The sequence below is a fragment of the Trichoplusia ni genome, chromosome 4 (genome assembly GCF_003590095.1).
Source record: "Trichoplusia ni isolate ovarian cell line Hi5 chromosome 4, tn1, whole genome shotgun sequence".
NCBI lineage: Eukaryota > Metazoa > Arthropoda > Insecta > Lepidoptera > Noctuidae > Trichoplusia > Trichoplusia ni.
The window spans coordinates 261514-333126 of record NC_039481.1 but is presented as its reverse complement, the minus strand read 5'-3'; the positions used below and the strand labels follow the sequence as shown (position 1 = coordinate 333126).

Genomic DNA, 71613 nt, shown 5'->3' with positions numbered 1-71613 from the left:
ATGGAAGCCTTCGACCAGTACCAGATAAACTTATTATCTGACTTACTGGTTGAGCACTTCATTAAACAAATTCCTTCGTTCCCATGCTTCTGGTTTTTATAACTAAACATTTTTATTACATACGGTACCTATATATAATTAGTGATTTAAAAGAAGGTTTTTGATGACAACAGTAAAGTGCTATCTATTATAGTGAACAAGTTCAGTATGACCAGGTTCCAGCCCGCTCCCAGTCTCTTGACTTGGACACAATGTACCGGACTCATTATGTTTCTCTTTGCATTTCATTACCGTGACTTATGAAGCAAGTTAGTTATAAACTACAACAACTAGGCGACTCCACGATGTCCCCAACAAGAAGTCAGGCTTTCTATTTATCACAAACTTTAAGTTTATTATTTTTGTTCGCTATTAAACCAGTATAAAGTATGGTGTATTTTGGTGTAGCGTTTAATAATAAATAAGCTGCAACATGTTTACTGTAGATATTCTGTTTTGAATAACGTTTTTTGTTGTCTACACTATGGGTCCATGTTAAAAAGGCCAAGTGAATGACCAATTCGTTAAATCCTCTATGAAACAGCCAGGTGTACCGTATTGACAAGGACTTGATTTATAAACGCAAAAAGATAATAAAAATGATAAACGCAGAAACATAAATCCGTCAAACAATAAATCATCAGACACTCCAGCTTGTCAAGCGAGCAGCTGACACGGAATGTGGCGAGATACTGAGAGCCGAACATATTAATTACAAACATTGTAATCTAAGGGCAGGGTCAATGTCACACGGTGATAAAAAACGTGACGCATGTGCGTGTGTGATGCGGAGCGCGCAGCGGCGGACCTCGCGCTGCATGCAGAGCACATTCCCAATACATCCAACAGATTATTAAGTAGAAAGCAAACGTGACTTGAAGATGTCAAAACGAACTTTTATCATATTTCGTTATAAATGTCACCATACATCTATATTGAAAGCAGTTACAGAATCTAGTTACTCATTGTTTAAAACAACCAACAATTCATAAACAACTGTATTTATGATAAGCCGCAGTGTTCATAATTAAAATAATTATCTTCAACACTCGTTTATGTTTTTAGTTTTGGTATGAAAACATTGTTTTTTAAGAAACTAATTCGTTTTATGGACCCACTTTCAATTGTTTTTTTTTATTGAAAACTTTTACCAACAGATAAACCGTAACATCGGTGTGTAGTGAAACTTTTCCGTTACTGCTGTACAGTTTAGATTATCTCCACCCGCTGCACCCATGCAGGCCCTAAATCTGAGTAATATAATTATGTTACCAGTGGCCGCCACTTTTCCACATGGTGGTGTGCGTCCTAGGTGTCGGCAATGCGTGCCTCACTTGAATCTAACGATTTTCTGAAACGCTAATAGTTAGTACTCTGCTTAACTTAACAAACATTTGCATCTATTTCTAACATGAACGTTAATGTATGCTGCCTGAATCGTTCGTTGGAATGTGTACATCATCGTAATGTTTCGTAAACAGATGGTTTATGTAGTTAATATGGAAACATTAAAGTCGTAATGTACGGAATTCATATTGCTCCCGAAAATTTGATTTGACTAGAACTTGACATTCAGTGTTATGAACTGATAGATAAATTAACAAACGTTTTTATAAAAATGCTAATTACGATTACATAATATATTTAATTGATAGGAAATCTTTAAAAACAAAAGATAACCTACAATAATATTTTTAATTTAGTTTATCGCAATGTTAACAAAACACCGACGAATTGATATATTTAGCTATTCACCAGTCATCATCCGACGTAGCCATGGGTCGCCTCACTCAAGAACAAAAACATTTCTACAAGGAGAATGGTTACATAATTCTAAAGAACGTTTTGTGCGAAGCAGATTTGGCTGCTATCACGGAAGAATATGACAAGCTGTTCGCCAGGAAGAACCAGGAGAAGATGGAGAGCTCTTGGGTGGGCACTGACGCGGACGACAGGAAGAACTCGTCCGAGTTTACGGTTAGTACCTAACACTAGTCATTTGCATGTAGGAAATTAAAATAACTCAGTGACTGGCATAATGTAGGTGTGCAACACAAGTGCAAATACGATGTGTTTCTGGCGCACAAAACGGTAATAAAACTAACCATTATGTGCAATAAATATTATAGAAGACAAATAAAGCTAGGTCCACATTACGCGGCGGCCGAGCAGCGAGCAGTGTATTCGGCCTCGGCAAACTGTTGTAGAGATGTCACTCGGCCCAATTTATGGAGGTTTCATCGGGCGCGCGCTTCTGCGAATGTTACAACGAATGATTCACTTGTGGGGCTCCCGCCTATTGCATTGCCATCATTACTGACCTATTGTACTAACTTATTCTCGAATTTTATCCCTTTATGTGTGTAGTATGAATTAATGGCATGCTTTGCAAAGTTTTGTAACTTAAAAGAAAAAAGTCTTAGCTACGTATACATCATACATCCATCTGACTCCACGGCCACTCTTTCCAGGTTAAAGGCATCCACAACCTGCAGTACCATCACGCGGTGTTCAGTTCGTTCCTCTTCAACAAGAACCTTCTCGACGCGCTGGAGGACGTAATGGAGACTAAGAACATTATTCTGCATCACACCAAGGCTCACTATAAACCTCCGGAAAAGGGAGCCGCGTATCCCATGCATCAGGTAAAATCAGAAAGATTCTCAATTACATAATAACCTGTACAACGCCACCGTATGTTAGCGGTGCGACCTCGAACCAACTTTTCAACGGCAGAGTCCCCAGAGGAATACCTTCAGTCGTACCGTAACCCATTCGGACGCAAATCGAGCGTTACATCTCATCAAAGAATCCCTTTAACGAATGCATTCAGATACAGGACTTCAATCAGTACTTTGATCCTACTACTATTATAAAGGCGAAAGTTTGTAAGTATGGATGTATGGATGTTTGTTACTCTTTCACGTAAAAACTACTGAATGGATTTGAATGAAACTTTACCACAATATAGCTTATACATCAGAATAACACATAGGCTACAATTTTTTGAATTGAAGTCCACGCGAACGAAGTCGCGGGCAAAAGCTAGTTATTCATAAAGGGGGAAAACCCAAAAGCTCTTTTAAGAACAAATTTTGTGTCAGTACTCAAAATGTCATGAAGACTAATAGAAACAACGCCCTTTATCTATATTTTGAACAGCCAGCCAAACAGAGATTGTTATGAAACATTCCCGCCCGGTCGCGCCCTCTACCTCCTAGAGATATATCCACAATACGTTTCTTCGTTCCATTGAATGCGGGCCGTCAATTACGTGGAATGCCGTCAATCTATCCTTAACAACAGTTACGCTTTCGCCACTGATTATTGCGTCCATTTTTCGACCTCCAAAGGAAAAACTACTCCCACGTCCATCCGGCGGTTGGAGCTCACATGGATTATATATATTTTTATCTGAGCGGAAGATTAGTGGATTGTTTATACCGGTTTTTACCAAAAACTTGTGGATTCTAATTCAGTATTACAAAGTATGTACTTTTTGAGCTAAATGCCTTGATAACAATTCAATTCCATATTTCTCCTGATTCTCTCTAACCTGAATATTAAGTTAGAAACTAAAGCACTTTAAGCTGAGGTTACAGTCAAACTTAAGTACTTTCTGTAATCTTGCTAAGTAATGCGAATGGTAAATATATACCTACACATTTATTTTTGTATAACCAGGACTACCACTACTTCCCCTATGAGAAGGACTCCATGGTGGCGGCCTTCCTGCATCTGGACGCCGCGGGTCCTGAAAACGGAGGCCTGTTCGTGTACCCCGGCTCCCATAAACTAGGTCCCCAACATGACGTGGGCGCTATTGAGTCAAACTTCCATTACGTTGATCAGGTACACCACTACTTTTATTGAACACGAACCAGTTTTTGCTTCTACCTAGCTTTTAGTTCAGTACCTACGCTTTGGGAGAATTTAAAAGCCTTACATCCTTTACCTTCTTTTCTCATTTTTTAAACGCTCTATAAAAATATAATCATAGTGTAACGGTGGCTGTTTCTTGCCAAAATTATAGCGTCCTGATCTCAGCTGGTTTGTGGAGAAAAGTGTGAACGATAACATAACGCAACCTAATTCGACGCCAACGCCATCTATCATAGTTGACGAAAGGCTTTTAAAAATATTTTGCTATTATTCGTTCACCCACTGGAGGCTGCAAAAACCCTCAAGCCAAATAAGCTGAAAACAAGGATTCGTAGATCACACAAATACTTATCCTAATCAATCGATCAATCGCTTGGAGCTTAAATACTGTAAAAAAATACAAATATTATACTTAGCTAGCTTAAATTCTGATGATTGAATGACATTTCAGGCAGAATTCTCCCTAGACAAGGCCACTCCAGTGATCGCGGGCCGTGGTGACGTCGTGGTGTTCTCGTACCTGCTGGTGCACGGCAGCCCCGCCAACACGTCCAGCCGGCCGCGCCGCATGCTGCTGCTGCAGGCGGCCTCCGCGGACGACACGCCGCTGGGCGAGCAGCCCCTCAGGCCCGGCCAGGGCTGGCTGCTCAGAGGCGTCAATGTCAACAGGGATGCAAGCATTTCTAAGAGATTCGAAGGTCATTAAACCATTGCTATGGTTTAATGACCTTTTACGTGCTCGTAATGACCGTTTCGTGACTTAAAAAATCATTCACCCCCATATCAAATAAAGTTATAGTAATATACTTTTATTATTCTTGCTATTAATTTTCCTGCACGTATTGAAGGTACTACTCAACGTGAAAAAAAACTCAAAACTCTGATTTAAAAACACGTGTTTCCTAATAAACCAACAGTTCTAGCAGTCGCTTCTGAAAACAATAGTATGATACATATGGTTCAGTTATCATTGCCCTGAATTAAGGTTGTAAGGTTTTCCAAGACATAACTAGATGCAAAAAAATCATCTGAACTGAAACACTTGATATTTTTTCGTTTAATAAATATTTGATTGGATTTCAAGTAAATGGAAGCCGGCCAGATTCTTTTTCGGGCTCCATCTTGATTTTCATACGCTATTATATCCCAAATTCACTGGAATTCAGTTAAGAGCTGATGCCTTTTTGTTACCAATAAGTTCATCCTTTCAGTATTCACATAAATACTTATGAAAACATTACGTAAGCTCCGCGTCGAAGCAAAAAATAACGTCGGCACACCGAACAATATATTTGAAATACTCCAAAATGAACACGAAATATTCTGACAGGATCCGAGCCAGTACAATCAGAATCCGTTAGTTACGCATTCTTATCCTTACCATGGCGGGGACGTGACTGAAGGCTGGCCGTTTAATGTTGAGTGTTCGCAATTCGCTCACACAAAAAACACACGAAACGGATGGTTCTTCTAGGTTAGTAATCAGTATTCTATCAACGGAGGTCGGTAGCCCGTTGTTTTTGTTCATCCCTGGCTAATGAGCATTATAAACGTGATAAAAGGCCCACGTCTGTCATGTCGCACCTCCGACAATGGAGGCGGTGAGTGCGAGATAAGCAGAGAACGATGAATGTCGGCCGGCAGGCGCGCGGGCCCCAGCCACGGGCCATGCACTCCGCACAGGATTTGTTAGCTTAAGCCGCAAATTCGTTACCTTATGGAAGAGGTAGTATATCTTTTATATCCATGGATTTTTACTGTACTTCCTTATTTTTGTACATTAGTCAACTACTTGGCAAATGTTACAATCTTAGCTAAAAATAGCAAGTATTGTAATTGAATAATACAAGACTTAAATCAATTTATACGCAACAGATACAGCTTTACAATATTATTTTTATATAATTTTAAATATTGCTGTTATTTTTTATAATCGGTAAATGTATCGCGTAGATAGTGGTGCCGGTGATAATAAATAAATAAAAAATGAATTCTGACAATTCTGAATAGTTTTTTTTTAACATTTTAATTAAAGTCTAGGGCCAACATTTTGAATGAAAGCGTGCCGTCCTAAGCTGGAAAAGTTGGATATCAGAAAAAGTATAGAGTGTAGGCCAGGCCGGGGCCCGCAGTGGAGGACCCTCGATCACAGAGCGCGCGCCCGCAGATAAAGCTCTAATGTATGACCAGCCATTACTCGGCGCTTATAACAAAAACCCCGACAACTATTTCGTTGGCCGACAAGAATAAAATAATGTTACTTTTCCTCAACTGTTGATCACAGGCTCTTGTTAGTACGTTTATGATGTTGAGCTATAGAACTTACGATTTTGTAAATATGACATTCCATTTTTATTGGTGAACTTGGTGAATGGTATACTATATATTAAAAACGAATTCTTTAATCATTCATTTTCATTGGTTTTTGCTTAAATTATGGAAGAATGCAATGTAATAGTTCAATGTAAAGTCGCAAGACCAAGGCGGAGGCGATATGAACCCATTTGTCCCGGTCAGCTTGCAAACATACGTAATGCCTTAAATTGCACCACGCCGTTTGTTTGCGCAGACGGTGCCGATGTAGACGCTATAACTCACGTGGGGCCCAAGATGGCTCCCGTGGGGACACCATTAATATTCGTCACGCCGCCGCCACCGCGCGGACCACCGACTGCAAACAGCCTATCGTGTATACAGCCTAAGCACTTTGTTGATATGAAAAAGTTTTCATGTGTAAATACTTGTGACACTTTTAAATATAAGTGATGTTAATAAAAGTAAAGGTGAACGTATCAAAAACAATTAACAATTAAACAAATATTTTTGGATCAACAAAATATTATCACACAGTCAATTTGTTTTTTCAAACGGTACCCGGGATGATTCGTAGTTAATGTTTATTGCCTACAATATCGATAGCGTCAAGAATAAATAGAGTCGAAAACCTTAGTGCCTGGGCACAGATATAGATATACTATAGATGGCGCAAATGCATGTACATTGTGTGTCCAAACCCCGACCAAGCGTCAAGGTTGGCGCCGCTGCTCGTAGTTTGCGCGCGTCTGTTGTTGTATACGGACGTCAGCGTAGACTAAAAAAATGCTGCGTTGCGTGATAATTAACTGCAATAGCCCAAAAATTTCGAGTACCCAAAGGTAAGAACATATTTCCTATCACAGGTATGTAGTATTAAAAATATTTTATGCGTAAATTCTGTGGTTAAAAAGTCGGCCCGCTTCAACACAAATCGGGATACTTGTGTCATCTATTGTATATCTATGCCTGTGTGCCTGCATCTTGTAAAATACTTTCGAAAATATCATTCTAATCTTTATCTATTCCTTTTTAGTTGTGCTGGGTGAAGCCTGCGTGATTGTCGTAAATTTCTCAGTCTTCGGATGTCTAGAATAGAACTCGGTGAGGTACTTTTTCATCCTTTCAATTGGTTGTTTGTCTCCCCACAAAGGTAGGAACATACTGTCCTGTTTTTGACACTTTCCAGCATAGACCAAAACCCAACCTGGAATAAAAAAATAAAAAAAATGAATGCGGACAACATCACATACATTGTTCTGAACCCAAAGTAAGTTGCTAAAGCACTTGTGTTATGGAATTCAGATATAACGAAGGTACCACAAACACCCAGACCCGAGACAAGGTAGAAATAAGAATTTTTACATTAACCCGACCGGGGATCGAACCCGGGACCTCAGAGCTAGCGACACCTTGAAACCGGTGCGTACGCCACTCGACCACGGCTGTCATCATTCTAGCCTCAACTAGACAATGTTGACAATGACAATAGAGAACTAATGAAAAACTTCAAGTGTCAAGTGTCTAGACAGTGCATCACTTCGTCTTTTCAATATGTGTATTGCATGCAATCAGTGTGAACGTATTGTACATTTGAAAATATGTACATTTTACATATCTACAAACCATACCGCTGAATGCGATCTACAGACGCAAGAAGATTTAGTCCTCTGAGCGTTTTATTATAAAGCCAAAAACTTTTATGACGCATTAGCTAATAATTTAGAAATATAACTAGTTTCTTTTAATTTACGTACTTGTTAAAGGCTCGCTGTTTCAAATACTGAGCTTTGGGTTATGGTTAATAATCATAATTAGTATCCACTGTTTGGGCTTGTTGTTTTACTAACTATTATTTTGGAGGTAAAATTGGGACCCTATTACTGAAGTTCCATTGTCGGTACGTCCGTCCGTCAAAATTTCATCTGTCTCTAGCTGTAAAAATTTCAACCGTCCATTTGTTGTCTGTTAACACTGACAACAAATACTAAAAATAAAGTTCGAGGTTCAGATGAATTTTAGGATGGATACCCACAATGCTATTTATCTAATATCCGTTTAGGTTTTCTTCTGCCCATTTGTACAGAACCCTCAGTATCTCTTGTCCAACTCGCACTTGGCGACTTGCAGTCTTAAAATAAGCGACGCAGTAGTTACGTACGGCCCTCAGTGAAGTCGTTTTGGCACGCGGCGTCCAGGTACTCGCAGTAAGTGTTGAAGGTTTTGAACCCAACGTCTATATTCTCTCCTGGCTTGCCTGAACACTCTTCGCCTGTGCAGCCATTGACAGCATTATAGTCGGTCTTATGAGCACACACGTGCTTTATTCTAAAACAAGTAACGACTGTGCTATACGGGATTATCTGTTGTGTAAGTGACTTTAAATAAACACGTTACTACACATATTTCAAAATGTGTAGCCGTCAAGGATGTTTTCGGGACCCCACTAAATGACTTACCAATCATTCACTCTATACTAAAAGGTAGAGTGAATACAAGGCGCAAAAGATTGCTATTAAGCGTGATGTATGTGAAGGGTATATTATACTTCTGCAGTATATAGTTGCACTCCTCGCCGCAGACCATGGGTGCCTTGGTAGTGGTGATATTCTTGCTGGGGTCCTCCTTGAAGGTTGAGAGCATGTCTTCACCGCCCGCCCAATACGGCTGCATGCCCCAGCTCGGGTTGTACTCGTACTTGTACTTTTCCTCCTTTTTATTCTTTTCCTGCTCCAAGAACTGTTGTAAGCTCATCGTGCTTGGTGTGGACTTTGTTCTGTAATGCAAACATTTGTTCGATACATATCAAACAAAATCAAACCTTAAAGACTAGGATGACTGAAGACTCTACGGAATGGTATAGGGAATTGTAGCTATATTATCGATTTATGTGGCGTGCAGGTTCATCATCGTCTAGAGAGGTGACGACTGCGTGCCATCAGTGCGGTGATCAAGATGACACCGCACTGCATACACTAGCCTTTGTCGCCTCGCTGTCGGCTGTAGTCGCTGCTGCCCTCAGCAGGCGCACAGCGTGGGATGCGCTGTCCTTCTTCTGCGGGACCATTATATCCCAGAAGGAGGCAGCGGAGCGCGCGCAGGAGAACGACTCGAACACTCCACAAATACGAAGATGTCGGATGGGGCGGCACAGAGCAGTACATGAGCGCGCTCTCCCACCCTAACTAAGGCCCTAGGCGACATGCACGGGGGTGTTTGTCGTCTGTTTATAGGACCCCAACGGAGGAGCACATTTTGTGCAGTGGATGTGGTCCTAGTACCAGGTGGAGAGGCCGACGCTCTCTACACGTCGGCCTCCGAGACGAAGGAAGCCGTCGGCGTCTATTAGCCGACGGTGCCCCGCAGTCGGTGCGTGTTGAAATGCTATGCATGCCCGCGCACCTACTAAATACGGGGACGCTGTACGGCGGTTCAGGTTTAGTCAGTAAAAGTCTGACACTACCCACTTCGTCCCCCGAGGAGGCGGGTCCATGAGGATTCCCCGCCTAACCAAAAAAAAAAGTTTATCATCGTCGTCTCGATTAGTGACTGTTCTAAGTCTTAGTCAGTTTAGTTTTTAGAATTTTAATGTCTGTGCGATTACTGCAAAACAAGAGCTAATGATTTTTGTGCGAGAGTTGATTTAAAAAGTAAATAAAATACTGCTAGACGAACAACACTAATTAGACAAAACTGCAACAGTACGCAGACAGATGTCACAAGGACAGTATTGATAAGACAGGACACGACAACGCCTTACCTTGGTGGTTTTGTAGTCTTCTTTGTTTTTACTGGAAATTGAGCGTCAATCATGGTTATCCTGATATTATCTGAAAGGCAAATTGTTTTAGAAGCTTTAATTAAATATATATTATATAAATATAAAAATGCATTAGAATTGTGGCAGCATTAATTTCAATTTGAGGCTACGCCCTTGGCTCTCCCAAGGGCGTAGCCACAATCCTTCTTTTCTAAATTTGAATCTTCTTTCTTAAATATTATTTATTAACATTTCCTACTGATTGATGAAATAAAATTAAATAATTTATTTTGAAAAAAGTATCTAAAGGACGACAAAACTTTTTATTTACATGTTATTTATAAGCTAGTTGGAGTCGACATTTCAAGAACAACTATATTATATAAACATGGCTCAGGATTGAGATAGGCCTGTAGTTATCCAGAAGGCTTTTATAACCTTTCCTGAAAAACAAGACCATGCTGTCGGTGTAATGCCCTGAAGAAGATTTAATAGGTTATCCACTTTGAGGCTTAGAGTCCCACCAGCTTTAAGCATTACTGCTGGCAGTATTGCTTACTGGCCGTACTGGTGGGGTATAACTGCTCGGCTTGTCGTTTGCGCTCAGCACTATTTTCCGTATAAGCTTTCATTGAGTGTCTCGATTTCAGAGGAGATAATAATTCTCTCATCCGTTGTTTTAAGTTTCATCAGACGTTTTTCCACATAGGAACTGGATTTGAAGGTAGTGGTCCTCTGACCAGCGAGTTTCAAGTTGCAGTTGGAACTTTTCGGTACGTAAGACGGTCTGAGGCAGGACAGGGCAGGATAGTTGACTCTATCAAGCGTGATCTTTCAGATTTTACGTTAATATTTAGAGTGTCTCGGACAAGTCAGTGATCGATTGTAAGAAAGATTCTGGTCGCTAGCCAACCGGTGAGGATAACACAGGCCCGTGATCAGTAATCTAGCGCTGAACATAAGTAGCGTCTCAATGAAACCCGGTGATCTAGCCGAATCCGAGGCCGAATGCACATAGGTACATTCGCGTTTTATTGTTATTTCTCCGATTCAAGTCGTCTCATATGTCATATAGGAACTACAAAATTCTGTACTGGTAAATTTACCAGTAGCCGCTCTTCTAGGGAGGGGCAACTGCCCTGTTATTTTGCCACATTACTATGTTTTAGGTAAATCGCTAAACCACATGGGAAACATGTATGTTTCAGTAAGAGATTTTAATATGGCGGCGATAGCGACGACGGCAATCAACCGTCGATTCGATAAAAGGTGTTTCACTGGAACAGCTCAGCGAGCTGGTCGTTGTTCTGTTTCAAGTACATGCTTTTGTCTATATTGAACATTTAAAAAATCACATTTCTCCTAGCGTTAACGGAAAGGTGTAGCTTAAAGGAATCGAAGTACTTTAGGCAAATATCATTTTTTTTCATACCACTATTTTCAACATTAATTCAATTCAATTTAAATCAGTTTATTTAATTGTCGGATTACAAATAATCCGAAATATTGGTTAGTAACAATAGGAGCTTATAAACTACATATGTTAGTAGGTACAGACTTTATTATTAATTAATTTAAATAAAAATTAACCCTCATAGAAATGTCATTCGTCTGAGGTACATAATATATCACTTACACAGCCAATACAACAACAAAAATGTACGCATGTTGAACACCGCCCAACCGCAGCACCGCTCCGTAATGACGCTCGATAAAAAAAACATTTCATTAGTACAAAGTTACAATGCAAATCCAATAGCCTTGACTACACATTGTACGAAAATTGAAATTATACTCAAAAATTAATAATTGGGTGTTAACTAGTAATCAAAATGTTCAGGATGTATTGTGGTTCAAAAATGATTTTATTAATTCAAAATCACAGAATATTCCTAGGTTAACATATCATTAATACTCACTTTTTCGCTTTTTCGTGGGCCAGATAAAGTGGTACTTCTTTGTGAGTTTAGCTGCTGTGTACAGTTGCAGCAGCTGGTATCGCGTCAGCTAGCACACGACAGTAGAGTCAATACTTAGTGTCCAGCCAGGTTTAGCCATCACGCAATCAAGTGTAATGCGCATCGGATAACAAGGAGCATAACTTTTAAATGTGACGTTTAAGTTCTGCCAAATTCTGAAAGAAAGTGGTATGAAATCCAATAGGTGGAATAAAATTATTCCAAGAAGTAACACTCGCAGTTACAGAATAGTCTTACTTTACTAAATATAGTTTTAGATAATATGTTTTAGTCAACAACTAATCATTTATTTATTTATTATTTAATTATCACACTAATCTACCATTACAGGTTACTTTACCTAATGCGGTAGCTAGGACTTAACAAAGGTCTAACTATTTATGTGGACTAGGGTTTCAAAGATTGAATTATTATGCACATAGTTGCAGGTCTAAATTCCAGCAACTGTTTTAATATGTTAATATGTAATTTTCTGATAATTCTGATATGCATAGGCAATAAGTTAGCCTGATACACATGCCCATTATTGCTCCTCCTGGAATTGCTTGTTGCTTCATCCACTTTTCTCCTAGATATGAAATCCTTACTATTTACGATTCCCATGTTTCAAATTTCTGTCATTCCGCGATTTCTTGGAGTTCTCTGAATAAATTGGTTTCCAAGACTTTCTATCTTCGTATCTTCTATAACTTTAAGTCCATTGAATTAGATGCATTTTGTACTTTTATTTTTATTATTTACATTGATCATTTACTACTAATATTTTTATTTTGCTAGTATTCTATGTTTGGCTGTTATTATTCTCGTTTAATTAACATAATCCGTTTGAGGCTTTCAGATTTACAGTTAAAGTTTTTGAATTGTCCTGTAGTAATGAGCCAGCAATGTTCAGCTCCATAAGCCAGGCTTGCCGTCCCCCGCGTAGCCCACGTACTCGCGCGTTGTGTTCTCGTACTTGGAGAAGTACTTCGACATCAGCATCCTCATCCGCGGCCGCTGCCAGCGCCAGTAGGTCTCGATGTCTCGCTCGATGCAATTCCCACGGTACAGGACCATCCAGCCTGCAACGGTCAATCCGAGTACAGAACAACCATAGCAGAAAGGGTATATTTTTTAGAGAATTGCTTTAAACTCTCAGCCACACCACAGAAGACATTTTCGACGATTCATTAATCAAACTCGATATTAACTATTGAACCAACTATTGAACTGTTTGTTTTATTTTATTTTTTGTGTTCAAGGTTTTAAAGTTATGCTTCATTTTGTTTTGTTTAACTATAGAGCTAGTTGCTTAAATTGTTTTATTACCTCTAGTTCTAATATATTTTTTTATTTGTATAAGTAAATTTTAATCTATATCTATACATCTATACTAATACATAAAGCTGAAAAGTTTGTTTGTTTGTTTGAACGCGCTAATCTCAGGAACTACTGGTTCAAATTGAAAAAATCGTATTTTGTGTTCAATAGATCATACATCGAGGAAGGTATTAGGCTATAAACCGTCACGCTGCGACTAATAGTTAAAACAGGGTAGATATAAATCATAACTTATATCTTCTAACCACGTGGACGAAGTCGCGGGCAACAGCTAGTTTAATATAAATACATATAAAAAAACCTTAGTAAGTACACCTATAATATAAATGCTGTGTGTACCTATAATAGGCATGCATACGAGACACTATGTTACTAAATTTCTAATTTGTTAAAAATGTATGTTATGCTGTTGGTATACCTAATAAATAAAAAAAAAAAAAAAAAAAAGAACCAAGAATAGCAAGTACTTTTAAAATAGTGTCGCGTGTTATTTAAAACTAACAAGTATATGTATGTATATATGTAATGATTACGGAGTACGCCGTTGCAGTCATTTGATTTCATGGCGCAGTAGTTGTCGAATGTTTCGTATCGGAAATTTTTATTCCTCGCACACACTTTGCCGTATCTGAAACAATCCTATCATTATTAAATTTATACATTTGCAATATAAGGGTTGTACATGTTTTTGATAAAATGTTAATTAATAACTTAATATGTAGTTATAACATGGATTGTCCTACCGCACCACAAGATGACTCACTCTGTGTACATCCTGGAGCACTTGACACCGCACATCTTGATTCCGGCGTAGTTTTCCTCCTCGTTGTCGGAGGGCTGCTTGTCGAACACCCAGTCGCCGTCCGCCCAGTACGGCTCGTAGCCATACGTGGGCACGTAAGAGCCGTTCTTCTCAGGTCCACCCTCTGCGCTCGGGAAGTCGTCCGGATGCAACTCCTCCGTCTCGGAGCTCGGCTCCTCTCCACCATCCCTAATGGAAGTCCCGCATCATGAAACTTGTTAACATTCTGGTGAATCACAAAAATGCTCGTGACATTATGACGACATTATGGACATTGTCTTGGTAACCTATTTAAGCACCACTAGGGTATCTGGATGATACGATGATATATTATGATGACGTTATATCAAAAGTCTCATTCTTATTAGAAATTAGACTTTTTATCTGTTACATCCCTTTATTCTACTTATCGAAGAAGCGGTTGGTTTGAAAGCTGAGTACCTCCGATCTGCGCAGGACTCTCTCTGCCAGAACCTGAAGCTCCCAAGGCGGAACCACTTGCCCCCCACGCACATGTCCTTGAGCGGCTGATAATGTTTTTTGTGTGACTTTTCCTTAATTTTTGCTCTTCTGTAGCGTTTGGAGGGATGGCCGCACACCGATGTCGTCAAAACTTCTACTGAAAAATACCCTAATGTCATGCCAATTTCATTATAGTCCGAAACTGACTTGATTTAACTTAATCAGACTTATTCAAACTACCCAAAAATATATTCTGTTACTAATTCCTGCTAAAGTAACACAAGTTATCAGTTTCTTGTTATTAGGAGTTCTATGGTTGTGAAATTTATAAGTATTGTTTAATTTGTGTTACCTGTTCCACATTTTGCCAAAGTCATGTTTAACTAGTAAAAAACCATAAACCTTCTTAATTTGAAAAAAATAAATATATCAAAACACTTACATAAAACCATTACTACAGCCAATGACTGCAACGAAAGTAAATTCAAATTCATGATAAACATGAAATCCATTCAAGCATCAGTTGCGGTGCGTCACCAGCACTACATGTGCGGCCTTGTTAAACAAGTACTTTCAATTTAAACCAAGAACGCGTGTCATAATGTCTAAAAAACGTTTGTTTGTTAATTGAGTGAAGTTTATGACCAGAAACAGAATAGTTCTCTGCAGTATATCGAACAATTAATCAAAATCTTTTTCCTATTATATTTTATGTCTACCTTTATGAGGTGACATTCAATAGATACATTTTAACAATGCAGTTGGTTAGGTACTACTCCATTTCTAGTTGTATATAAACTTCTCATTAATATGAATGAAAAATACTCTTTTGAAAAAAAAAGTATGAAATCTTGGTTGTAGAGTTATGAAGTCTCTCATCACACGAGTGACAGTCGGTTCATTAACGTCATACGTCATAAGTAAACGTTTTTCTCGAGGCTATTTTAGGTTTGTTAGAAATAAAAATCTTTGGTTTTAAATATGAATGGCACCGGTACCCTTGGGTCCCTTTACGCCCTGCATACTGCCGCGGCGTTGCCGGCGGGCGGCAGCTATACCTGAGCAACATCTGAATACGAAATTATATTTCTTAGATAATGCGTAATTTTCGCGTTGAATAAATAATGAGCGACATTCTTTTGTTCTCAAAAAAAGGTAACGAAACCTTTTAAAAGAACTCTCAAATCCCGGAGCGAGCCTCCGTATAATTCAATTATATAAATTCAGGACTGACGACTGAATCCTGAATAGAAATTATTGAAATGGCAACAGGTAACTTGATTTACAGAAGTCCTGGCTGGGAGAGGACTTATTTTTAGTTTAAGCGTCCGCCAGCCGAAACTGATCAGAAAGGTCCACTTCATAAAAAACTTTTTGGAATCACTTAGCAGATAACTAAAACCTACCTTTTTACTCGTAACTTGTTTATTTGAAAAATAATATAATTTAGTTTATTCTAAATACTCTGATTCTGATTTTTCATGCGCCGTAGGATCACAATACTTCAAGAAGGTACAGATATCAATAATTTTGATTTTTTAACAACGGTTTAGTCACGCGTATTTATCGGTTTTTGTCCGACTAGTATAGTAAAGACATGCCCTTGAGTAAGTCATAATCAAATAAATAATCATAAGTCCGCGAGTCCGAGTCACGGAACGCGTGTAAAAAGAATAAAAGTACCAGTCATTACGTTATTTTTAAATAGTTTCAGATTCCTGGCGTTACTTTCACTTCAAGAGCAACGTCGGAAACAATTCAAGTACAAGAGTCAGGTTGGATTGTTGACCGTTGATTGGTTGGATGTGGTATTAATTAAAACCATCCGCCTTACTTCTTATTAGATAGCTTGACGTCTGTTACGAACACTGCAACGCAAGCACAAGGATAACAACAGTACTAGTATTTTAGACCCATACATCTTCAGGGTCCAACTTTAAGGTGCCAACTCGAAGAAGAGTTCAGCGCCCGCGGCGTTCACAACAAATAATTTATTTCAATTCCGCACAATGAGTTATATTCTGAAGCGATTGTAAATTTTCTTGAGCTTAGTCGAGAATCGGGCTTATTTCGTCCCGGTAAATACTTAACTAGGTAAGCAGGTAAGCGTCACGTAAGTATTTGATTTGCGTAACAACATGAACGCCCCGGGATCCCGCGCATCACGGAATAATTATTATTTGCCTCAGGAACAAGCCTATTTGCTTAAGACCCGCGCAAGCCTTATGTAAATACATTTCACCGTGTAATGTCTCCATTATAAATAAGTAATTAGAAATTATTACATCCATAATACTCGCGCACCTATCGCGCCCTCGCAATTTATCTTAAGATATAATCGGGAACTATATACATGTTACATGTTAACAAAGAAAGTTCTCGCTGAGCAGAGCATATGGTGTTCGGTTGGAGGCAGCCGCGGCGACTCATCGGCTCACTCATGTGTTGGCATGTCACAGAAAATTGCGCGAGCTTGTGTCAACAGGCGACCTCCGTATGAAAGCAATATCATAGTGATATCCGCGCACTCCGCACTCCTCAGGATAATTTATCTTTTGTTTAATTTGTATCAACATCGGAGCGGTTCTTCTAGCTAATTAGCTATGATATCCACATGTTGTGCAGTTTGTATGATTTCTTCGTTCATAAACAAACCGGCTCCAGGGCTGCTCCATTGTATCGGGAGGTACAATAACAACCGGTACGTTACGGTCTTCCCTTGCCTTTAACTGCACAGCGGAGGAAATCAACCAATTAAACAGCTACTTTTTGAACCAGCTTTATAGAAAAAAAATACAAAACATGCTTAGTGTTTATATACTTTCATTGAAACTTAAGTAGGATATATTAACCAGAGTATAATTATGTAAGGTACCCAGACGAATCATACTACCTAACTATTACATCAGTCATTGCCAATTTATTTTCTTTAAGCATAATTTATTTATTTGTCGTTTAAAAGGTACGTACAGAAAGTTGGTATAATTTCTAACAAAAATGACACTAGTTTTTTTTTATTAACAAAGTCATAAAATCTATACTGCACTTAAATTACCTGTTGTAAGATGAAATGTCAACTCGCAAATTACAATATAAACAAGTCGGCGTTTATTTATCACAGAATCTTGCAATCAAGTCTGGAAGTCAAGCAGGTGCACGAGCCGCGCCGCCTCGCGCTCGACGTAAAGGTCATTAAATTAGAACGACAAAGATGAACATAACTCAGAGAACTCATATCATAATTCTTAACAAAGTCGCTGGCTTGTAATTCGCCTGCACGTGTCCCGTTCTCGGTGATATATGGCTCGTGATTCTACGCCGGAATAATTTTTCCCTCGCCTTTTCAAATTCACCCCGCTCGGCTCTGTTCACACATGACAAATTGCATTCACTTATATATCCACACACTTAGTGATGCAAATTATCTTTATTGACTCACTGACACATAAATTTCAGCGAGTTTGCCTACGTATATATCATGCCGGTGTTTTTTGTTTGCGCCCTCTTTGTGGTGAATTAATGAATAACCTATCTCCTATTACTTTTCGCTGCTGTCACATTAAATATAGCAAACGATGTAAAAATACCAGTCCCTTGTAGTCAGCACATGAATAATAACTTTATTTTTGTCATGATCAAAATTTTGAGTCGCTTACGAGGCAGGACGGTAACAAACGGTAACAAGACGGTAACACACCCTAACAAGCTGTCCACAGCAACGAAAAACTTATGACTACAACAGTCATAACTTTCAAGACTTCTATAAGTTTCTTTTGTAAATAATATGAAAGTAATGAAAAAATATTTTATTAGCAGAGGCGCCGCGCTCGCACCTTCACACTTGCTTAGTAAAATGGACACGCTTGCATATTTAGGACAGAAGCTTCTAATCTCTGAAATAACCTCTCACTAATAATGTTGTTATAAAATTACTACTTAGGTATATGTCAGACTACTAATGTAGTAATGTTATGCTTCTTCTTCGATATAAGAAGACTAAGATGTAATAAATTAAATCCATTACTATTATTGCTTTACCACAACCAAACGAACAACCAGAGCGGCAGATATACAAAAGGCAGGCAAACATGACTTGTCCATTAGTGCCTACTGGCTACCTTTCTTTTAACCAAATTTATAAGCGAAGAGGAGAAGTTTTCAATTTGATAGTGTTTTATTCGTATCTCATCGCAAAATTTCCGAGCACTGATCGACCTGAAATATTAAATAGTCATTCCATTTCTTTCCTCAGCATTTAGGGCCAGCGATATTTGACTTCCGTTTCATTATTTCTTTAACTTTCCTTCATAGTGCACTAGCAAAGTTCTCTACCGGCATCACCATTTCAGTTCCCGTTATGTGTGCCTGCGACACCGGGTCTCGTGAAACCCTCTCCAACGAAACCTCTAAGGAAAATCTTCAAGAACAAAATACACAAACAACATTAAACAAAAAGGTTTGCACACTCAATACAATCCGGACGCGATGACACAGTCGACGACATCTTACGCCAAAACTTGAAAACTTGTGAAGCAGCGCAATGCTCCTTTGAGTCCACGCTACGTTATGTACTTTATATGCCGGGGAACGCAGGATGACGTCACAGACTTATTCAAGAAACTCCTTAAATGTTAAGTATTGTGATATTTTATAACTTCTTGCTGTGAAGCCATGACTCGAGGATACGGTAACTGGTACTCATTATGTTACAAGTACACTGAATCGTTCTCGCCCTAGACACTTTGCAACCCTACAAGGGTACAATAAAGGCAAGGATCAAAGAACAAACTCAAAGATCGAGTTTCGATGAGTATAATTTTTTAAAGGCAACTTTTAGTGAAGGTATCAAAACCCTTATAAAAATCCCCTATCAAAAACATCTAGGGTAGGTATTTCAATACACATTCGCACAGAGCGGCAGACGAGGGCAATTGTCAAGCCAATAAATCACTCGCCATAATACTCCGGCCGAAATTATACTAACGTAAATCATAAAAAATGTCTGGAGCGGTCATCAGGCAAAGATAGTCGAGTACAAGGCCGCATCAATCAAACTTAGTGTCCGCGTGAAGGCGCGGCTGATACCCGGCGAGCCGCCCGACCTGGCACTCTTGAAAAACGGGGCTTTTAAAGGGTCTTGAATAACTTCAGACTAAGCAGTTTCTTGCTTGAGTTCAAGAGAGATTAAACTTATTATTTACCCAAGGGCTGTTTTTGTGAAGACATAATGATAATATTGAATTAATAAATCAGTGTTTTAGTTAGAAATGGGATTTTCGTGCTTGGAAAAAATTACCTGCACGATCATTAGGTTGTATAAAGTTTAAGTTTGTCCACAAATAAAAGCTGCAGCAAAATGGAAATGGACTGAGTAATCTGTTTCAATTCTGTATCGATCTGATATAGTAGGTAGAGTAAACAGTCACACTGTACGGCGGCCTTAAGCTCACAATAAATTTGATTACGTCACCTAGAATTTGGCAAATTTTTATCGCGTCAAAGATCCAGCCGGAGCCGGTCCCGGGTCCCGAGCGTCCCGACAGACCGCCAGCTCGACACAACCACTCATTTTATCCTCCTCACGGTTTCTGATCGTTCCAAGATATATTCATGTCGTGTATTGTGGACGTAGCTACACGCAGACCCTTTAAAAAAAGGATCATATATATTGCTGAGCGGGACTGAAAATGAAAACCTTATTTGTACCTAATACTTACCCGTGTAAATTGCCCGACGGGTATCGTAACTGCGCAGTTATGTTTGGATATTATGCTGCTCAGTTGATGTCAAGTCTAAGTCTTTTATTAAGTGGTATTAGTAGTGACGGATTACCAGGCATATTAATCGCTGAGTAAATGTTTTAGCAATGAATCTAATATTTATTTACCCACACATGCGTGCCCAAAGAACAGTCAGGTTTACAAACATTATGCAAAACGTGCATTTATGGTCAGCACAACAATGTTTAAGTTATCCGGGGATCGAAACTGCGTTTACTGGTAAAATAATTTACTTGGCGTTGGCTGCTGTCGAAGCAATGAACAATCAGAAAAATAATCTAATACTGAATCAGGTTGTTAATGGGTATTTCATAGAATGCAGACCTTTTCGAAAGTGTACCTACCGGAAAAAGGAACTCACAAACCACAGCTAAAGCTAGCACACAGCTAAAGCATTTCGTGTCGGTATCTACTACCTATTCTATAGTGCAATAAACAGATGCAAATCGATGCCCTAATAGCGCAGCAATCGTATTGGAATTCCGCCGAGGATCCAACAGCTAATTAAACCCGAAGATGTAGCTTATACGTTCTGTCGAAGGCCATAACCTTTTGTAACACTAATGGGCGAGAACTGTTCCCGCAGCTGTAGGTGTTCGTGCAATGTTACTATTGCTCGTTGTCGTACAGCAAACAATATCCCGTCCCGAATTAATTGAATCTCATCGGTAACAGTAAATTGTGAACTCCAGATGTACTTTGTTTACAACACTAATCAGAAGTTTTTGATATTCAGCGCGAGCACCGCGCCGCAGACAGCGCTGCGACAAGCTTAATAAGTATTCATCTGCGGAGTTCAGCGAGTCGCGAGCGCCGCCGCGCGACCCGCGGGACGAGGAACTATCTTTTGAATAAACGTTTAACTTAGAGATTGGAGCTGTTATTCCGTTAGACAGAGCGCTCGATCCGCTATGAATTCTTACAACGCTAATGTTCAGCGAAGCAGTTTTATTGCACTACCAATAAAATATAATATAGTTGCGTCGCGCCGCGTCCACGGCACACGATCAATTCCAGATATTAAAGCCGCGGCTTCGAATGGTAAAACTTTTATTTCCCGCGAGGTGGAGGCCGCCTGCCGACCTCCTGCGAATGTTTATAGTGCACACGTAATGGAATTCCTGCCGACGATCAATGCCTTTCAGAGTTGCACTGCTATTGGTATTCTCTAGACGGACCTCCATCATACCTAGCTATAAATAATGTCAGCTGCGATGAGCTCGTGATGCGTATTTACATAATATGCTTGTGTAGAGCATTTACGGCGCATAGCAAAGTTCACGCTCGTATGTATCACAATTCCTTGCAAAGACCTGGATAAACGCATTACTTTGGCATTCAACTGTCGTGTGGGGTACCTATCTACTCTTTACCTGTTCGACATTGAACTTAAAATATTCATCACAAGATGTTTTATTTTCTCAGATTAGATACTATATTTACATAAATGGTTTAGTTAAGCTCTTAACAAACTACAATGATGATCTAAACGTCCCTTTTGAATGTAGGTATCTATAGGGTTCTTAAGGCTAGGAACTAGAAACTTAGGTACCAATAAACATCTACAACTATATAAATTGATTATAAAAGTCATCAACACATCTATATGTACAGCGAGGTATATAGTGTTAAGTATATACGGCTATAATAAAACAAGCGACGTGGCTATCTGTGCAGGCCGTCGTAAACAGTCGCGGCGAAAGCCACCGCACCGCACAGCTGGCGCGATGGCGCCTTGCCTACATTACCCGTCACCCTGTAATGAACTGATCATTACGACCCTATGTAAAACCTTCTTCTATACAAAGCTGTTTATAATAATTACAACCAGCTGTATTTTAAACAAATATTTTCATGTGAATAATTCTCGACCCTTAACAGATGATGTAGTAGGTACACTGCGGCGGGCGGGCTACCCAAATAATGAGTTTGAACCTGACCCATAACTCAGCGTGGTCGGCATGTTATAGTTAAGTAATGTGTGCGCTCAACTGTTTTTAATATCGTAAACTGACCTTTCTTTTATAGTTCACACATTATATATTTTTAACACACAGTTTAATTATATTCTTAAACTAGCAATTTCCCGCGAGCCGGCACCTCACACGATTCAAATTGAAAATGATCCCACGGAACTATAAAATCGGGATGAAAACAATCCTCTGTGTTAATCATGGCTATTAACTGTGTTCCAAGTTTCGTCTACATCCGTTCGGTGGTATTTGCGTGAAAGAGGAATAAACACTCTTACATCATAACTATATACTACATAACAGAAGTAGGTACAGTCACCATCAGATATATCGTAGCAGGCAAGGTGACCAAATACTTCTGAACAATTTCAAATGTCAATAAGTTCCATTCGCTACAAGTTACCATTAATAACTAAACATTCATTAACTCAAAGTGGTTTCTTAGGTTTACGCGAATGTTAGACATTGAAATGAAACTACTTTTACGGATTTTTTCGCGGTTTAATTTTAGATTTTAGTTCCCGATGTTTCGAAACCATTGCAGGTATCATGGTCACGGGCAGTCTGCCCGTGACCGTTTCATTTCAATTCATTAACTCGTTTATATCTGAGCAGATAACAGCAACAAGCTGCTAATACTGGGAATTTGAAGGAACTTTACAGCGCAACAAAGTCCTTGGCTGGGAACAATAGGGCTAGGAAGAGGAAACCCATAAAATCCAAAGATGGTCAGCTTGTTGTGACATCAGAAGGGCAGCTGCTGCGTTGGCGTGAACACTTTGAGGAAGTCTTCCGCTTATCTGCAACATCGACACCTGACGCGATAAATGTTAGTTCCCCACAACCTCAACTACTCGACATTGATACGGAACCACCATCACCATCAGAGGTGGCAAAAGCAGTCCTCTCTCTGAAGACCGGCAAGGCGCCAGGGCTTGACTTGATCACAGCGGAAATGCTACAAGCAGACTTGTCCTCCGCAGTCAATGTTCTGACGCCTCTAATCGAGAGGATTTGGACTTCAGAAGAGCTCCCGGATGATTGGAACAAAGGTGTTATTATAACAGTACCAAAGAAAGGAGATCTTAGTGAGTGTGACAACTGGAGAGGTATTACATTGCTCTCAATCCCCGCCAAAGTTTTCTGCAAGATCATCCTGGGCAGGTTGCTAAAGGCTGTAGATCCTCTCCTCCGCAGGGAGCAGGCTGGTTTCCGGTCAAATCGCTCTTGTACAGACCAGATCAACACTCTGCGTATCACACTAGAACAGGCATCAGAATGGCAGAGAGAGATTTATCTCACATTTGTTGACTTCGAAAAAGCCTTTGATACGCTGAAGTGGTCAAGCATCTGGTCTCGTCTACTGAACATCGGGGTGCCTCCGAAGATTGTGCGCTTGTTGGAGAGTATTTATAGAAAATATTCCTGCAGAGTTACTCACGACGGCCTCATTTCGGAGGACATTACAGTGCATGCAGGTGTCCGCCAAGGCTGCCTCCTATCGCCTCTTCTTTTCCTGGTCGTCCTTGACGGGATAATGCTTCGCATCACAGATAAACGGCGCCGCGGGATAGAATGGGGATTATCCAATATCTAAGAGGATTTGGACTATGCCGACGATCTCTGCCTGCTGAGTCACACCCACGCCGACATGCAAGCAAAGTTAGACGATCTACGGCAGGAAGCAGCAAAGACAGGATTGAAGATAAATACCCGGAAAACCAAAGAAATGCGATCTGATGTGAAGAACAACTCACCGTTGCTGATTGGCACAGAGGTGGTGGAACGCGTCCACCAATTTACTTACCTCGGGAGCGTCGTGTCGGAAACGGGGGGATGTGAGGAGGACATCGCCTCACGGATCGCCAAAGCCCGAGCTACTTTCGCGCAGTTGAGACCTGTTTGGCAGTCACGAAAACTGACCCGAAGGATCAAGCTCAAAATCTTCGGGTCCAATGTCAAAGCCGTACTGCTTTACGGGTGCGAGACGTGGAAGGTCACAAAAGACATCTCACGCCAAATCCAGGTCTTCGTCAACCGATGTTTGCGCCGCATTCTCGGAATTTACTGGCCCGAGACCATCTCCAACTCAGAACTGTTGGAGAAATGCCGCGAAAGCCCCATTGATCGGCAGATTAAACGCCGCAAATGGGGTTGGATTGGCCACACACTCCGAAGGGATCCCGACCACATTCCCAAGCAAGCCTTGGATTGGAATCCTCAAGGGAAGAGGAAGCGTGGCCGTCCTCGTCAAACCTGGCGTCGCACTGTAATGGCTGAAGCGGCGAGCATCGGTATGACGTGGAGCGAGATGAAGCATGAAGCTCAAGACAGATCGAGATGGAGAACCTCTGTGGACGCCCTCTGCCCCATCTAGGGGACATAGGACTTTAATGATGAATGAATGATCTGAGCAGATGATTAAAACCGAAAAAACTGTTAAAAGTAATTTACGGGTCAAAACTTAATGCATTCGAATTTTTTCATCAATCGACGTCACGAAAACATCATACAAACGATCTTAGTGATTTGCCTCATGTAGTTGACAATTAATTAAATATCTATGTAGGTAAATATTGCGGAAGAGGACGACCAAGAAACGATGAATGGATTGTGTAAAAGACGATATGGCTGCAGTGTGTTTCTTGTGAGATGACGTCAGATAAAAAGGTATAGAAGAAGACATGTTGCGCCGACCCCAAATATTCTATACATATAAAGCTGAAGAGTTTGTTTGTTTGTTTGAACGCGCTAATCTCAGGAACTACTGTTTCGAATTGAAAAAATATTTTTTGTGTTGAATAGATCTTTTATCAAGGAAGACTATAAGCTATATAACATCACGCTGCGAATAATAGGAGCAAAGATACAATGGAAAATGCGGAAAAAACGGGGAAAATTCTAACCACGTGGACGAAGTCGCGGGCAACAGGTATAAGGGCAGAGGAATGATGATGATCTATGTAGGTGAATAGGCAGGTATGCTTACACACATGACTTTTTTCAATGAAACATTTAAGGTACGACAGTAAGTCTTTATTTCATATCATATTTATGTTATTACTTGCAATATTAACTGTACATTGGACATTAATATGCAAACACCGAAACATCAAAATGATCTACATAAACACACAACTTATACTATATTATTTGGTTGTAATAAGGCATTTCCCGCCAAAATTTTTAGATTGCTAGTGATAATCTTAACAGATTTGTGTTATCGTGCTATTTTCAATTCTAGTGCTAACAGAAATACGTATGTACGAAATCGGTAATAGTAATCGTATACTACATATTGTGACTGCGCTTGATACGCTAACATATAATTGTAAATTACATTTTGATATGTCGTTATCCCTTTGCTTCATGGTTAATCAACAAACCTCGATATTTTAAACCGTACTGTGTTGCATTGCGATAGTTTTCTGTCACTATCTAAATAGAACAACCCAAATGTTTTTCAAATAAATGATAATTCTAATAGTAATACCTTGTGAACATAAAAGTTATTGTTTATTGTACTTTACACAACTGGTGTGGCCTGCAACAGGCTCTGCATCCATCGTATTCCTAACTGAGCACTTACAGTTTCACAAAGTTTTTTTTAAGTTAATATCACGCTCGACACCACAAAATAAGTTTTCTTATTCTCCATTTTAGAACCTTTTCGAATCATATTCAGTCTTGCAAGGCAACCAGTGCAATACATTTTTTGAAGTCTTGGACAGCCACCTTCGGCCACATTAGTTCAATTCCTTATGAAAATACTTAACCATGTACCTTATTTTAATATTTACATCATTATGTTTAGAGGTCCTAGTGCAAACACTGACGACAAATAAGTCATAAACAACGTGTTTTAACGTACAGATCTATAAGGAGAAAGACACTTTATGGACATTTGCGGGCGTCATAAGAAATATAATGTGCTAAAATCTTACGGTTGGGCTTCCACATTTAACGACATGGGACTTGATACCGGGTGTTTCGTTGGCGAATTTGATCTTTATTTGTACAGAAAGTTATATTTAATGTTGACTGGGGCGGAGATTCTCAGCGTGAGTTGACAGTGCGTTGTACGCTGGACATTCCGTCGACGAACCGCGTCCGGAACAGCACGTTAGCGTTGTTGAACATACCGTCTTTTAAAGACACTATTATAAACTGTAAAAGAAAATATTTATTCAATTATAAGATCAAAATAACAAATGTTTGCTACATATGATAAAATTACCATGGAAACGATTTGTATCCATGTTTTATTATAAGGAGTTTCACAGAGATTCAATCACATGTATCAAGACACATAGACTCAGAACAACCTTTTTACGGACTACAATTACGTTTGTGTTACGAAGTGGTCCATGGCTTGGCTACCAGTACAGTGTTGTCCCCCTGTCCCTGTGTGTACCTGCGAGTGCTTGAAGTGTTCCTTGAGCATCTGTCCGATGTTCTGCGTGTGTGACAGGTCGAGCGCGGCGTCCACCTCGTCCAGGATGTAGAGCGGCGCCGGCTTGAACAGCAACATCGCCAGGACCAGCGACAGCGCCACCAGCGACCGCTGCCCGCCCGACAGCTCGCCCAGGGACTCCTTCCACGTGTTGTTGAAGCCCACCTTCACCTGCATCCAAACACATCATACACTATGTATATGTTACTTTTAGATTTGTGCACCAAAAATGGCTCATATCTAGGACCGGAAACTTGAAATGACGGCATGATCATGAAATTGCTTCATCATCATCAGGTCCATTGGCCTCCCCAATTGCACACCATCGAGGTCTATCTTCCGCTGCTACTAAATTACTTTGGTTCTCACAATTCTTTATTCAGTTGCATCCGATATCATGTCTAAGCCTGTCACCTGGACGAGTCAACCGCGACTGACTCAGACACAAGTGTACGCGTACCTCAAGTCCGTCGAGCACAGTGAGTCCGTCGGGCGGCTTGAGCTTGGCCTGCGCCCCCGGCAGCAGAGTGCTGAAGATGGACCCGAAGTCCCTGTTGACCTGCTCGCAGGCTGTCACTAAAGTCTTCTTCTTCTTCTCATCCAGTTCCGCCATGACTTCCACTAACTTCGCTCTGTCGTTTTCTACGATCTGCTTTTTTCGCAAGACATCTGCGTACTGTGGAAATCTTTTTTTAATATTATGATCTGAAACATCTATAGGCGCACCTGATACAGGCCGTAGCAACACAGCGACCTCTTATGTAAGATATCAGTAACATATTAGCGAGCGTTCAAGTATTACGTAACGCAATTTACAGGGGAGGTGGCAGGGGATGTTTAGACTAGGAATTAGGATCTTGGAAAACCGCAATCCTTTTCGTCTATGTTTTACGGGGAAAATGTAAAATTTTACAACACGTTTTACAGAAAAACTATGTATTTTATGATTTTAGAGCCCAATCTTCAAAATTGCGTTACCTTATAATTGAAAGCTCCTTAATATAGTAATCATAAATACCTACTATAACACAACTCAAAAACGTGCAGTTAGCGTCTGAACAAGGGCAGTGTTAAAAAGCTATGAAAGGAGAAATAAAGAGTTGTTACGTGAATGTTGAAAACGTAATCGAACTTACTTACATAACCTACAAACCAAGGTCCTAGAGACCTGCCTCAATGCGCTTGAATGCAGGCCTTCGATTTTATTGGAAAAGGAAACAAGGAATTGATTTTTATCTAGTCGTAATCAAAGCACATATTGGATGACGCATGGATGTCAATGACAGGTCGAGTTATAGGTGTGGAGTGGTCAGGACTGGTTTTCCGCTGGACGCCTCATTGCTTGGCACCGAGGGATTTGCCCTACAGCAGGGGCGCTGCGCCTACACTAGGGTACAGCCTCGCACCTGTTCCTCCTCCTTGCCGAGCAGCGTGTGCGCGCGCGCGTTGAGTCCGCGCGCGAGGCGGTCGCGGCGCTCGCGCAGCTGCTGCAGGCGCGCGCCCGCCACGCTGGCCTGTCGCGCCTCGAAGTCGTACACTCCTCCGGGGGCGCCGAAGAACTCGCGCTCCGCCGGGATCCATGAGTGCTCTTCTTCCATCGCTACAATCTACACGCAAAAAAAAACACGCCTTCAAACCCGCCATGTTCAATCTCCGTCACTACAAATATCACATGTGCTCCAGAAACACTTTGCTTATGACAATTTTGACTCTTAATGTATGCAATTGACGATGCCACGAATTTATCATACGCATTTATATGTATTTTGAAATCATAAATCAGCTCACCTTTTTCTGGCACTCAGCGGCCTCAACCGTCAACTCTTTAATCTTGAGGTCAAGCTCCTTGATCTTTAACTCTATTTCCCCGTTTTGCTTGCTCAGCTGTTCCTTCTTCTGTACGAGCCTTGCGATGTCGCTGTTACGACTCGCTATCTCCTCTTTCTGCAGCTTGATGCGAGCTTGCATTTCTTTTACAGCTTCCTGTTACAGAAAGTTTAGAAACTGAGATGAATTATTAATAAAATTTAATTAGTTCGATTCAAATCTATACTATGGCACTAGTCCATGAATGAGAATATTTCCTAAAGCTCGAGCCCGGCCCCCATCACCACACAAGCTGTTGCGGTGGGGTGGCGGGTCGTGCAGTGTGTGTGCAGTGTGCAGTGCTCACGGCGGCGGCGTGGTGGGCGGCCTGCGCGGCGGCCAGCGCGGCGCGCAGGTCTGCGGCGGCGGCCTGCGTGTCCTGCAGCTGCTGCGCGGCGGCCTGCACGGCGGCCTGCAGCTCGCCCACCTCGAGGCGCAGCGTCTGCAGCTCCTGCGAGCGCTGCCGCCACAGCCCGCCGTGGTGCTCCGCCTCTCTCTTAGCCTTATTTAAAGCTTCTTCAGCTTTTTTGAACTCTCTGGATATTAAAAAATATAATGGGTTACCATGGTACAAGTACACATTGCTTTTTTTAATGTGTTATCGATCTCCAGATCAATCGTTATATTTTAGCATTATAATCGTGTAACCCAAGAAATCCCATTTATTTCGTAGATACTAACGTAAAAGAAGTTTAAGACTATGTACCTCTCTCTATGCCCCTTTATATCTTTAACTTTAGCTTCGAGTTCCCTCGCGCGGGCGGCTGTCTCTTTCTGTGTGGCCCTGTCCCTTTCTACAGCTTCATTCAAAGCTGCCACCTATGAAAAATTATTACACATATACATACAAGTCACCGAAATATATTGCAAAGAAAAATCTTTTTAAATAGGGTGTTAGCGATCTATGACATGGCAAAGATAAGAAAAATGTAAAGTCCAGGAATACCTCCTCCCTGAGCGCTTCTATCTCAGCGTGTGTCTGCGCGTGTGAGGTGGTGGCCAGCCGCGCCTTCACCACGGCGAGCTCGTGGGACATCATTTCGTATCTACAACAATATGATTTGTGTGTAATTCGTCAGACAGATTTCCAAAATCATATACTCGGTTTTTTCTTGTACGTACCTTTGATTTAAGGTGTTATACTTTTCTGCAGCTTGCTGCAACGAGGTAAGTTCGGCGGTCATTTGCGATAGCTGAAGCTCGTCTGACTTTAATGTTTCTTCTAAATCTTTCAGCTCTTGCAATTGGACAAGCATGGATCCTCCCTATAACATTAAATGATGGGTTTTACAAGTGATATATTTGTAGAGCTAGCCAACCCAACACAGCTAGCGGCGAGTACCTGCTGCCGGGCGCCGCCGGCCAGCGTGCCGGAGGGCTCGAACACGTCGCCGTCCAGCGTGACGCAGCGGCGGCGCACGCGCGGGTGGAACGTGACGCGCTTGGCCGTGTCCAGGTCGCGGCACACCAGCGTGCCGCCGAACACCCACGCCATGGCGGCCTGCACGCGCCGCGGGAACGACACCAGGTCCAGCGCCAGCTGCACGTTCTCCGGCCCGCCGCCCTGCGCGACAACACTAAATGTCGGACTGACCCAGGTCGCTCGAGCGTCCAACAACGCTTAGCTAAGCCAGTTACAGAGAGCAGAGTTCATACACTTACAGAATACATTCGAACTGCGTAAGTGCGCTTCAGCTGTAATATTTACGAGCGTATTAAAGTTCAAAATAAAATAAAAAACGGCAACCATTAATTAAAAAAAGGACTAAATCCAAGAGTGTCAAAATCAAGACTGAATTCATATTGCATTATATCTGTACTACATAGTGTATATACTAACAATCTGCTGCGCTAGCTCGACAGTCTGTCGGTCGATGACGTGTCCGGAGATCTTGTTGAGCGGGATGATGGTGGTGCGCGTCTGCAGCTGGCCGCGCTGCAGCAGCAGCTTGCTGGTCACGTCCGTGTCCACTACCACGTTGTACAGCTGGAATCGACGCGTGTTTTAATGTCCAGCATTGGAAGTAATCTTAGTCTTTTTATGTATGTAATCCTTAAGTTTTTTTTTTTTTTATATTAGAGTGTATTGTCAAACTTACCCTGCCGCCAGCAGCAGTTTCCAAAGCAGTGCAGTAAACTGGATCATTTACGTTTATCAATCTGCAAATCGTACCTAAAAGAATAATGATGCTATTTATTTTTTCAAAAATAATTACGCCTTTTTAAGCAATATACCTGATAAATGTGTAACATTAGGAGGCTTAAACATTGCTGCATTTGCAAAGAGGTCTCTTTCTATTTTTTTTGTCCTTTTTCAAACAACTGTCCAGTTCACAATAAGCTGAGCTGTGTGTAATCTCAAAGGTATTTGAGAGAATTGTCTATAATCAAATATTTTGGCCTGGACTGGCCTGTTGGTCTAGTGGTTAGTGACCCTGATTGCTATACCGGAGGTCGTGGGTTCGATTCCCACCCAGGACAAATGTTTGTGTGATGAGCACGATCAGGACAAATGTTTGTGTGATGAGCACGATCATTTGTTCTGTGTCTGGGTGTAATTTATCTATATTATGTATGTATTTAGAAATATATAAGTATGTTTATCAGTTGTCTAGTACTCATAATACAAGCTCTGCTTAGTTTGAGACTAGATGGCGTTGTGTGAAAGTTGTGGAATATTTATTTATTTATTTATTTATTTTCTGCTACAAGAAGCTGCTTAGCCAAATGCACCCTGGCGTGCTCTTTGTGGAGCCTGTTAGGGCTGATGCCTCTGCCATGGCAGCGGGAATGACCGAAAGGATTACGATGGCTACGGTTCACGGAGGTTAAATCGAGGAACATGAATGGAAACAAGCATGGCTAACTCAGAGGACATTTGACCGTTTCATCTGGTTTTACTTAACGATCATTTGGCGATAAACATGTATACCGATTAACTAGTGGATATAGACTATAGTAAAGCTTTCGATCGGGTCAGTCATAATATCTTATTGGAAAAGCTCCTGTACGCGGGGATAAGGGGCAACTTGCTAAGACGGTTCTCCTCCTACATCAACAACAGAACCCAGGCGGTTGTAATAAAAAATACGTGTGAAGCTGGGTTCCTATTTCTAGTGGTATTCCACAAGGCTCACTGATGGGACCTCTGTTCTTCAACATGTGAATGCATCGAAACCTGTTTTCATAACTGAAGGCTTGTTTTGTTGACGACATGAATATCTTTAAGGCACTAAAATTTACTCAATCAGACCTCAGCCGCCTTGATTGGCTTTGATGCGTTCAAACATAAACCAAATGCTCTATTGTAACGCACAATAGAAAGAAAGTCTATTTAAATATCTCACTAGAGAAAGCTGCCATATACCTAGAAACGAATTAGTTCGTGATTTAGGGGACTTGAATTGCTCAAGGTACTCTATAATAAACATGTTGAGGGTATTATAGTAAAATCCGTGTTTCCGTGCGCTCTAACAAAAGGGCAATAGAGGATCTGCCAGGTCCTGGGGCGTTCTGAACATATTTTTTTACCGCATAAAGTCTAGGAATTCTAAAAAAAGTTTCTATAAAATAAATGAATACTGACCGTAGACCTTGCTGTGGTCGAAGTTAGGTTGCGGTGCCGTGTAGTTGAAGTTGCACCGCTGCAGGCGCGCAGCGAGACGCTCCGCCTCGTCACGGCGACCGCGAACCTGCGCCGCCAGGGAGCGCTGCCGCGACACCAGCGCGCTCTGCCGCTCCTCGCTGTACACCACGCGGGAGCGCTCCGCCTGACACACACATGCTCTGCAGCTATACAACTACTACAGCGCGACACCAGCGCGCTCTGCCGCTCCTCGCTGTACACCACGCGGGAGCGCTCCGCCTGACACACACATGCTCTGCAGCTATACAACTACTACAGCGCGACACCAGCGCGCTCTGCCGCTCCTCGCTGTACACCACGCGGGAGCGCTCCGCCTGACACACACATGCTCTGCAGCTATACAACTACTACAGCGCGACACCAGCGCGCTCTGCCGCTCCTCGCTGTACACCACGCGGGAGCGCTCCGCCTGACACACACATGCTCTGCAGCTATACAACTACTACAGCGCGACACCAGCGCGCTCTGCCGCTCCTCGCTGTACACCACGCGGGAGCGCTCCGCCTGACACACACATGCTCTGCAGCTATACAACTACTACAGCGCGACACCAGCGCGCTCTGCCGCTCCTCGCTGTACACCACGCGGGAGCGCTCCGCCTGACACACACATGCTCTGCAGCTATACAACTACTACAGCGCGACACCAGCGCGCTCTGCGGCTCCTCGCTGTACACTAGGAGGGAGCGCTATACTTTCCAGCCATACTTTCACACAAAAAATCATACATCAAAAACAAAATAGTTCCAGACAACATGACACAAAAAGCACATCAGTATATCAACTGCACTCCTACTATGACACGCATAACACATTCAGCCTATTTATTCTTATGGTAGGTTCACACGAGTGGCTTCAACTCTTCATTCAACGTGCACATTCACATGCGTGTAAACGGTACGCCTGAGCCCGTGAATGTGCGGGCGCCCGGTGACGGATTACGAGCGCGGGCAGTCAGTCTCTCCCGCGCTTTCGCGACGAGTAGATCTTTATTCAACGTTGCTAAGAAAGATTACAACATGAATTGTCAAACGAGACAATTTTGACGTTCCTGGAATATTACCAGGAACAAGTTCTTAATTTGGATTCTTTTTCCAATAAATATAAAAATAAGCTAAGCCAAAGGATGTGGCAGCAACAACACTGAGATCCTCACTGCTCGCCATACTGGCACTGACTGACACGACGGCGTGCCTGTGAACAGCTTGACCGTCCGCCGGCCCGGGCGGGCTGCAAGCCGCGCAGCCCGCCAGGCAGCCCGCCGGGCTGCACGGTGCGCTTGTGACCGTAGCATTAGAGTTAAGAAGAAAAAACTATCATCAACATAATAAATACCAGCAACTGATCCAGCTGCGCCTGTTGCCTGTTAATTTTGGCCTGGTCCCGCTGGAACTGCTCACTGCTGCTAGCGAAGTCTCTCTCCAGCGTACGAAGTCGATCCTCCGCATGCTTCTTCTCCATAGTACTCTGAGTTATACGCGTGGATGCTTCCGAAGCCTCTTGTTTTGCCGCTACATAATAAAATGAATATTAGGAGTCCTTCTGATAACATGCAGTATTCAGGACGGGAGAGCATCGGACGTATTTCTCTGAGGCAACACACTCCCTGTTCGCAGGATAAACGGGGCAAACTTGTCAAACAAAATTTATGTAATATTTTGACGTACCCATGAGTTGGTCTTGTAGCGACTCAGACGCGCCCTCCTGGCCGGTACTGGCAACGAGAAACCTCTGCTGAGCCTCTGCCAGAGCTGCTTCGCTGGTCTCACTGGCTTCACGGAGTCCCTCGAATGTGGACTCAACCTAGTTAAAAAAGCGGATTTTCAGCCTATTATGGCTCAATCATCAAGTGCTTTCTCCCGAACGCAAGGGCGTTGAAAGTCCAGTAAGTTGTGAGCTAGAAACAGTGTGTTGACCTGGTCGAGCGCGGCCTGCTTGTCGGCGAGCGCGCGCGCGTCGTCGTCGCGGGCGCGCGCGAGCAGGCGGGCGCGCGCCTGCTGCGTGGCCAGCGCGTCGCGCGCGCCCCGCAGCGCCGCCGCGCCGCCCGCCTCCGCGCGCTCCAGCTGCGCCACCTCGCCCTGCAGCTGCCGGAGCACGTTGCCGCTCTCCTGCCGACACACCGGCCTCAGTACGAAACGCAAAGGATGCCCCACTCCTCACTAAATGGCTTCACTACACAGTTATCTAATAGTGTCATGTGAAAAAAATTATCTGATTGAATACCTATCATTGTAGCTATAGTTATCGGCACGGATCTTGAGCGCTCGGCGGAAGAGTGGGGATCGCTTTGCGCATCGTAAAATAAAACGGCAATCAATTGTGCCTACTCGTCGTCTTGAGGTGCATGCAACTGCAGCAAAGAACGAATTTCAACCAATCACGAGTGATGACGCGATGCGCTGCGGGCCAATCACTGCACTTTATCCGCCCCGCGCCTCACTTCATACCGCAAAAGGGACCCAAAAAATCAGTTCTGCACAGGTGAAGGTTAGCGCTCAAGATCCGTGCCAGTACCTATAATGTATATGCAAATGAATTTGTCTAAACAAAAAATATTTCCTAGATGACACACCCTCACTTAGATGACATACTTATAGTTTTACCTGATCTAACTGTTGGTTAAGCTCGTTAACTTGTTTATCTAACCCCTTTGCTTCCTTCTCATTTGCCTTAATCTTCTCCTTCAGTGTTTTGACTTCATTTTGTACTTCTGTCACTTTACCTTGCGCCTCAACAGCTTTCTCTTTTGACTCAACATATCTAGAACAAGAGAAAACTTTAAACTATTTGCTAAATGTCTCTAAGGTCTTTATGTTTATGAAAATTGAAATTAAATTGGTCAGTTTTCGATAATTGAGAAATGGAACAAGTCAATTCAAATAATTATTTTGCTGCACATTTGTGTCAAAACAGTTATATCTCCTACGATTTTTTATAAAATTAAAGATTTTCATACTTGTGATGCTTAAGCCTTATTAATTTTCATAAAGATTAATATGATTACCAATAGGACTGGCATAATTGTATGGACATAATAGCAAACAAGTGTAACATACTTCCAAGCAGTATACAGTCTGGTGAGGTTCTCCAACTCTCGTACCACCTTTTGATATTCTTGGAACTGTGATCGCTCATCTTGTAATTTTTGCAGTTTTGGTGCTATATCCTCCATAATGATCTGAAAAAAAAAATACTTTAATACACTATACAACTCACATAGACCTTACAGATTCCACTAATAACAGTAAATACCTCATTCAGTTCTCTTAGTTTAGCATCCTTCTTTTCAATAGTCTTCTCAGCTGCTTGTTTCTTTGACTCATACATTCTCGTACCTGCTGCTTCTTCCACCATTGACAAGATCTAAATTTTTAACAAATTAGGTATACTACTGGTTTTGTTAAAAATCTAATTAGAATTATAGTTTTTTTTTTTCTTGTTAAAGTCTATCGGCCGCTTTCTATATTCGATCTCAATCCCTAATTTACGGATCGAGATTGACATTTGAATCCATTTCCAACTTTTAGTGTTTCTATAACCGATCCATGGATCGTTTTCTCGATCTTTTTCTTCAATCTATCTTTGGGAGGGCGGATCGAGATTTTAGATAGGTATTTGTATGAAAGTGACAGTTATGCGTTTTCTATAACCGATCTCTGGTTTTCTGGATATAAATCGATTTTTGACGTTTTTGATCTATAATTGCGATCCCCAATTTTTTACGGATTGTACTGAGAAATCTGTGAAAATGGAAATATTTTCAAGTGATAGTGATAGCGATCTTGAAGTATTAGCTCAGCTATCGGACTGGGATAGTAGTGACAGCGACGAAGAACAAACTCTGTCCTCAAAATTTGTAATTGTGATTGTGATGTATCGAGTGGCTGTTTTTTTTGTCTGTGCTTTACTTGTAAACGGGGGTCAAGGATTTAAGCTGAAGACCAGCGCTCAGTAATTCTTTTGGATTGCTGAGCATAAGCTGATGCTTAAACTTTTTTGCTTTCGGTATTATAGTTTTTGTGTACTAAGTACACTTTTACCAATATCTGTAATACTGGAATCAATAGATAACGATTATAATATTCTCGTTTTGATTTATTTATTTAAAACCATGAAGTATCATTACAGGGTTTACCCTAATGCGACAACTTAGAACTTAAACTAAACAAAAATTCCAAGACATTACATTATTAAAAACACATAAACACGTCAGTCTGATTTTGAAGAAGTTGGTGGTGTGGAGGGCTCTTGTAAGAGGTGCTTTGGCGAGCAAATTTGTTCTCGGTGTGGGTGCGGGCTTCGCCGCCGCCACACGAAGGGGTCCGGTACACACGCTCAAGCGCTGCAATACTTCCGGGTGATTCTCCACTCCACGAATCACCTTCACCAAAAAGACGACCAGTGCAAACTCCCGTCTCATATACAGTTGATCATTGCCAACCATGCTCAGAACAAACAGAGTGGGATCCATGAGTAGGTAGAACGGATACACCCCATACAGTTTCTTGGACAGATGGCGCGTGAACTTATTCTGAACGCGCTCGAATATTGCCGCTGTATTCTATTCTATAACTGAGACATCGGAAACACAAACAACAAATAAACTTGCGATTTTAAAATATATTATGTTAATATCAAACTGACTGACAACTTTTCGATTGACTGACGTTCCGTTACTGATCATTTTCTAATCTTGAGGTAGAATTACAGAATTTTACCGCTACGACTTCCCAATCATTTATTTTTGTATTTTGTGCACTTTGTAGTGATTATACATAAAATAGAAAAGTTTTAAGAAAAAAGTCACCATTTTACACATTAATAATCGCTGAAGTACTTTTTCTGCACATGTGAATAACAAAACGTTTAGCAGGGCGATCTATCCGTTTTTTTTCGATGGATTTCGAGACGAGATCCATTAATGAAATGCAGATTCAAGCTCAATCGAGGGATTGAGTAAAATCTGGATTGATCGGAATCTTAGATTCGGGATCGAATATAGAAAGCGGCCGTATGTTATCAGGTAAAAATACCTTCCTTTTAACAATAATACTCAAATGGTTTTTTTTTTCAAATTGACTCCCTTATTACCTCTGGTGGTTTCATGTTCAAGACTTTGGTGATCCTCCCCTGCATGATGAGGAAGTGGGGGTTGTTCACATTCAGCTGTACAGAGCAGAACAGGTCCGACACTCTCTTGTTCTGCACATTGATTCCATTGATCAGGTACTTGTTCTTGCCTCCCATCACAACCTACGTAATGTATAATGTAAGTAATCATTCATAGCTCTAGTTCAAGGTTCATTTGTTTAAAGCCTTAGATACATACCAGAAGCATTCATTTTGAATGTAATAATATTACAAAAAAAAATTGCTCTCATACTATTTAACTCATAATGCAAAAAAAGTTCATGTAAGAATCTGAAAATGAAATAAGCAACAGCTTTGACTACTGAACAGAACAATCTAGTACTAAAAGATATGAGTAATCAATTCATAACAAAAGTAACAGCAGTTCAAATGAAACTGTACAATGTACACTGATATAAAATCAGCCAAAGCACACAACAATACACCACTTACTTGTCTAGTCACAGTAATCTCATCTTGATTTTCATAGCCAATGGGACACTGGCTCTTATTCCTATTGTCAAAGGTAATGCTGACCGTGGCCTTTGTAACTCCTGCCTGCCCATGTTTGTAAATCAACTCCTGCAGACTGCCTGCACGGACCTACAGTAATGGCAAATAAATGTTGACAACTTTAGCATTAGGAATACTAAGCATAAACATATCGCGTGATAAGAGCCTGGATAAAGTTTGTGGTCTCATTTTATAATAATGTCAGCGGCAAGTTTGGTTAGCACTAAATCTTTTTTTTTATATGCCTTAAAACACTTTAAACATTAACTAATATCTCTTAATAGGATACTCTAAGCCTATACTCTAAGCCTTTAATGCACAACGCTTCGCAAAATCAACAAAGCTTGGCGGGAAAATGCTAACCCCGACATTGTTTATCAACAATAACATTACAAGTGGGCACTTACATTTGATAAGTTGGTAATTCCTAGAACAAAACATATCGAATCTAATATATTCGATTTCCCGGTGCCGTTGAGTCCAGTGATAGCATTGAATTTGGGGTCGAATCCCGTGATTTCAACACGGGTTCCATACGATTTGAAGCCTTCCAGTAGTATCGACTTGATATGCATCTTGACTTACACCGATTCATCCGTAAACTTGGAAATCCATAAATTATTACTAATATTACAAAAATTAAAACAAAGCCTATTAAATTTTACAAAGCAACAACCGTAGACCGTTGAGAAATCAACTTTTGACAAACGGTGTATTCAGCTGTCAAAAGATAATAAAGAGATTACACTCCATTTCATTCATGTAAGGTAGTTAAATAAAACTAACAATCCATATTTAAATAAAAATGTTGTGCATAAGTCTTGAAAAAAAATACATTGAACATTCAGCCTCCCCGTTGGAGGCAAAAATATATAATTATAACTCAGATGTTTAGCAGATGCAATCAAAAGCAGAATAATTACTTGGATCGATAAAGTGGAGATTACAACGAACTACATACACCTTTATTTTTTTAAATTCATATAATTAACTAATAATATGAAGCTTATTAAATAACAGTAAACTATTCTGCTTTTTCCACACAATTCGATGATCGATCGATTCAATTCGATACTAATAACTGAAACTTTGAAAAGACTCTTTCGCCTTTCGGTCGTCTTCTTTAAACGGAACGCAGATCATATTGATCTTTTTGTTTGACATTTTGAATTATTTTGTGCTGTTTCGGTTAATTTTCGTATCATAAAGATCTCACAATGGATTTTAGTAGTACAGGCGCTATGAGGAGTCCATTTTCACCACGAGTGCGACAATCCATAACAGGGCGCAGGCCCATGGGTATATCGTCAGCCAAGAAAAACCAAAGGTTGGTACCTAACCTATTTATATACTAGTACTTGTATGAAGATGTATTCTTAATAATGTTAATTTTTTTCTTATATCCTACAGCAAGTATATGCACTCTCCTATAGAACAAGCTGGTGATGTTGTGTACAAGACTCCTTTGACCACAATAGAGACTTATGGGATGCCCCTCCCTGTGATGGTCACAGAAGCCCTGACTTTTGGTAAGAGAAAATATATCAATAGCTAACAAAACTACACTCTGCTTAGTCCTCCAGGGATTCTTATCGTAATGTTGTCCCAGCCAGTGGTGAAGTGAGTGTGCGCCTGTCCCCCTGTGGCTGGTGCTGGGTGGTGTCGGGTCGCCGCATCGTGTCGTGGCCGCGCACGCCGACACACTCGTCCACGTCGTCTCCAGCGCCGGCTAGCACCATCGCTAGAGAGCTCACCCTGCCTCAAACTGATTTAAGCCACAAGGCAGATCTCGTTGTTCTGTTTTATGAAGATGGAGCACAGGTACGTAATACTCCCTTTTTATATTGGTTACCTACTACACACAATCAGATTTTCTATGTATTGCTAATCTAAAACTATTTGTAGTTAAACTCATTACAATATAATGAAGTTACATATTCAAGTATCTATTAATTTAATAGTATTTATAATACATATTATTTGATTTAGATGCCATCCTGTATTGGTGTGTCTCCTGAGGGAACGGTCAGATATTGGCCTTCTGTGGGGCAGGAAGGAGTGTATGTGGATGTGTCATGTGAGCTGGCAGGACAAGAATGTGAGAAGCTGGGCGAGTACACACAGGAGGGCCTGGTGCTGGCCACCACTACCTGCACTGTGGTGCTGCTCAACCCTACTGTAGTTGGTGAGAGTGATAACTTGTAGAGATAGACTAAGGCAAAGAAAAAACTTTAAACAAAATGCCTTTTCAGAGTTTAAACATTTTGTTACTTTTTAAATAACCAAGTGTTATTTATATTTAGAGCTTTATGTGTTATATAATTTCTTAAAACTTGCAAATGTTTATTACTTGTTAAGTGTTTTAAGGTAAAAAATCGGTTATTTGGTTTCGGTTATTTATTATTTGTAATTGTTGTCATATTTACATGCAAAATAAATATAATAATAAGCTTGCTGCTGTCAAAATTTCCTAGTTGGATTGACCCTGTGATTGAGCAATAGTTCTAATGACATGACCAATGATCACTCCAATAATATTCTTGTTGTTATATAAACATTTAAAGTATGCTAAACTTCCCAACAGATGGTCGCGCCACAGTGACGTGTCGCACGCTGCGGCCGCCCAGCGGCTGGCTCGGCGGCATCGGGCGCCGTGTCTCCTTGTTGTTCTTTGGTTCTATGCCGGCGCACGCAGACACGGTCGGTGGTCTCTCTAATTCAATGACAATAATTGAAACTGTATTTGTAGGCATACTTGCAGTTGAAAGATGATTAGGTATGATTTGTTGTAGAAACTGGTGGGCGTGGTGGTGTTGCCGGGCAGCGGCGAGTCGGAGAGCACGATCGCGCTGGTGTCGGGCGGGCCCGCGCTGCAGCTGTGGCGCGGCGCCGAGCTGCACGAGCACCCGCTGCGGCGGCCGCTCACTGAGGCCTACGCGCGCACGCATCTGGCGCCGCATGGTGTGTACTACTGATAAGCAGTTTCTGTGGCAGCAGGTTCTGTGCCTTATTAAGTTGACCACCATTTACACGATTTTTTTTCTGCCAGGTGATCTTAACAGCCTTGAGATAATGGCTTTGGATGTTCGCGCAACTGGAAACAATGGACTGCTACTGCTTATAGCCACCGTCAATGTCGCACGCTCACCAGAAATGAGATATGCTATTGGTAAGTGGGGTTTCCTATAAGGTTGGTTAACGTAAATGTTCTTTTTCCAAGTAAGGTACCAAGTAAAATTAAAGTCATTACTTATATTTGTGTCACAAAATATATTTATTTATTTAATCTTTTACGTACAATTGTGGTACATAAGGCGGACTTAATGCCGCGAGGCATTATCTACCAGTCAACCTTTGGGTATAATGAAAGACAGTTGGGATAGGTACAACAGTAGAAAACGAAACAATTAAAACTACTACTTAATATAGCTATCGCTAACTATAAACAATACGAATACATATGAAAATATATACTCAATACTCAATACTCAATATTTATTGCTTCCATAATGTACATTGTAGGTAACAGTTGGTATGTTAAATATAAGACACAATTATGGACCCTGTTGGGCACAGCATATTTGTAGGAGAGAGGAAGAACGCTTTATTATATACTTATAATGTTACTCAATTTAGTAATACTGTTATTAATTTTTCCTTTTTTTTTTTTTTTACCTACTTACATATTTTATGCCTATATTTTTTTAAGCTTATTTATTTTTGTATCTATTTAATTATATTATAACAGTGACTAATTAAATTGCACTTATTAAATTACATTAAAATGAATAGATATAACATAAGTAATAAATTCTATTATAAGTACTTAATAATCTAGTAATACTGTTATTATTATTTCTTTATTTTCTTACATATTTTATGCCCATAATTTTAAAGCTAATTTATGTATCTATTTTATTATATTATTATATTAACAATTGCGCTTATTAAATTGCATTAAAATTAATAAATATTATAATATATAAGTAATAAATTCAGTATATTATTTAATCTATCGCTTTAAATATTGTATTTTTAATGTATTTACAATAATTATGCATGTATGTCTACAATATTATTTTTAAGTTTAATCATATAAATATTCATTAATACTGTAGAAACATTTGTCTATTAAAAAGTTCTTTAATTTTTTAACAAACATATCTAGTTTAGTTTCATTTTTAATTTGTTCTGGTAGCCTATTGTATATTTTTACGGACATGACAAGGGGACTAGAAGAATGCATTTTTATCCGGGATGTAGGTAAGTTCAGCCTATTTCTATGTCTAAGTGTATATCTATTCTGAATGGTTTCTCTAGTGTTATAATATTCGGGGTATTTTCGCACAAATTTACATATTTCTAGAATGTAGATACTGGGAAGGGTTAGTATTTTAAGGCTTTTGAAGTACATATACATAGATGATATATATATCATATATTATGATATATGATATAGATATATCATGTGTTATGCAGCGCACCTGAGCGTGGAAGACCTGGCGGCGGTCCGCGTGGTGTCGATGGTGGCGGCGCGCGGCTGGGCGGGCGACTGCGACGAGCCGCCGCGCTTCCTGCCGCTGCCGCACCGCGCGCTGCTCTACACCTCCAAGTACATCGCCATCGTGTCCAGTACGTACCACACACTCACATGCTTCTTTACTATACGATTTTTATACCTAAAGAGACAAATGTATGGATTGATTTAACAAGAACTTCTGTTTTATCTCAATAGAAACTAAAGAACGAATAATGAGGATTCTATCAAAGATTTCCATTCCATGTCATAGGTTCTTGCATCATTTGTAAAAAGAGGAAGAAATATGTCCAAAATTAATAAGTTTAATATGCTTGTCACAGCGACGGTGTCGAACGACAAGGTGGAGTACATCGACGTGTCGCTGGAGGGAGACCGTCTGTCGTGCGCCGAGCTGTGCGGCGGCCTGCCGCTGCTGTTCTCGCACAAGCACGGAGTGCTGGCCCTCACGCAACACGGGCAGCCCGCCGCCGCTGAGCCGTCAGTACCACTCCTCCCTCCACGCTTGGTTGATAGTCGCTCGTTTGGATAGGACTCTTATGATTAACTATGTTTTCAGATCCATATGCGAAAGTCCAATGGGCTCACCGTGCCCGTCTGACATGTACGACGGAAATCTATCGCTGTATGAAATTGATCCGCATGAGGTAAGTCCAAATCAAAGATGCCGTGTTCATAATATACATGATATTCATAAATGCCATAACTGCAACATTTCTTTTGCTAGGTGAGTATGGTGACAACGGACGCTTGCGGCAAGCTGAAGACGGCGTTCTTGTTCCACGTGCGGCGGGACGGCGTAGCGTGTCGCGCCATCATCGACGAGCTGTTCCCGGCCGCGGCCGAGCGCGACGAGCGCGACGTGGACAGCGTGCTCGACCGCAGCGTGCTCAAGATAGCCACCGAGATGCTGGACGACATCCCGGCCGGGGACCCGCGGTGAGTGCGGCGGCTGGCTGCGGGCTGCCCGCACTGAGCTGGAGAGTGACATGCGGCTGTGCGCAGGTGGAAGCAGCGCGGCGGCGGCGCCACCAACATCAGCCTGGGCAGCTCGGCGGCGCTGCAGGTGGCCGCGCAGCTGCGGGACAAGCAGCGCGCCTTCACGCTGTTCTGCGACTTCCTGCGCGCCTGCGGCCTGTGGCAGCGCCTGGGCCTCGTCACCAGAGGTTACTATTATACATAACAGCCTGCTATTTCAGGGGATGATGTTTTCTAATTACCGTAGAGGGGATCGTGGGTTCAAAATTTTTGATAAAATGTATAATTACTTGGACGATGAAACATTTGTGAACCAACTACTTTGTTCCCGGTAGGAACTAGTAGCATATATTCTAGATCGATGTTCATAAAGTAGTGTTAGAATTTGTAATACATATATGGTCAACTTCCGCTTAACGCACAGAGGGCGGCGGCGTGCAGAGCACAGAGAGTGCGCTGGGCGGGCTGGCAGAGCAGCTGGCCGCCGCCGCCGCGCTGCGCAGGCTGCAGAGGGCTGCCGACGCGCAGCTCATCGACGCTGCCATCTACCAGGTACTACAACTTGTGATGGCGCGTTCGCTTTAAATGCAATAGACATTACAGTTTCTAATAAATATCATGTTTCGAATGGTATGTAAAGATATAGGTTGTGATCTCTCTCCAGTCTGGTCGGATTACCGTCCCATCGGGCTACGCGAATAAGGCAAAGTCTACTGAAGTATCTTTAAGGTCTTATTGTTATTCAGTATGAATACATCCAATATATAAGTATCGCTCCGCTGACGGGTCGCCTGCGCAGGTGGTGTGCGGCGCCAGCGCGTCGGCGGCGGAGGAGCCGGAGGTGGAGGCGGCGCTGGCGGCGGGCGCGCTGGCGCCGGCCGACGCGTGCTACCGCCGCGTGTCGCGCGCCTGGCGCGTGCTGCGCGCGCTGGCGGCCGCGCGCCCGCCGCCGCACGACCCCCGCGCCGCCGCGCAGCACGCCGCCGCCACGCTCAACATACTCACCGTCAGTCACACATAACATTATTCATCTTTACCTACTAAGGATCACTTTTTGAGCGTCAAGAAATCCTGTATCGTTATCAGGGAAAAGCGCAACTGCTGCATTAAAAAATTGTAATAACAGTGTTGTACTCAGTACATAATATTAGTCCGCATACATATTAACCGTGACACATTGATGGCGCAGACCATAACAAACAATTCGATTTTGATTTAAAATTTTAACACGAAATAAGATTATGCAGTGTAAGGATAGGCATTATTTTTATAAGTTCGATGGGCTGCACAGTAACATATTAGTATCGCGGTGTCCGGCAGAGCGTGCTGGGCGCCATGCAGAGCGCGCGCGCGCAGTGGTGGGCGGGCGCGGCCGCGGCCCCGCCCCCGCCGCAGCTGGGCCCGCGCGCGCTGCTGCCCGCGCTCGCCGACCTGCACAAGCGGGCCGTCACGTATGTAGCGCCGCTATACACACTCTTACATACATACTTTTGCCAATCTTTTTTAATAATTTTGTATAATCTAATTTGTTAATCAATTGAAATTTAAACACAATAAATGCTATTTATAAACATGTCAGAAAAAATACTGATGCTTTAGGAATGTGATTTTTACGTTACGTTTAGTGTTGACTATAATATCAATCGATCAACCAAAGGCCAACAGTCAATTATGAAAATTTAAAAGAGAAAGACCTTAGACCTTTCAGTCTAAGAGAAAGTATAATAGTGTTGTTATTCATACAGTCAATGCGCGCACAACTGCCCCGACCCCACTCTCCGAGCGCAAGTATACGAGGCCGCGGCTTCTCTCGCCGACTTAATTCTCACTGATGCAGAGCACCTCAACAGCTCTTCTCATACGCAGCATATGTACGAGAAAATTCGTCGGGAAGCCATCCAGCCTTTCAGTCAGTATTTCTGCATGTTGTTATGAAATTGTGTGATTTTAAATAATAAAATTGTTTTTTGTTTTTAATAGTTGACGAAGGACAAACGGAGCGCGCGGCAGCTCTGGCTGAGAAGTTCAAGGATTTCGAGTTGTTGATAGATATGTGCGTTAACAACAACGATTGGGATAAGCTGTTCTCTTACTTTGACAAGTACTCCAACGAGGTTTGTAGTATGTTGAAATTGTTTATATTATGTTTGATGTTTACGTATTGTGTGGTAACGTGCGGACGGTGCCGGTGCAGGGCATCGAGGCGGTGACGTTCGCGCGGCTGTACAGCGGGCCGGGCGCGTGGCGCGGCGCGCTGCTGCGGCGCGTGGGCGCGCGGGCCCCCGCCGCCCTGCGCGCCTGGCTGGAGGCCGCGCCCGCGCGCGCGCCGCTGCTGGCGCTGCACGCGCTGGGCGCGCGGCAGCACGCGCGCGCCGCCGCCGCCCTGCGCGCCGCCGCCGCGGCCGAGCGCGCCTCCGTGCGGCGCCTGGGCGCGGGCGCGGCGCTGGCGGCGCTGTGCCAGGCGGCCGCGCCCGGCCCCGGCCCCGCGCCCGGCCCCGGCCCCGCGCCCGGCCCCGACCCCGCGCTGGCGCGGCTGCTGGCGCTGGCGGAGCACCACGCGGCGCTGCCCGCCGCCCTGCGCCGCCACCACGGCCTGGACCAGCACGACTCGCGCGTGCTGCCGCCCGAGGAACTCGTGCAGGTACATAAAACATGTATTTCCGTTAATACATAGAAATTAAAATTATATTGTTACTACATCATGTTGACAGTAATCTATTTTTTTTTACTCGCGAACAGTCTTCATAAAATGATAACTTCTGTTTCACCCGCTCACGAGTCTCTAATCCTATTTAATATTTATTTAATACATATACCATCCATGTCCACAGATGTACATCGACTCGGATAGCAAATCTCTCACAGAATACGATTACAAGAAGGCCTTAGACCTCACCGATTTCATTGAAGATATGGAACTTCGCGACGACTTACGTCTCAGGGTAAATAAACCAGAAATATTAAAAATACGTTATGTTTGTACCTTTGTACTTGTGCCAGGTACCGATAAACCTGTGTCCTCGCCGCAGGTGTGGTGTGCGTGCATCCGCCACGACGACTGGTCGCAGGGCCGCGTGTCGGAGCCGGCGGACGAGCTGCGCGACAAGATGTTCTTCAGGCTCATCGACCTCGTGCACGTCATGGGTGAGGCCAGCAACGGCAGACGTTGCACATGAGAAACCTGCTCGAACTTAAATATTTGATAAATTAGCAAAGCTAAAGTTCTCCCTCATTTTATTTCGAACTGTCTTGTCCTGCGACTGACCTGAATATGAACTGTAATCTCGATGACCCAGGTGGTGACTTGGAGCTGCTCCTGCCACCTGTGGAGGACATCTTGACGGCGCCGGAGCTGGCGGAGCTGGTGTCGGACCCTCGGTTCCACTTCATCATAAAGTACGGCTACGAGTGTGTGGACACCACGCGCAACGAGTCCATGGTGGAGGGTTAACGCTCGGTATCAATATTAGTTAGTAAGTTTATGGCGCTGTTGTAAAACATCCATTTTATGTTGTGTATTAGTTACTATTATAAATACTTCTCAGTCCACTATATGATCAGAGTATAGTAAGAGTTAAATAAATAAAACTTACTACCGTTCACATTACAAATAAACGGACAAATATTTTTTATTCATTTTTGTAGCCTCACACCGCGCTTTTGGTTTTTTAGACTCATAGTTCTGCAGGTATTCGCAAATGCTTTTATCCAGTGAACTGAGAAGTAAAACAGCATTATCAAAAAAGGGTTGTAAGTATTCTGGTAAACAATACACCATATAGTCTTCAACGTTAAAACCTGTCAATAAGGCATCCCGAAGCGGATATGGTGCGGCCGAGTTAATGTGGATTCGTCCTTAATAGATTGGTCGATCTTGGCACAAGTGAAAGAAATAAACGAAAGAAGTATTGGGGCAGCCTGCGCTCGGAGTGCAGGCATATAAGCCTGAAATAACAATCATTTGGGTCTATCTATCGCTATCTAATATATATCGCCCAGGTGTAACTGTCATAGCTACATCGTTAAATGGCAGCATCTGGTACATAAAAGTAGTATTTAAAGTTTAGAAAGACTTGTCGGTTCGTTGTTAGTAGTATAAGTCAACGCATGTAATAAGAACTCTAGGAGACCTGCGCAGAGCGCGTATTACAAATGAATTTGTTAGTGTGAGGTGAGGGCCGTCTGATATGACGTCCATCTCATTAACGACGCTTAATTATTCTTCAGTCGTCATGAATGTACCCCTCCACTGGCGCGTCAGGGCTCTCTTTACCTGTGTCTCTATAACTTATATAATATTCCAAAGCTATACAATTATGGTTTTACTTAAATGATGTTTCGTTAAGTCGCCCTTAGCGTGGTCAGCTTGTTAAGGAAAACGGGTAGCATTCAAATATCCCTAGGAATAAAGTAAACAGTTCGTCAGTAGAAAAATAAAATACAAATAGTTATAGTAAATCTAGCTAAAGAAGCATATTTACCAATTTTAAAATTCTATTTGTTTGCCCAAGTATAAAGTAAGATTTAGATTATGTTATAGGTGTAATAATTAATGCCATGTTTTTCTATTTGCGTATTGAATTTTTAATTTCTCTTAATAGACTTCTGTCCCTGAGGAAATCGGTTGGTTAATACATAGATGATGCGTAAAAAAACTTTTCTCCACGTTATTCGCGAATAAACTCGATCAGATGGCAAAATATGGCAATTATAATAATAACTGTAGTAAAGTAAGTTTAGTATTAACATTAGATAATTCCTGCTACGGTTGGGTTATCGCCGCGTGCGGCTGACACATCGACGCTCGCGTCGTCTGCGCCTTATACTGTGTGCCAGCAAACGTGAACATCACATAATCCCAGTGTACACTCGGGAACAGAAGTCGGTATTAAACAGTCTAAATTACAAACAGCTAGTGGTTTCACAGGTGCCTATCCTGTTATGTTACGTAAGAGCACAACAGCAACTCATTAAATAGTTAACAGCTGTTTCGAAGCTCTGATTGTCTTTACCGACTTATGTTGTTGTCTAAATGGTTACGGTGGCTATGATCCGAGAGCCCGATGAACTAAAGGTTCCAGCTAGCTACACACAGGTCAATAAAGTGCTGCTCCCATCCCGTGTGATCTTCTATTCTTGATGATGTTTTAAAGGCGATATCTTTTGTTCTTGCCTTGTAACAGAGTTAGCCTTGAATATGTAACGACGTTTTGACCGTAGGTCTTTTTAGCTGAGAATACTGAAAACTACATATATATAGTTTTTGGAGGGTTAAAAATGTCAAAGTCATATTCCTACCTTAACGTAACTTTTGGAGGTACGAGAACCTTAACTCACGTGTGGGGTAAAAACAAAAGATATTAGCTAAACTAAACATGAAGTAGAGTGATCCAGCGCGACTCGTGTCGGCCTTAACATCTACGCAAAACAATAACTCACCATTCGATGATGTGCAGTCAGACTGATTTAGATGTAATTAGCTAAGGGTAGTGAGCATATCTACAGATCGAAATGGATCCCTTACTGTGTAGTACACGACAGTTACAATGATACATGTAAATGATATGATATGGTAAGAAATAAGCTTTTTAGCTTGTTTTTGGTGTAAGGGATCAACGTTTGTATGAGGAAGAGTCGTTTTTACGAAGCCCTCTTCAGCTTCATGTCTATAATGTTGCATAATGCATAGTCAAGCAATATGCATACGTGTAGTAACAACATAGTAACAACTGTGAATCTTGTCGTGTAATGTGCTCCTGGCAAGTTGTACTGAAACACTACACAACTTTCATTTTTTTATGGCATCGATAGTATAAGTATTTTGTATGACTACAAAATGCTGTGTGATAACCATTTGAGCTACATTATGAAAATTAAGATTTCAAAACCTTGTAAACGGATAGAGCTACGAATCGTAGGATTTTTAAGAAACACGTCCTCCACAGCCAATAACATCAGCGTAATGACCTCCTGGAGACAAAATCAAATGTCCGTTTCGTTATCTGTGGATATGCTCTTTGTAATAATAAGTTACCTTTAACTGAGGGTCGAGGCCAACTACGTTAGATCCTGCGGAAAGACTAGGACTGTCACATTTGCTTTCAACTGTAGAACATAAGTTAATATACGAGCTTATAATAGCTATTTTAATATATTCAATGTAATTTATGTCTCGTAATTCTTGTTCATTATTTTAAAAAGTACAGAAAATGTAGGCTAAGAATAAAGATTATGTTCATTAAAATATTTGTCAAAAAATATATTTATACAAAGTTATCATGCTGGAGAGCTGGCGGCCGGTCTGAGGGCCTCCACCACCTCTTAAACTAATATTAGCGTGTAGTGCGCTACGTCCGCCATTGCAGTGATATTGTTTCAATAGGTGGCCACGTCCCCTGATCACAACCACTCCGCGGTTGTACACAGTAACACAGCTATGACTGGATGCCAATCTCGGCATATTAGTAAAGTATAGACTGATGATTAAGGACTGAAGTACATCAATCTATTTAATAAGACTTTCGCGCCGCTGCGGCCTCGTGACTCTCATAGGATTAAGGTAGTACGGAACGTCCAATTTGTCACCGATCTGTCAACATCACAACCAATAAAACTGTTTACAAAAATCTCAACCTTAAAGATTGATTAACCTGCAATATTGTATACAATCTTGCAGAAATGCGGTGATGTGACAACCCTTAATACATCCGATGAGACCTGGCTGAATTGGACGTTGTATTCATAAGTTTGTGTTAAATGTTAGGTATTACTTGTCTTTGTAGTAGTAGTTGCTGATGATGTATTAGTTTCCATAATTACAAATTACAATCATAGATAAAAGATATACTGGTTAAAAATAAAACAGAAGTAAAATAACAAGAGTAATTAAATTGTTGTACTGTGTTCATTTATTTTAAATGTAATGATGTAGGATACTTTTGATTAAGACTGAAAGTTTATTGATCAAATATTTATGACCATAACTGTGGAACATCCAAAATTTTAACTGTCTGCTGTCAAGTGTAACAAGAATAATGTGTATTGTTATTGTATGATATGTGTTTTAACATTTATAATAACTTAAGTAGGTATGTGTGCTTTTAATGTTAATTTTGTTTAAACTATAACATCAATGTGATTTATTTGATTGAAATTCAAAATTTCTTTTGATCTGAAAATTAAATATTTTGTTGAACACGTATTGCGTATGTTTTCCCCGTTTCCCGCCATTTCCTCGTCCTGCCCGGCGGTGGGCGCCCTCGCGCGGCAGAGTGCCGGCGGCCGCGACCCGCGGCGCATGCGTGCGGCGACATCGACGAGCTTTTGTTTACTTATTTCCTCCCGACAGTATCGTGGACGCGACTCGCGGGACTCCAACATTGTAGTCTTGGTATTTAGTAAAAGCATACATCATTCAAATATAAAGTGTTTTTCTTTAATCTGTCGTGCATGTGAGAACTTGTCCGTTTTGTGTGGTGATATTTAGGATTCAAAGGCCATCAGAATTTTATTTTACGCTGCCGGCCAATCAATGTAAGTAACCTACCTCTTTACCTGAAAAATAAATTAATACCAAATACCTAATGGTTCGTGCGTGCATGCAACAAGTAAATTGTTACCCTAAGCACAAATTATTACAGTGATCAATAGGGATAAATTACAATATACATACTTAATATGTGCGTAACCTGGTTACTGCAAAATAATTGATAGTTGTTAAAAAATACAAAATAATTTGTAACGACTTGCCAAAAAAAGTTGAAATATGTTGTTTTCAGATTTGGAACATCAACCTGCATTTAAGTATGGAATTCAGTATATTCCATACTTAGATGCATTGAAATAAAATACAAATACCGCCAAAAATACTTACGCGTAACGAAATTATAATATTAAAAATCAAATGTGTAATTGTAATGGGGAAAGGCGTGCGCACAACAGGTACATTTTCAAGTCTTGACTGATAAGGGCATTCCCGATCAGTCATGACGAGAATAACAAAATATTTTGACACAAGACTATTTAAAGTACGGAACCATGAAAATATATATATCTCTGGCTGATCATGTAACAGTTGATGAAAGTTTGTAGTGCAAGTACATACTTTCATCAGCTGTCAGGTTACCTATTGCAAATTTTCTGATTAATTTATCGTGCCCGGTTCCAGGGCCCTAATTCCGTTTCCCGTTTCTCCAATTCAATTATAATTGCCGATGATGGAATGGAAAAGGCATTAAATTTCACGCTATTCGTAAAAAATGCATTTGCCTGCTGTTCACAAAATACTTAGGACAAATAGGAATAGTGTACTTTTCATCCCATTTCCATTCATTAATCGGCAATTATAAAATTTATAAATAGCGGTATTGGGGAACTTTTAGTAAGAACAACATTAGGTTGCAATGGAAGGTGTGATAGCTTAGTGGTCAGACCGCAAGACTTCCCATCAAGAGGTGTTCAGTCTTCAAATAAATATCAAACTGTTTGTGGGAATGCACTCAAAAACTTGATCTGATCTCTCTCCGGTCGTGTCGGATTGCCGTTCTACTGGGCAATAGCAGTGCGCACAGCACACGGTCTGAACATTTTAAAGGTAGCATGATTCGGTGTGAATAGGTAAACATACTTAGTCCAAGTTAAACCCTAAGTGGCATGTTTCCTGCAGCAAAAGGGCCGGATCACCGCCATTGGTCGCGTGTCGTCGTTAATTCAGAGCGCCGCGGTTCTGGCTCTAACGGCCACTAATTGGAACAATTCTCTACACGATTACTTTGTAGGCTAGAGCTGACCATTGTAGCTAAATAATCACTAGGTTCACTGTTTAATAACACTTTGTTACGTCACGTCAATTGAAATGGGATTTGGTACTTAAAATTCTAAAATCTATGCTATTAATTACATTTCTAGCAATTATGAAAGTGCATTCTTCTGTAGTCTGTTGTCAATTTTGTCAACAATATCATATTCTACTTTAAAATAAATGAATGCTGTCGTTCAGTTATTTGACATTTAATTTAAATTAACTCCACTATCGTTAGCTCGCATGGTGGCGTTCACATTCATATCGATTGTATTTATTCAAATTAAGGCTAATTACAATAATGATTGAAAAAAGTAACCAAATTAAATGCTGTCTACATTCAGGTACCTAGATCTGTCGTTCCAGATAGGAATCTATTGGCCCTTCTGGCCCTGGTGGAGTGCACTTTAAGTTATGTAATGAAAAACAGACAACAATTGCACTAAAATAATGGAAAATTAGAGTTGGTTACATAGAACATCACCGAATTATGAAGAATTACTTAAGAACATCTTAACGTCTAATTCTTGAGAACTAGCTACTTAATCCACAATTTCAGGTCAATCTATGATCGTCAGTAAAGCCACGATGACCGTTTAGATTATCAACACGCTAGTAGTTAGACCCATTACTTGTCCGCAGCCTTGACGTGACCTTAGCATATCTGAACACGAAATACCAGACCAACTTCTTAAGTATGATTGGTCGTGACGTAAGGCTGTAAACATTTTCTTACAAGGGCGGAGAAACATTTGAAAACTTATAATCCTTATTAAAGAAAATTGGACCTTTCCACTCAGTGCTAACCTAACTAACTGGCTTACGATAATACACTATTGTATATTCTATGATAATACCGAGTCTATTTACATTTCAGTGACATAAATTAAGGTTGTCACAAGTTATCGTTTAATTTCGACTGTACTGTTATCTTTAATTGTGAGTTCTAATTAACATTAGCATTGCTGTCGATGAACTGTTGTGAGACGTTACCCGTATATCAAGCAATTCGCATGACGCATGTTGACCCTTTTATTAAATGTATAGAATGGAATAGGAATTAGGATATTGTCTATTGTAAACCATAGATATACTTAGTTCTACATAAGTGTACAGAAGTTTCGGTCTTATCGCTAGTAGTGAGATCTTCCAGAAAAACTGGATTTTAATATAGAAATATAGAGACACCTTTTAGGTAGATAAATAAAATACCTTTTGAATAGGTTTGCGTGGCGTTCGGAATGGTTGTAGTCACAAATCAACCCGACTAAACGGAATTCGCTAGAACAGCTTGTCCATTTTATGCTAAATAATTTATATTTTTTGATATGACGCGTACATTTTGGTTAATCGCATCATTGTTAAGTACTTACGCAACCCCTGGCGCCGGGGTAGAACTTTAGTAGGTACTTACGTCATACTGCCACACGCACACGTCATAATTGCACGAGGGTGGCGGTAATATCTATCAACGACGATACACTATACAGCCTTTAGAATTTTCAGGAGAGTCATTCATGACGTCATCTGAAACTGAGAGGTTCGGCACGATAGCTAAGTACCTACTACTGAAATTATTTTCTTTCTGTGACGATAAGTGGTTCGTCGCTTGCACACACCGTAAAAAATATGAGAAAAACGTAAAAAGAAATTGTGTAAGAAAGTCAATTACCTATAAAACAATTTGCGAATCATAATAAGAACGAGACAGAATTCTAGAGCTAAAATTATATATTAATTAATAAAGCTAAGCATTTACTTTAGAAGTACCATAAAACTTTTAATAAGCAAAGGCGTTGAACTGTCGAAGCTAAAGAATTTCTATAGAAACTTAGTCACTTTCATGTTTTATACGTGCGCGTTGATTCATTATACCACAACCGTATACTAATGTCAGTTCTGCGTCATTGGGAAATTGTATAAATTCAAATCAAGGCAGGTCAAATAGTGTCACTACTAAGTACTTTAGTGTTACAACATCTTGATTTATAAATTTATACATATCTTGCGTTTAACAATGTCGCATAGTAAAGTCATAACACCTTTTGGCAAATGGGAACTACTATGAGAGAGTAACCTTTTTTAAAATAGCTAGAATAACGACAATGGTATCTAGGGTTGTAACTTAGAGACTTGCTTAACAATTAGGTAATGACAATTCGCAGCAAGACAGATTCGTGAGAAAGTTGTCAATCTGTTAGTGCTCGAGCACTGCCGCAGCAGTCACCGCCTCATGCCGCGCGCCCAGACGCTGGAGTTCTTGTCTATTGTGTGCTAATGAGACAACGTCACGTCTGTCGATATCTAGGTACACAGAATAGTTAATACAAAACATCTTTTGGCTAATAAGGAGGCAAAAATATGAACAAAAACTTCGTGAGAGGAAGAGTTTGATAATTTTAAGTTATTCTTTCCACGGAGCTATTTCCCCTGCTCAAATGCGACTGCCATTTATATTGCATTCAATATATAAAAGATCGTTATAATTCCAAAGACATGTGTCATGTGCAAATCAATTCCTCTAACAATCACTTTTATTCGTTTCATGTCACTAAAACGGCGACGCTATGAAAATGTCAGATTTACCACATAATATGTAATATTAATTCATATGCAACTAAAGTTAAAATCTTAAAAAAAATAGCATCTATTGAATCAGTAACGTGATTGTTTCAGTGGTATGTAGATCAAGGAAAATAACGAATAGTTAACAGAAGATATACCGTAGTTAATATGTATTTTGTTTTCATAAACTTAACATTACTGGACAACCTAACGTCAGTCCCACTGTTTATATAGTAGAGAGTACTTTAGTAAACGGGTTTACTTGTGAATTAGGGGGTCTGACAAAAGGTTACGATCGACCTTAGTTCAACAAAGATCGCTACGACTCAACTTTTGAACAACCAATCCGGCTTGATCTGATAAAATGCAATGAAGTGGAATAAGCGAGAAAACGCGATAAACAGCAATTACACGTAATCCGGCTCATTCCAGTAAAGAGGATTTCCTCGTTGGAGTCTCAAGTCATCAGATAATGCAATGACTGTCGCAGCAGCTGATAGCTGTGACCTCCAGCGCGAGGCTCACCTAATCAGCTCCAACACATTTACCGTAATGTCTCACTCCCACTTCTTAATTTTGACTCAAACACCTGACACTAGCTATTTCTACCTTTTTGTTATTGTTCAGTGAATGAAAAAGTAAATTAGTTTATTTATTTTTATTTTACTTAGTCAGTTCAACGTTACTTCTGTTGGTTACCGCCGAAGCAGTACATCTGAATGGGTACCAACTTAGACCAGCTTGGTGGCAACTGGCTTTCCTCGAGGCGACTAACCCAGACCTGAAATTGTTTCATGCAATTTTTGCATCCTTCGTAAAGAAAAACGCTGACTTTCCCAGAACTCTACAATTATTAAAGAATATACAAACTCGTTTATGACATTTAAAGTAACTTTTTATGTTATAATTTCTTGTGTGTTGCCTGAGTGCATTTCTTCCCCGAATCCTATCACCTGGTTCTTTCACTATCCTCGGGCTTGCAGGCGGCGGTCTGCGCGGGCGCATCCACTGCATAATTCATTGCATTTGTTTCGCGCCGCGCCCGGTTCCGCGTGCGCGCTCCGGTTACATATGCACAACGATTTATTACCACATTTACATTCATTATATCGCATCGAATTACTTTCTTCATGGTTTTATATAACAGAACTGCAAGATTACTGAAAAAGTCAGTAGAAGTAAAATTAAGGTAGCGCTTTAAGTTAAATCTGTAATTTTCATGGCAAGTGACATGAAACCGAAATAAAATATTTTATTGCTATTCTGACGGTCACTCAAGTAGATATTTATTGGGAATTTTGTATTTCCTACTTATTTCAATGTTATTTAAAAACCAAAAGTGTGAAATCGTGCTTCACTCATAAGCACAGTGCCACCAAAAGCTGAACACAAGCCGTTAATGTTTATTTAAATTGTTCAATGAATTGAACTGCTAACAAACGGGATTGTCGCCTTAACTTGATAATTGGAAGCACAGAGCGAGATGTCGTACTCCTCTATTAAAATATTATGTAATGTATCAGTGTCACTTTAATTTATTTTCAGACACATCTCCGGGGTCTTTGTTGACTTCAATATCTACTAATAGTGTAGAACGTAGATATGACTTATGACTTCATGATCAGTTGAAAATGTAAACTGATTTTGCCTATCTGAAGTATGCTAAGACCAAGTTTCTCGTAGTCCTTTATTTGCCAAAGGACGCCGGCACTATCTGTTTGGTATACCTACGGGGTACACTTATGTGCAGAGTACTTGTGTGTAGATACCTACAGTGTGTAGTATGATGGAGTTTGAATGAGGCATTATGTCCCCGGCCGCGGCAGCTGGCCGGACGCGGCTATTCAACGGGGAAGCGACGCTGAGGTAATGCAAAAGGGGTTTTGTATAAAAATGTATGGCTGTCGGCTACACTAACATGTCTTTTGTACTGGACTGAATGCTATTGAAGACTGCACCTGTTGTGTTCCCACTATAATCGTTGAATATGCAGATTTCATTATCTAGGTAATGCAGCACCTACTTTGGTAATGACTAAGCTTTGGATTACATCAGACTATTTAACAGTCTTTGAATTATTTATTTACGTTTTCATACTCTGATTTAGTTAATAATTGTTGAGTAGGTACCTCTGTAGTCTGTACTGCAGCTCAATACTTTATTTGTAATATATTTCACTCGTACATCATCCGCCAGTTTCTGCCAGACACCCCAGTGACCTAGTTTCTCGTGTAGCTGGGGACCCCACCTGCCCCAACTTGGAACCCTTCGTGAGGGGTGGCCGGGTTCATTGACACTCGTCTGAAGGTCAACGTACCCTAAACTTGATCTTATACTTAACTTAAAATTACTTTACTCACTTACTGCATATTTTAAGAAAGTAATCTTATAAAAATCTCGTATTTTTGTATTGTGAATTAAAACATGGACGATTAATTTGTGTTATTTCACATTAGACAAAAAATATTTTATAGGATTCTATAAAACCCATTTGTATTCATCTCAAATTGAGGGAAGACCATACAACAATTTGTTAAGTTTTGTTACAAAACCTCCCTACAAATCTTCGTCCCTACCCTTCAAACTATTACCTACATGCATGTAAAGCCAGGAACAAACCAATTCGTATCGTACTCAAATTATAAAAGAAGTCATGGTTCACGGAACTGTATCGCTCGGCAGTCGGGAGTCATCCTCGCTGCTTCCGTGTATGGACTCAGGACAATGTTGGTTGCAAGCTTACTCTTATGACGTAACTCGATCGATAATGTCCACTGCTTTTAATAAAAGTCACGGTTCGCAGGAGCTGCTCGCGTATGATTCATTGGCACACTTATAGCCAGACAGACTAGTGTCTTGAAGCTAATATTATTAAGTTATTAGTTGTATTACCTTGCCTGTTTAATGAATGACATTTTTGCATTAAGTGGATTCGGTTTATTGGGACTGGACATAGATAAATTAGAGCATACGGAATAATGACAAAAATATAGACACACAACAAAAATTTAGCAATGATTTTTCGTAAATGAATTGGACCAATCGACATTGATGGATTCCGCAATATCTTTGTGGTTTTTGTACCTACTTATTTGTTTGTGTCAGAAGCCTGCAGCCTCTCCATGAGCGTAGTACTCCGTGGCAGTGCTAACAGTGGCTCGGTCACGGTCCAGCGCCGCGGAGTGACCGCCGCGCCCTGACCACTGAAGCGTGCACATCTCTCGAACTGTCATTAGTTGGCCGAACAGCTACTTCCCCCAGTTACCAACGCTTACGATACCAATATAGCAGAGACCACAATTGCGTTTTTAAATCGCAATTGCCACAGCCAATATTTACTATACACCAATCTTTGCAAGCTATATCTTAAAATCGCCTTGGTTGCGTGATTTGTCGCTCGATTTAAAATCGTAATTGGGGTGGCATTTCTTAGAAAGGGTATGTATACCCTGTGGGTGTGGTGGCATGAGTCATACATAAAACTAACCACGAAGTCATGGACTATTTTTTTATTATTAGTTAAGGAAATATTTTACCAAAACCTATGAATTTAGTCTCTCTATCTGAACAAAAAGGCCTCTCAAGGATAAAGGGTTTGTCTCAAGAATAGATATAATAAAAGAGGTCCCAACTGTACTGACCAGTCTTGGTTAACAAGCTCTACCCGCGTCGAACCTACACCAATACGTTTTCTCTTATAATTTGTGATCCACTTTTAAATAACTCCGGCTCCGTTCGATATTGAACAGAATAATAAAAATACGCGATGCCTAGCAGCTGGGCGTCTCGGGAACAAGCTATAGTGATAAATAGGCCAGATCTATCGCGGGCCAGGTAAATACGCGCTAACTCTCCATGCTGACAGATCCCTCGCATATGCATGGCTACATATGTCATAACATGCTGATTAGCAAATCATACGCAACGCTTTATCTTTTCTATTTTGAAGTCGATTTTCTTGCAACACTTTGAAATTCAAATTGTATTTTTAAAACAAGAAATATTTCATATTGTTCGTTATAGTGTCAATATTTTCATTGTACTTTTATTTTAAACATCGTGTTTATTATTGTGTATTCCTAACCTAGTATTGAACAACTAAATTTGTATAAGATCAATATTTTCTAGGTTCTCCAATACTTTGTGACGGCAATATTCCTCATTCATCAATTGTCATCAAAAACCAATGGTTCACAACAAAACTAGAGTACTTCTTACCCCATACCCGTGGAAGGACGAGTAGTAATTACAAGTAACAGTTGCATAGCTCTACAATATTTGAATAATAAAAACATCAACACCATATCATAGAAACACGTATGTCTCACATATTGTATTCCTAGAACAAATACTATTAACGCTGTACTCACGCACTATATACGACTGCATAGCGTTTTTGTAAGATCAAGATAACTACGCCTAGCAATAACTAGACAAAAACTCAGTTGCTGCAGCTCCACAGCTCGGCACTTTTTGCGGCACAATTCCGTTACTAGATAATGTAGTTAGGATTGAAGTATGAAGTCAATAAACATTGGTAACAGCGTTTCGTTTTATGTAATTTCAATATCTGTTGTCACGTCCCGCTGCGCGCTGGTTTCACTAAATGAGTCTCAGCTAAAATGTAAAACACTATGTCATGTTTTACATTATTTAAAGTAATTAATGAAAGAGTCATCAACTAGTTTGTGTTGGTAGCAGCGCTCGCGTGATTTATTATGTAAATTAATACATTGCACTCGGTAACACTGTGGACACCTGACAACCCGTAATGTTTTGTTCACTGCGATACAAAACAAGCAAAATTTTTTATTAGAAATGAACGCGACCATTGTGATAAAGTTTACAAGAGTCTCGTCAATAGCGTAAAACCCGCAACGTATTAAGTATAATGACCCAGAAAACATCAACTTCAATCAGTTAAAATCACTCGATCTATTCAGTATTTCCTATTTTCTCGACCTCAAACAGTTTGAATGCCCGCGTGCACCGAGTTCAGTCGCACTGAAAACATGTATCCGAGTGCAATCCACTCACACGCCAGCTTACTTAAGTTATCGCCGCTTTGCAGAGTGTCGTAAAACCTAAGCTTATCAGTTATCAGAGCAAGTTGGCGTCACGTCAGCCAAGCCAACTCTACGCCAACTCTACGCGCTCCAGATTGAAAGCGCCGCGCGCCCGGCTGCGCCGATAAGATAGCGCTTATGTCACCAAACTATTCTAGCGACGCTTTTACACGAGAGGAGGTATGGGCGAGAAGCCCAGCAATTTCATTTCAGAGGAACTGAAATGAAATATTTAGTTTCGAAAATAGCGAAGTTAAGATCAGCCCACGTATCTGATCAAAGAGAGACATAATGAGCTAAGATGATAGACCACTGAGTGGTGTCCAGTAGCGGCGGGCGGCGGCGCGGTGTGGATGACGGCGGAAGAGGAACACGTCCCTCGGGTGTCGCCTTACACAGTCGCGAACGTATGCACTGACACACTTACACATGTAGGTCACGTCAATGCACCGCCGCCGTAGAACATACCATAATATTTTCTACATTTTTATCAAATTTTTGTGCTTCCAAGAAATATGCTAACTCTTAATTTAGATGTCTAATTAGGAAGATGAGATAAAATTATATTAAAACTTTTATTTACTGAAATATTAAGTTAGATACTGTATTACAGTATGCAATCTCATAATTCATCGCCGAAACAAAAGAATCGAACACAGACACTATTAATAGGTCAAGTTGTGACGTCATACAATTTCCAAAATGATTCATATGATTCAATCTCCAAGGTAGCAATATTTTTAGTTTACGACAATATTACGGGATCTGTCGATTGAGAACATTTTTACGGTTGGATGAGTGGTTTAGTAGTGGTGTAGTTTATAGCTGGTCCTTGAAGCTGCATTATATGAAATCATCGAAACACTTCGACTAGCCACTTAACAGTGTCGTAAATAAATAGTGTTCACGTAAAAAGTTTGTACTCGTAAACATGGAGCTGTCAGCACTCGAGTGGTGACGGCTCACGATGGGAAAGTAGTGAACATAGTGCGTGCTGTACTTTATTATTGGTAAAGGTAAGTTTTTTAAAGTCACTAAGACAGTACAGAAACTCCGGAAGGATTGTGTTTCCCCAAACTTTGGTAATGCATTCGATTCACTTAGAACGAAATTCATGCAGTTTATTATTTATCGAATTTCAACTTACATACTTTACTAGACCCCCTGTCCTGTAGAGAACCTCCTGCGAAAAGATAAACTTTAATAAACAATGACTTTATTCAGAAGAAATAACGTCGTTGGTCTCGACCATACTCCTCGGACAATGTCAACAGTAGCTAGACAGATCTCGATCAGTTCACATTCCTGCGGCCAGTTTCCCGAAGGCCGACTTTTTGTCGCGTCTTTTGCTCAACACAACTATAATTTGTCTCGGATCGAGTCTTGTGGCGAGGACTTCATTTATCCGATATTTTTAAATTTCCTTCCTCTTTTGTTTAATTTCTTTGTTGTTTTGATGTTGTAACAGACACCAGGACGGTGTGAGTCTAACTTAACGTTACGTAACAACACGGTGCCTATTGTTAAGCCTCTGAGAAATCTCATTGGATATCAATCACGCTATCTATAACTAAGCTGCTCATTGATTGACCTGATTCCTTGTATACATAGTCCAGTGATTATAAAAATATGTATAAACAATGAACGTAGGTAGCAACGGCAGCGTCAATAGAAAGCTAGATGTGAGGTATAACGGTGTCGCCGATGTAATCCGGGCGCACGTGCCCGGGGACACGTCGGCGTCGTAGGGCCTGCACTCTACACCACTGACCTAATTATACTTGACACTAATACTTACATCGAAGGAACTCACATCTTATGACTCTAACCAAAATGTTAAAAAAAACATAGGTTGCATTGATGGGAATGAAATAAAGTAATTGATAACCATTGTTAATACTCAATACCAGGTATAATTATTATAGCTATTCCTTTAACTCCGTGTTTTAAAATAAGTTTTCATAAAGGAAAATTTATGGGTGCAAGCGATGCGTGCCGACTATTTTGACCTGACTCTACTTTTTACAAAGTTAACATCGTCGTTTGAACTCGCAGTAAATCAAGAGATATCTTTTAACTGGAGTGTTTTGACATCGGTTACTAAGCAGGTAACCTTTCCAAGTGGCGTACCTTCACATCGGCTGGTGGACGCCGCACGCGCGCCGCATACGAACTAAGCACAGTCGGCATGCAAGCCGTGCACCGCGCTCGAATAAAACCAACAGATTTCAAGCAGTTTCATGATAGCTTATGCATTCGAGACAATAGAACTCATAAAACACAAATGACTGTAATTAAAAGCTAAATATAGCTCATAAAGAAATAATAAACACTATAACAGTCAAAGTAAACTATAAGCTGGAAAAACATTTTACATAATCCTAGTTAACCAGACGCTGGACCAAACAGAGTTTGTAATGAAGTTTAACCCCCGTGGGGTCCCAACTGTAAGCTAACTGACGTTCTGCTAGACAGCGCAAGTTTGGCTCAGCTTACGTTAAATTAGCATAAAGGATAGGAGGATACTACCAAAGTGAAGCAAGTAACAATCAAACAGTGTTATTGACTTTGATTCAAAACGGTAACGTCATCAACTCTCCCCATATTTTCAGAATTAAACTTCAGTCTTAAAATCTTAGATGCCCTAACAAAAGTCGCAATGTCACTTGGGACACGTGGGATGTGTTAGCAAGTTATGAAGGTGACAGGAAGTGGTAGCGACGTTTTCAATGTTACGATAGCGCACAGTGCACAGTACGAGTATGTTTAGGACTACGAATAATAGAACTTCAGTATTCGATACATAAGAGAAATATGTTCTATTTTCCCGATTTCTCCGATATTATCAATCAAAATGTAAGCAGACGTGTCTTTGAGATAACTCCTTCGACTAGGTGCAGTAGGCTTGAGCCAAGCCTGTAACAACGTGATTAATTTCTGAATGTCACAATTTCGTGGACTGGTAGCGTCACGGCGTCCGTGACGAATGCTGTCAATTTCTTTTTACTCGTCGATCGTGCAATAATAAGACAAGTTTTGCATAGATTTCACCAGCGATAGATAAAGACGGATTCTGTTTTTTATAATATAACCGCGAAAAAATGTTACTCTTTTTAACTAAGCCTTACGTAACATTTAAAGTCTCATCCGTAACCTTCGTTTATCATTATCGTATCTTATAAATGAAACATTGTGGTATGGAGTAAATCTAGATCATTGTTTTATTCTGCAATAGTTGCTTGATGTCCTGTATCTTGTCGCAGTGTCAGCGCACGGGCCGGCGTGCCATGGTATGGTGTCGCAGCGGCAGCGGGCAGCGATGCGGGCGTGGCTGTGCGCGGGCGCCGCTCTGGCGCTACTGCCGCTAGTGCCCGCCGACGTCATCTTCCGCGTGCCTGAAGTACTGGTGAATCAAGCTCCAACAACATTTACTACTTCACTACACCTAAGCCTAGAAAATCTTGAAATATACTCAAAGTTAATACTGCATCAAAAATAAAACCTTGTTTATTTGCCTTCTAAAAGCTCTCTGTTAAGGATCGAGAGCATCGTTGAATTGTTGCATACTCTAATTAAAGAAATACGGTATCGTGTTGGTTAGTTTGGCTCCTAATAGTGATGTGTGATTAGGTGCGTCATGCAGCGGCGTCGAAGCCGGTGGGCACGGGGCGCGGTAACGGCAGCCGCGGCAACGAGACCGAGGTGTGGGGCGCGGACGACGGCGACGCGCTGCTGGAGGTGCGCTACGAGGAGTACTTCGTGGAGCACGACGTGTCCACCGCGGACGCGCGCCGCGCCGCCAACGGCCTGAACGTCAATGACAGTACGTACACACGCTATTATTCAGCACTTTCAGGGTGTACCGGTAAAACGAAACGGCAGCTGTATCACCTAACTCAGTGACATCGTTGTAATGACAATTGTACAAAGAAAAAAATTGACGACTCTCAGATGCCGTTTGTTAAAAGCCCTTTACGAGCAACAATGGTGGATAATTAACCTTTGTCATGATAATTTTCTTTATTAAAAACCTGAAAAGAATCATATTACCAACATACTTTAAAAGGGCTGTTCTTAAGCACACTCAAGAATGGAAGAACCTTGAATTAGGTATGCTTACTAAACAAAATCAGTAGTATCCGAGTTCTCGTGCTACAGTGGGGCTTCTCCCGCAGAACTCCGTGATGGTGACGCAACAGTAATTGCTTGACTAACTCTAATTAAACAGCAACGAGCCGCTCGCGAATAGGACTCGCTCAAGGATCCGGATTAATTTGAGAACAAGTGTAAGACACGACGAAATAATATATTATGAAGGAATGAGGGCTTCGTTAAAAGTTATATCTTGAACATAAGGATGAAGTTCTCGAAAACTTTCCATGATAACACAAATATGATTCGCTCTATATCTATCTAAAATAATGTGTCGTATTGTGGGAACAAAGTATGTGTACAGCATGTTAATTGAAATTATTTTGTTAACTCATCCTTCGATCTAATTAAATGTACCTCAATTATCGATCAACAAGCAAGATGACCACTCGGCATCCTCAGAGCGTGTAGATTCATTAAACGTCCACAAATATTTACAGTAATTACCAGCAATCAATTGGGAGCCGCTGACAAGTCCCGCTGACGGCTGTCTGTCACGCAGATGAGTCTAGATCTCACCAGCTCGTGTAAACACACGCAGGCGGCCATTATCCCCCGCTCACAAGTCTGAACAATATGAGTATGTGTAAGAGGCCGCTCCGCACCGCTCCGCTCCGCCCCTTTGCACTCCGCTCCGTACTAGATCTCTTTATTTACAGTCGTGACCTTCCTTAATTGATCCATCTGATACCCTCAAATACTTAATTGGTAGTACAGAGTGATTGCAAAACTGCATCGTCATTTATGGTTGAAATATGAATTTTGCGTCATCACGAAAGCTCGAGAAGTTTGTAGCTTTAATAGATTCTCATTTTTAGTTTGAGTTTTAAATGTTTCCTTGAAATAAATGGATCAGCAATATGGTTAAGAGTTTTTAGTACAGCCTTTTGATTTAGTTATTTCCAGATTTTTTCTTATTTCAAATTATGAATAAAATACAGCAATTTACTTTATATTGCGTATTTTTTTAGTTTTCATGGTTCGAAAAGCAACCTGTATATCTCGTTTAGATCAATGTTAGTCTATCGTCGATTCAATTGTTCCATCATTTCAATTATTTTATCGCGTGTCTCGGGATTGAACTGTGCAGACTAGTGAAGTGACTCACAGAGTTCGCTCTACAAGAATTACAGTGTTACCATTTAAATAGGTAAATACTTACACGGAATAAGATTAATGTGAAATATTTAAAATAGTCCATAAACTCAGGTTTGTGAACAACAGCGCACATAAATCCGCCCACGGGAGTGTTAGCGCTACGCTCTCCAGCAGCTCCTGTCTGTCACACGCTGATTAATTAAAAAATATATTACTTGTTACTGCTTCATACATCTTAGCCGACGCATGCTAAAAAAATCTAATAGATTTTCAGTGAAGCGGCTTACACCAAATTAGACGTTCGTGATAAGACTTCTTTCAAGCCAATTTACAGTTTACAGTAGGTTTCATTCATTTTATGATTCCAAACTACCATCTTTTCAGTAGTTTTGACAGACCAGATCCATACACTTTTTAATATAGAGATATGAGGAGATATTCTCGCATTGCACGTCAAACTTGTAAAGTCCGTGAAGTCGGCAGGCGTGTACCGCCTGGTGTAGTGACGACGGCCGCTAATTAGCGTAGATGATACGACATTAACGGAACGTGATACCTGCGGAGTGAGGACAGGCGCCGCGGATTATACACTGCGTGGGTTTATTACCAACAAGATTATTGATACGTTTGTTCAGTAGCTAATTTAATATGCGAAGAGATTGGATATTGAGCTCTACATTTTTATTTTTTTATAGACTACAGAGTGACGTTTATAGAACTACCCTGGTAATTGCAGACTTTGCGAAATTGACATCCCATGGTATAAGTGGCAATTAATGATCATTAACTGACCCGCATGTTAGATTGATGAAAAAGATCGCACAATATGAGCTTTTTATTAAGTTATCAGGGACCCCACAACTACTTGAGCGTCGTCAGTTCGCACTAGATTTAATAAATGATCTCATGTTAGTCCCTGGATAAGTAAACACGTATGAGTCAGCGGGTGTCACAGTAATCTGTCGCTGCGACTAATTAGTCTCACACAATAGATCCACATGCCGCGATGGTATCACGCTGAAGGTTGGGGAATTAGGAATAAAATGCAGTTATTACTGGCCGTATCATAGTTTAATAATGGCCAGTACACTTGCAGTTGCAACGTGCAAGATGATTAACGCAAGACAATTGTCATCCTTATTGTTATAATTTCCCTTCATCCGCACACACATAGTTATGTGGTCATATTATATTTGTAGAAAAATGTCTTCGATGTAATGACTAAGTACTGAGTTGAATATTTTTATAGGGTAGATAATACAGATTGATCTATTGTCATGTTTATATGTTTTCTTGCGTAACTAGACTAAGATCTCTCGTTTTTCCATTTTCAATGATTTACTATTTGAAACGTTTGCTTCATCTGAGTATGAATCATAATATCTTCAAACAGTCAGCGTTTTAATAGTTTCACAAATATTGGACCATTGTTTGCCGTTTGATGTTCGCTCCTCTAAGCTTGCAAACATCACAAGATCTAAATTGATGCGAACACGCCGCAGCTTGTCGTAAGTGTCATCCTCTAGCACCTCGAAGGACTCGAATTATCGAGTCCTTGGCTTTTGAAACATATACATGTATACATACACGTATTCACTAAAAGTTTTCATCATTCAGACATGAGCATCTTGATTACGTTAGAATTTTAAAAAAATGTAGAATTTACTTACTTCAAGTGAACAAAACAAAAAGCGAAACGAAGTTTTGTTATTTTTGCGAGCGTCACCAGGCCAGGCTCGTTGCTGGCGCTTAATATATCTAATTAGGCGCCTTGCCGACAACCATATATTTCATGCAGTTGCACATGATGGTACAAATTACCGCTACCGCGAAGGTCGGCAGGCGGCCTGGAGGTAATAGCTGAGCCCGCAAGGTCCGGGGGCGGGTCGCGAGTGCCGCGATCTGTCACACTATTGTCCGCTGTGACATTGCAGCGCGGGGCACTCAGCTGGCACTCTGCTGGCCGAGTGGACAATGCCGACACTGTTACTGATTACCCTTTAATTATTTAATTTAGAATATTGGAGTGAATTTACGAAAACTACTCAATAGCTACACCATGCGTGAAGTATGACTTTAAAGATAACAAAGCAAATATCACCATTTCATTCGAACTGGGTTATTTTTAAGAAAATGGCGAGTTTGGGTTTTCTTTTTTTTTACTGGTGAAACGTTAACATCTAACTAGCTGTTGCGCGCACCTATATTACGATTATTAAAGAGATAGAGTTTTTGTAGCATAATTCATTAGTGCTCATAGCGTAATGGTGTATATCCTACAGCTTTACATAGGGATGGGCTATTAAACATTGATATACATTTTCGAATCGAACAGCAGTTCTAGATATTACCGCGAACAAACTCTTCAGCCTTATGAAATCAGCACCTAGGAAGATTAATAAGAGCTCAACTACAAATTAATATCGAAGGGTAAATGACATCGGTTATCAATTACGAGATTAACCGATTGCTATATAGACCGCCCCAGCGATAGAAGCCAATTATACGTCTGAGTAAGACAGCATACAAACGATGATATCAGTCCCGATTAGGTTACAGGAAGAATTATTATAATATCTGCTTGTTGTTGTGTACAAATATTAAGTGACCACGAGAACCAGGCGGTCGGTCACAGTCCGCTTGTCACAGTCAATAATACTTCTCATAACCAGCCTTCGATTTGTCACGATCATGACCTTTGTATGACCGTTTTTCTTAATTTTCTTTACAGTATAGATGCTGTTTTTGCCTTTTAATGATTGAGAGACGGACAGACAGACATACACTTCTTTTTGCGTCAGGGTTTAAAAATGTAACCCCAACCCGCGCTTCCTTTAAAATAACTGTTTTTTTTTATCAGGTTGAATCGTTTCTTGATTTCAACCCTTTGAGACAGTTTGATTTGGAGATTACACATGTAAACATTCCATGTGATCGTCGCTATTGTGATGTTCGTGTCCTGATTTCGCTTGGAAAGTTCCATTTCCCTCGGGGTCTGTGTACTCTCAATGTACTCCCAATCAATAAGTTCCGCCATATTGGATAGTCGTGCAAGACCTAGTTACGCTCGTCATAAACACGAATGGCGTTGCATCTCCGCCCTCCCGGGAGCGGGCGGGAGGCTGCGCCCCCCCCTCCCCCCGCCGCGCCGCCCCCCGCAGGTAGCCTGTCCCGTCTAGACCTGCGTGGAGTAATAAATCAATATCGGCGCCCCCACTACCCCCAGCGGCCTGTACCCTCGCGTCAGGTAGCTGAACCGGCGCCGCTCGCACAGTAGCTGGCAGCGGCCGCGGACGCCGGGGTCAGCACTGCATACCAACATGCAGGTAACTGCACACACATTATTTTATCTTGTACTTAAGATTCACTCGTAAAGATACTGTGAAAGACATTGGAAATGTTCTCCTCGTAAATGCCTCAGTATATCTTTGACAGTTCTATCATAACTTTTTTGTTCACAGACACTTATGCTAATGAACATGTACAATAATATATATTTATTTGCAAAAAACACTAACCTATGGAGTTTCTTGTCCTTTCTTTCCAAAACATTTAGTTATTTAACGTTTTGCGCTTTTTTTTATTCTTTTTATAAAAAAAAAATCATTTCATTTTGACTGAGCGTGTAACAAATACGATATGTCGGCTAAATATTATAATTATCTAATACAATCACATATCTAGACTGGGTGATGTCCTGGGTGTCTCGCGCGTCGGTAGGACGGCCGCGTGACGAGTCACGGTGTTATAAAAAATAATTATCGCATTTAAGTACACTCGCACGTCGGCGTTAGGGTTGAGCTCCACTTGATCGTAACACATCGAACTTTCACGGATGAATTATTGTAACGTGATACGACATAGGTACGTTGCTTACAAACAAAATATTTTAGGTTATAACTAAGTTGAGTTTGCAAAATCGGGGATTATGTCTAACTATATTTAGCGGTCGATCTTGTGACCTAGGTTTAGCTTATTAATAAATCGTTAGTAAAATAATAGCGATGCGCTCGAGTAGTGTGCTACCCTAAGGTGACCGCTATTGTTCACTCATGACGTACGATTTGCATTCGGTGTGTGAATTCGCACCGTGCCTTATGTTATAATGTATAATGTTTAACATTCCAAAGGCTTCTGATCTATTGCAATTCTTAATTAATACAGTCGAAGGTAACTTGTGCCCAGCTAGGCGCGAGGTTTTTGCAATAATGTGAAGAAATCGGACTCTACAATTGGTCATAAAATCGAAATGACTTTTCTTTTGTTTAAATGCCACAACAATCACGGTAAAACTATAGCACAATACTCTAAAACCGCTACTAATTTATAGGCCCTTGCCTTGTTTTTAGTATCGTCTATTATTATGTGTGCGCTCTGCCTATCAACGAATAAGAGTTTTTTTTGTTTTCTTTAAATGTGTTATCGAGCGCGTAAGTAAGGAGTGTGTTGTGTGTCCAGTCCCGGCGACGCGGCCGGGCTGCGGCAGCTGCAGCCAGCGCGAGCTGGAGTACTGCGAGACGCGCGTGCTGGCGGACCACTGCTGCTGCGAGCGGCGCTTCGTGCCCGAGCCCTTCCCCTGGCTGCCGCACACCTGCTACGTGGGCGCGCGCCGCTGCCGCCCGCTCGCGCACGACTGCGCGCAGTACGCACGCCTGCGCGACTGCTGCTGCTACAGGAAGCTCGCTGAACGATGTGAGCATCCTACCCACAGCTTTAATAACAACAAAACACACATATTCATTGAATTTAGTTAAAACATGCAAATGATCCAATACCAACAGCTCTGAATTCATTAGATAAATATCCTAAACCAGAGAATGATGAATGGCCTTCTCTAGCTCTACTGTTTCATTTAATATTTCTTATTCTATATTTTTATGTATTTGCCGTGCAGGGAAGGGCATTCTGTCGAAGTCGACGCGGCTGGGCGTGAGCGGCGTGTCGCTGCTGCTGCTGTCCATGCTGCTGTTCGTGGCGTACCTGTGACGGCAGCTGGCGCCGCGCCCCCAGCTCGCGCCCGCCCTCGTCTGAACACATCACATTACGTCATGAACATGACTTCGCACCTTACTATGAACTCTTAAAGCCGGTTTTGATTTAGAAGCGAAACGTCGCTATCTCTGTTCTATAACCGCAAGAGCCTGACTTAGTAAGAATTACAAAATGTTCAATGACAAGTGTAGACTTTTCTGACATGTAACTAAGATGTGCGTCGTTCATTTCATTTCGGCAGCTGTTTAGATACCATATTGAATATTGATAAGTGACACTCAAGTATCCTCTTTAGATTAGAATTTTAAGTAAAATCAAGGAATCGATTTGTAAATATGAACGAAAAAAAAAGGGTAAAGTTTAGCGCAACAGTGTTAAAAGTAGTGTGTACATACAGTGTGTAGTGTCGAGGCCGCGAGGTGGGTACCCACGCTTATAGTGCAGTTGAGGTGAGAGCGAGGAAAAGAAGGCTATAATATATTATTTAATAAACTGTGTTTATTACACTGGCATAACTTTATAGTACACCATCTTTTGAACAGTCTCTGGACCTCATATTTCAAAATGGAAATTTGTAAAACCGGCCTAGTTGTTATCGAGACTAATATCAGTAAATATTTATAATTATATCACTTATTTTGTTAATTACATAAGTATTTAAATAGATTACAGCATTTGTATCAATATTGATACAACTCTACGAACTAGAAACGAAACGATCAAACATTTTGTAAACCATAGAAAAGAATCAACATATTAGAAGAAACTACAAACAGAAATGCTATATCCAATCTAGATATCCAATCGATATTGGTCGTAATGAATAAATGTTTTATCTATCAAATTAAATTAAAAAATATACATTAAATGTTCACTTAATAAAAAATAGAGCTAAGTTCAAGTAAACGTGAAGCCAAAGAACGAACGAAAAGCCTAGAATAGTAAACAAAAATAACAAAAATCTCAGAAAAAAATTAGATTATCAATAAATATGTTGTTTCCCGTGTTTTTTAAACATACCATACTAAATAGATTACCATAGCCCGCGTTTGGTTAGTTACCTTACGCGAAATTACTGTATGCAAAGTATAACCAAAGCGTAGTTTATTACTGTAGTTTCCTAGAATATAACTCCTTGTTTTAAGAAGTATTAGCCTAGGTCAGAATCATGATGTATTAAAAACACTCTAACTTATTTACTAGGAGTATAAATAGTATTTATAAATTAAAGTAATTAAATTGTAGGAGCCCTCGCAGACACTTACCGCTCAGCGTGACGACAAAATTGTTTCCGAGCAGTCGTTTGTTTTTCTGGTGCAATACACCCGGTAACAACCCGATTGTATAGTTGGACTAACACCATGCTTATACCAACATATTCAAGATAGCGGCCTAAAGGAGTCTGCGGGGGCTGCTGCAGAGTGGACTATCACATGTACATTGTTATGGATTGCCGATAGATTTGTAGTATTTCGATACACTGTAGTCTGTAATTATTAATGTAACTT

The 71613-nt window shown here is 40.9% G+C and overlaps 5 protein-coding genes across 6 annotated transcripts; 3 read left to right on the top strand and 2 right to left on the bottom strand.

Moving 5' to 3' along the window:
* Positions 1-1777: 1777 nt before the first annotated feature.
* Positions 1778-4733, top strand: LOC113492453 (phytanoyl-CoA dioxygenase, peroxisomal-like). The gene is made up of 4 exons (XM_026869899.1): positions 1778-2016; positions 2511-2684; positions 3724-3891; positions 4373-4733. The coding sequence occupies exons 1-4, from the start codon at positions 1816-1818 to the stop codon at positions 4625-4627; spliced, it is 798 nt and encodes a 265-aa protein (XP_026725700.1). The 5' UTR covers positions 1778-1815; the 3' UTR covers positions 4628-4733.
* A 2895-nt stretch (positions 4734-7628) lies between these two features.
* Positions 7629-9267, bottom strand: LOC113493580. Its single transcript, XM_026871620.1, has 2 exons — positions 8783-9267; positions 7629-8562 (listed from the first exon to the last, which is right to left on the bottom strand). The coding sequence occupies exons 1-2, from the start codon at positions 8986-8988 to the stop codon at positions 8388-8390; spliced, it is 381 nt and encodes a 126-aa protein (XP_026727421.1). The 5' UTR covers positions 8989-9267; the 3' UTR covers positions 7629-8387.
* A 16064-nt stretch (positions 9268-25331) lies between these two features.
* Positions 25332-38654, bottom strand: LOC113492451 (structural maintenance of chromosomes protein 2). Its single transcript, XM_026869898.1, has 22 exons — positions 38325-38654; positions 37858-38007; positions 37366-37527; positions 35527-35637; positions 35331-35452; positions 34878-35034; positions 34191-34382; positions 33942-34077; positions 33610-33785; positions 32216-32399; positions 30729-30802; positions 30470-30616; positions 29972-30193; positions 29752-29894; positions 29576-29675; positions 29336-29448; positions 28937-29165; positions 28552-28746; positions 28170-28370; positions 27224-27439; positions 26725-26934; positions 25332-26477 (listed from the first exon to the last, which is right to left on the bottom strand). The coding sequence occupies exons 1-22, from the start codon at positions 38490-38492 to the stop codon at positions 26367-26369; spliced, it is 3519 nt and encodes a 1172-aa protein (XP_026725699.1). The 5' UTR covers positions 38493-38654; the 3' UTR covers positions 25332-26366.
* A 201-nt stretch (positions 38655-38855) lies between these two features.
* Positions 38856-47315, top strand: LOC113492995 (nuclear pore complex protein Nup133). Its single transcript, XM_026870758.1, has 21 exons — positions 38856-39244; positions 39328-39446; positions 39527-39738; positions 39907-40102; positions 40502-40617; positions 40710-40878; positions 40967-41086; positions 42397-42549; positions 42778-42934; positions 43014-43101; positions 43182-43393; positions 43460-43620; positions 43857-43984; positions 44232-44438; positions 44753-44883; positions 45178-45341; positions 45413-45546; positions 45627-46073; positions 46264-46374; positions 46462-46576; positions 46729-47315. The coding sequence occupies exons 1-21, from the start codon at positions 39135-39137 to the stop codon at positions 46881-46883; spliced, it is 3405 nt and encodes a 1134-aa protein (XP_026726559.1). The 5' UTR covers positions 38856-39134; the 3' UTR covers positions 46884-47315.
* A 3245-nt stretch (positions 47316-50560) lies between these two features.
* LOC113492450 lies at positions 50561-70732 on the top strand. 2 transcript variants are annotated; one of them, XM_026869897.1, is made up of 5 exons: positions 50561-50965; positions 63127-63263; positions 63494-63686; positions 69572-69805; positions 70008-70732. In XM_026869897.1, exons 2-5 carry the CDS (start codon positions 63156-63158, stop codon positions 70097-70099), a joined length of 627 nt encoding a protein of 208 aa, XP_026725698.1. In that variant the 5' UTR covers positions 50561-50965; positions 63127-63155; the 3' UTR covers positions 70100-70732. The 2 variants fall into 2 exon arrangements, with proteins under 2 accessions (XP_026725698.1, XP_026725697.1); XM_026869896.1 differs by having other exon boundaries at positions 63127-63269.
* The last annotated feature ends 881 nt before the right edge of the window (positions 70733-71613 follow it).

What these genes read in the sequence shown, in the direction of transcription:
- LOC113492451 (XM_026869898.1), bottom strand. Translation starts at nt 38,492, where the DNA reads ATGCATATCAAGTCGATACTACTGGAAGGCTTCAAATCGTATGGAACC. An exon ending in AGACTGTATACTGCTTGGAA is followed by an intron (nt 35,035 to 35,330) that starts GTATGTTACACT and finishes CTCTTGTTCTAG; the next exon opens with ATATGTTGAGTCAAAAGAGA. An exon ending in TAGAAGCGCTCAGGGAGGAG is followed by an intron (nt 29,449 to 29,575) that starts GTATTCCTGGAC and finishes AATTTTTCATAG; the next exon opens with GTGGCAGCTTTGAATGAAGC.
- LOC113493580 (XM_026871620.1), bottom strand. Translation starts at nt 8,988, where the DNA reads ATGAGCTTACAACAGTTCTTGGAGCAGGAAAAGAATAAAAAGGAGGAA. An exon ending in TGCAACTATATACTGCAGAA is followed by an intron (nt 8,563 to 8,782) that starts GTATAATATACC and finishes TACTTGTTTTAG; the next exon opens with AATAAAGCACGTGTGTGCTC.
- LOC113492450 (XM_026869896.1), top strand. Translation starts at nt 63,156, where the DNA reads ATGGTGTCGCAGCGGCAGCGGGCAGCGATGCGGGCGTGGCTGTGCGCG. An exon ending in TCCGCGTGCCTGAAGTACTG is followed by an intron (nt 63,270 to 63,493) that starts GTGAATCAAGCT and finishes ATGTGTGATTAG; the next exon opens with GTGCGTCATGCAGCGGCGTC. An exon ending in CAGGAAGCTCGCTGAACGAT is followed by an intron (nt 69,806 to 70,007) that starts GTGAGCATCCTA and finishes TTTGCCGTGCAG; the next exon opens with GGAAGGGCATTCTGTCGAAG.
- LOC113492995 (XM_026870758.1), top strand. Translation starts at nt 39,135, where the DNA reads ATGGATTTTAGTAGTACAGGCGCTATGAGGAGTCCATTTTCACCACGA. An exon ending in CACGCATCTGGCGCCGCATG is followed by an intron (nt 40,879 to 40,966) that starts GTGTGTACTACT and finishes TTTTTCTGCCAG; the next exon opens with GTGATCTTAACAGCCTTGAG. An exon ending in CTGCACAAGCGGGCCGTCAC is followed by an intron (nt 44,884 to 45,177) that starts GTATGTAGCGCC and finishes TTATTCATACAG; the next exon opens with TCAATGCGCGCACAACTGCC.
- LOC113492453 (XM_026869899.1), top strand. Translation starts at nt 1,816, where the DNA reads ATGGGTCGCCTCACTCAAGAACAAAAACATTTCTACAAGGAGAATGGT. An exon ending in CCGCGTATCCCATGCATCAG is followed by an intron (nt 2,685 to 3,723) that starts GTAAAATCAGAA and finishes TTGTATAACCAG; the next exon opens with GACTACCACTACTTCCCCTA. An exon ending in ACTTCCATTACGTTGATCAG is followed by an intron (nt 3,892 to 4,372) that starts GTACACCACTAC and finishes ATGACATTTCAG; the next exon opens with GCAGAATTCTCCCTAGACAA.